Here is a 72,089-nt window from a genome sequence, read left to right as displayed (position 1 = left end):
ACAATGGATTGTTAGTTTGCAGGGATGGGCAATTAACATATGGCCTCATAGGTGCAAGACTGCCCCCAGCTGCACCCCCAGTTCCTATGCTTAGGTGTTGAATAGTAGTAGTTGGGGAGCGCCCTTAGGAGGACCAGATGAATTCCAGAAAAAAAAAATCTTAGTCTGGGTAGCTACAAATAAGGTTTCCAGAGATCCACTCAAATGTTAATAATACGAGATGGTGAAAATACTTCACAAATTTCACACCAATGCAGGTGTCATATTATGCAATGGATCGGCATCTTTTAATTGCTCATTCCATCAATTTAATCTTTAGTGGTGTTCTGTTATATAACTAGATTGAATAAAAGAGGAAGGTTCTTTTATGTTGGACACTGGATCTCATGTAGACCAGGCTGGCCTTGAACTTCTGTTTATTATTTTATTTTATTTGAGACTGGCCACATATTTGCTATGTGGATGAAGATGACCTTGAACTCCTGATGCCTGTTTCTACCCCCGAATGCTGAGATTATGTGAAGATGCCCCAACAACTGGTTTTCTGCACTGCTGGAGACTAGAGCCAGGATTTAGTGCATTCCAGCTAAGCACTCTCCAGTTGACCTCCAGTGCCAAATATCTGATTCCATTTCTCTGCACAGGAGATTAGGCTGCGACTGACACTAAGGACGCAGTGGGGTAGGACTCACCACTGAGGCCCTGCGTCTGGGGCTCAGGTCGGGGCTGCCCTGACTGCAGGTGCATCTGACTAAGGAAGCAGTACCCAGTGAAGCTCCAGAGTGGCCAATGCAGAAGCTGCACAGGAGGTCAGAGCCAACTGGGAAAGAATGCCTGTGCCCTGCTGAGCTGTTGGACAATGTCCTTGAACAGCAGGGAGCCTTCCAAGTAGAGAAGGGCCATGTGCATTGCCATGATAACTGGCAGGGCAGAAGGGTGGGTCAGTTTGTATAGAGTGTGAGCAGAGGCAGGGAGACCATGTAGTGGACAATCATAGTCACATGTATTGAGATGCTTTCAAATCTAACTGGGATTCATATCATCCGCCGTGCTGAAGCTACTCTACTATTGCTAGGAAGGACAATAGGACCAAAGCTACTGATAAAAGAAGGGAGTTAAGAGGGGGCTTGCTTACAGTTTCAGAGGGTGAGTCCATCTTGAGAGCTGGTGACAGGCAGGCATGGGGCTGGAGCAGCAGCTGAGAGGTTACACATATTGAGACAACAACCAAATGACAGACAGAGAGACAGAGAGTGTTCCAAAGGAAGAGCCTATGGGGACCATTGTCATTCAGACCCCCACAGGCCTATAGTTCAAGCTATCTAGAGGTTAAGAGCCTATAATTTAATAGCTTCCTGCCAGGAGTTTGAGACCATCCTGGGTACCATAGGAAGCAGCTTCCGGCTGAAAACCTTTTACATATCCTGGCTGCACAATATCATCATTATAATCTGTTCTAATTAGCTGGTGTGTTATTGTTCTTGTCTTTCAGAGGCTTCCTACATGACACAGCTGCCCTCAAACTCATGGAGATTCTCCTGCCCCCATCACCACACTTAGCTTTTCAACTTTAATAGAAAACATTTTAAAAAAATGAGACAATATCTTATCCATCTTTGATTTCACCATGGTATCTATATTACAGACTTATATTGTTGTTTGACAAGATATTTTGACAAATGCAAAAATAAGAGATAATTTATCTGACTTCCAGTGGAGGACGGTCCATCCTGAGGGAAGGCATGGCAGCAGGAGACTGAGATATTTTGTCCAGTGTAGAGAGGGAGAGAGATGAATGCTCATGTTAGCTTTGTTACCTTTTACTCTGTCATGGACCCTAGTCTATGAAACAGAGCCACACAGTGTTAATGTGGGCTTTCCCATTCCGATTAAACTAAACCCCATAACCCCTCACATGCATGCCCAGGGGCTAATACTCTGGATGCTTCTAGATTCTAGCTCATTGCACCATTAACTATCATGGTGTCCAGTCAACAGTCAATGTTATATGTTGCGTGTTCATGGCTTGCCATTACTATATTCGAGCATTCTTCTCCATGATGAGCATTTGCACACATTCTCACAAGATCCCTGCACGGTGGGTTCTACTGCCCTAATATTGAAAACCAGATTCTGGAGACAAAATGTTCAGTAACTTGTGGAGGTCCGCAGAAGTGCATCTGCTCCACCTTGACTAAAGGTCAGAGAGTTCAGACCTATTCCAGCTCCTTCAAGGTTATAGGACCGGATGCTTGATCTAAGAGGTGTGACCACAGAATGTCTTGTCCTGGACAAAAGGATGTTTTGTCCTAGGATGTGGTTACTTGATGTTTTGAGATGTGATGAGGAAATCACTGTTTTTTTTTTTTATGAGGGAGTCTTTTGTCTTCCCCCTTGTGACTGGGGTATATAAGAACCTTGAGTAATAAACTTGGGGTGGATCACTGTCTGCCCTCCAGATTCTATCTGTTGTCTCTTGTCTGTTTCTTTCTCAATCCACATTCCTCCCTCCGAGTATGGATGGACAATCTGCCGGACTGGACAGTAACTGAAGTGTCGCAGGGACATCATTCCAGAGCACATTCTCCATCACATGGATGAGTTTTCTTTCCGGCTGACTGTTTTGTGCCCTGTGGGCCTGGACTTCCTTGCCACTGGGAAACAGGTTCACTTACGGCAAGAAGAGATATTCTTATTATGCTTTTAAATCAATAGATCTTGCTTCTTACCTTGTCCTTCAGTGTAACCTTTTTTTTTTTCATTTTAACAACCAAATTAGTTTCCCACTTCGGTTATGGTGAACATTGTGACTTGATATACTATATTTCATTGATATTCGTGGGAGACTTTGGTTACCTGCTTGACCAGAAAGCGTCACTGCACTTGAACAAGGGAAAACTCATGGTGGACTCAGAGCTTGGCTGTGTCTCTTGAACAGTCTAGTGAATGGCCTCTTTGGAAGACTGAAGGGTCTCTTATTATTTGAGAGGGGAATGTTTAGAGAATTGTTCCAACTACTAGTCTCTTTGCTCATATTCTCATTCCTTCCACTCTTCAACTGGACCTTGGGAGTTCAGTCCAGTGCTCTGATGTGGGTCTCTGCCTGTTTCCCTCTGTTGTTGGATGAAGGTTCTATGGTGATATTTAAGATAATCATCAGTCTGACTACAGGGCAAGGGCAGTTCAGGTACCCTCTTATCTATTGCTTAGGGTCTTAGCTGGGGGTCATCCTTGTGGATTCCTGGGAATTTTTCTAGAGCCAGGTTTCTTGCTAACCCTATAATGGCTCCCTCAATCAAGATATCTCTTTTCTTGCTCTCATATCTGTCCTTCCTCCATTTCGACTGTTCCATTTCTCAAGTTCTCCTCAACCCTTCCCTATCCCCCTTCCTTCTACCCCTTGCCCCTATGCTCCCAATTTTGTCAGGTGATCTTGTCTGTTTCCAATTTTCAGGTGGGTCTAAATATGTTTTTCTTTGGGTTCACCTTATTACTTAGCTTCTCTGGGATCATGAACTATAGGCTCAATATCCTTTGTTTATAGCTAATATTCACTTATGAGTGAGTACATACCATATACAAAGAATCAATGAAACAAAGAGCTGGTTCTTTGAGAAAATCAACAAGATTGACAAACCCTTATCCAAACAAATCAAAAGGCAGAGAGAGAATATCCAAATTAACAAAATCAGAAATGTAAAGGGGGACATGACAACAGACACCAAGGAAATCCAGATAATCATTAGGTCATACTACAAAAACCTGTACTCCACAAAATTGGAAAATGTAAAAGGAATGGACAATTTTTTAGATAGATATCATATACCAAAATTCAATCTAGACCAGGTGAGCAATTTAAATAGACCTATAAGCTGTGAGGAAATAGAAGCTCTCATAAAAAAATCTCCCAACTAAAAAATGCCCAGGGCCAGATGGTTTTATTGCAGAATTCTACCAGAACTTCCAAGAAGAGCTAATACCTATACTCCTCAGAGTGTTCCACATAAAGAAACATAAGGGACATTGACAAACTCTTTTTTATGAGGCTACAGTTACCCTGATACCAAAACCACACAAAGACTCAACCAAGAAAGAGAATTACCGACCAATCTCACTCATGAATATGGATGCAAAAATTCTCAACAAAATACTGGCAAACCGAATCCAAGAACACATTAGAAAAATTATCAAGTGTGATCAAGTAGGCCTCATCCCAGAGATGCAGGGCTGGCTCAACATAAGAAAATCTATCAATGTAATCCACCATATAAATAAACTGAAAGAAAAAACCATATGATCATTTCATTAGATGCTGAAAAAGCATTTGACAAAATTCAACACGGCCTCATGATAAAGGTCTTGGAGCAATCAGGATACAGGGACATATCTAAATATAATAAAAGCAGTATACAACAAGCCGACAGCTAACATCAAATTAAATGAAGAGAAACTCAAAGTGATTCCACTAAAATCAGGAACAAGATAAAGCTGTCCACTCTATATCTCTTTAGCATAGTTCTTGAAGTTTCAGCAATAGCAATAAGATAACAAAAGGAGCTATCCCACCCAGCTTACATCCAGAACCCTCCCCGCTTCTGCCTCCCTTCCCTCTTTGGGCACATAATATCATACAGCTCAGCCTGTCTGGGCCCTGGGGCCGAATCCTGAGGGCAACCGGCCAGGCAGGTGCTCCTTTGTTTCAACAGCCTACCTGCAGCAAGCAGTGCAGGCGTTTTGTTTACAAGCTACCCAACCAGTATGGAGATCTGATCTCAGCACCAGGAGAGACATCACTAAAGCATCAGGAGAGCCATCACTGGGAAGTGCCATCACTAGGAAGGTACATCAGTAGACAAGGAGACCTGATACTCTAAAAGAAGATCCATAGGGAAGCATTCGGAGGAAGAGATGGACAGGCGCCAATGCAAGAATTCACCCAACAATCTGAAAAACAACATGAAACCACCAGAACCCAGCAACCTCACAACAGGAGGACATGAACACCTTAATCAAGAAGAAGTAGAAAAAATTGACTTTATGAAAGTGATTGACGCCCTTAAACAGCATGTAAAAAATGCCCTTATAGAAATGGATGAGAAGTATAACAGAAAGTTTGAAGAATTGAATAAATCAGTGAATGATACCCTAGGAAACCAAGGAAAAACAATCAAACAGATAATGGAAACAGTTTCAGACTTGAAAACTGAAATGGAGGCAAAGAAGAAAACACAAACAGAGGGCTGACTGGACATGGAAAATCTAGGTAAACGAATAGAGACTACAGAAACAAGCATAACCAGCAGAATACAAGAGATAGAAGAAAGAATCTCAGATTCTGAAGATACCATAGAGAAAATAAATGCACTGATCAAAGAAAACAGCAAGTCCAACAAACTTTCATCACAAAACATTCAGGAAATATGGGACACAATAAAAAGACCAAACCTAAGAATAATAGGAGTAGAAGAAGGAGAACTGTGGCTCAATGGTCCAGAAAATATATTTAATAAAATTATAAAAGAAAACTTTCCCAACCTAAAGAAAGATGTACCTATGAAGGTTCAAGAAGCATACAGAACACCGATAGGCTGGATCAAAAAAAAATCCCCCCGCCATATAATAATCAAAACACAAAGCATACAGAATAAAGAAAGAATATTAAGAGCCGCAAAGGAAAAAGGCCAAGTTACTTATAAAGGTAAACCTATCAGACTTACACCTGCCTTCTCTATGGAAACCATGAAAGCCAGAAGGTCCTGGATAGATGTACTGCAGAAACTAAGAGACCATGGATGCAAGCCCAGAGTACTATATCCAGCCAAGCTTTCATTCACTATAAATGGAGAAAATAAAATTTTCCAGGATAAAAATAAATTTAAACAATATGTAGCCACAAATCCAGCCTTACAGAAAGTAATAGAAGGAAAATCAGTAACCAAGGAGTCCAACAATGACCACAATAACTCAGACATCTAGAGATCCTTCACCAGCGCAAATCAAAGAAGGGAAACACACAAACTCTACTACTAAAAAAGTGACCGGAGTTAACAACCACTGGTCATTAATATCACTTAATGTCAATGGACTCAACTCACCTATAAAAAGGCACAGGCTAAGAGATTGGATACGAAAACAGGATCCAACATTCTGCTGTTTACAAGAAATACACCTCAACCACAAAGACAGGCACCTACTCAGAGTAAAGGGTTGGGAAAAGGCTTATCAAGCAAATGGACCTAAGAAACAAGCAGGTGTGGCCATACTAATTTCTAACAAAGTTGACTTCAAACTTAAATCAATCAGAAGAGATGGAGAGGGACATTGTATACTCACAACAGGAACAATTCATCAGGATGAAGTCTCAATCCTGAATATCTATGCAACTAATATAAAAGCACCCACGTACGTAAAAGAAACATTACTAAAACTCAAGATAGTCATCAAACCGCACACTCTAATAGTAGGAGACTTCAACACTCCTCTCTCACCAATGGACAGGTCAATCAGACAGAAACCTAACAGAGAAATTAGAGAATTAATGGAGGTAATGAATCAAATGGACTTAACAGACATCTATAGATCATTCCACCCAAATAGGAAAGAATATACCTTCTTCTCTGCAGCTCATGGAACCTTTTCGAAAATTGACCACATACTCGGTAACAAAGCAAACTTCCACAGTTACAAAAAATATTAGTAACCACCTGTGTCTTATCAGATCACCATGGATTAAAGTTAGAATTCAACAACAATGCTACCCCCAGAAAGCCTACAAACTCATGGAAACTGAACAGTCAACTATTGAACCATACCTGGATTAAGGAAGAAATAAAGAGAGAAATTAAAGTCTTCCTTGAATTCAATGATAATAAAGAAACAACATACTCATACTTTTGGGACACTATGAAAGCAGTCCTAAGAGGAAAGTTCATAGCACTAAGTGCCCACTTAAAGAAAACAGAGAAAGCACACATTGGAGACTTAACAGCCCACCTGAAAGCTCTAGAGAAAAAAAAAGCAGACTCACCTAAGAGGAGTAGAAGATTGGAAATAATCAAACTGAGGGCTGAAATCAACAAAATAGAAACATAGAAAACAATCCAAAGAATCAATGAAACAAAAAGCTGGTTCCTGGAGAAAATCAACAAGATTGATAAACCCCTATCCAAACTAATCAAACGGCAAAGAGAGAATTTGCAAATAAATAAGATCAGAAATGAAAAGGGGGACATAACCACAGACACAGAGGAAATTCAGAGAATCATTAGATCTTACTACAAAAGCCTGTATGCCACAAAACTGGAAAATGTAAAGGAAATGGACACTATTTTAGATAAATACCATATTCCAAAGTTAAACCACCACCAGGTGAACAATCTAAATAGACCTGTTAGTTGCGAAGAATTAGAAGCTGTTATCAAAAACCTCCCTACCAAAAAAAGCCCAGGACCAGATGGTTTCAATGCAGAATTCTACCAGAACTTCCAAGAAGACCTAATACCTATACTCCTTAATGTATTTCACAATATAGAAACAGAAGAGTCATTGCCAAATTCCTTTTATGAAGCTACAGTTACTCTGATACCAAAACCACACAAAGACTCAACCAAGAAAGAGAATTACAGGCCAATCTCACTCATAAACATCGATGCAAAAATCCTCAACAAAATACTGGCAAACCGAATCCAAGAACACATTAGAAAAATTATCCATTATGATCAAGTAGGCTTCATCCCAGAGATGCAGGGCTCGTTCAACATACGAAAATCTATCAATGTAATCCACCATATAAATAAACTGAAAGAAAAACACCATATGATCATTTCATTAGATGCTGAAAAAGCATTTGACAAAATTCAACACCCCTTTATGATAAAGGTCTTGGAGAGAATAGGGATACAAGGGTCCTACCTAAATATAATAAAAGCTATTTACAGCAAGCCAACAGCTAACATCAAATTAAACGGAGAGAAACTCAAAGCTATCTCACTAAAATCAGGAACACGACAAGGCTGTCCACTCTCTCCATACCTCTTCAATATAGTGCTTGAAGTTCTAGCAATAGCAATAAGACAACATAAGGAGATCAAGGGGATTCGTATTGGAAAGGAAGAAGTTAAGCTTTCGTTATTTGCAGATGATATGATAGTATACATAAGCGACGCTAAAAATTCTACCAAAGAACTCCTACAGCTGATAAACACCTTTAGTAATGTGGCAGGATACAAGATCAACTCCAAAAAATCAGTTGCCTTCCTATACACTAAGGATAAAGAAGCAGAGAGGGAAATCAGAGAAGCATCACCTTTCACGATAGCCACAAATAGCATAAAATATCTTGGGGTAACTCTGACCAAGGAAGTGAAAGATCTATTTGACAAGAACTACAAGTCTTTGAAGAAAGAAATTGAAGAAGACACCAGAAAATGGAAGGACCTCCCTTGCTCTTGCATTGGGAGGATCAACATAGTAAAAGTGGCAATTCTACCAAAAGCAATCTATAGATTCAATGCAATCCCCATCAAAATCCCATCAAAATTCTTCACAGATCTGGAGAAGACAATAATCAACATTATATGTAAAAACAAAAAACCCAGGATAGCCAAAACAATCTTATACAATAAAGGATTGTCTGGAGGCATTACCATCCCTGACTTCAAACTCTATTACAGAGCTACAGTATTGAAAACAGCTTGGTATTGGCATAAAAACAGAGAAGTCAACCAATGGAATCGAATAGAAGACCCTGACTTTAACCCACAAACCTATGAACACCTGATTTTCGATAAAGGAGCTAAAAGGATACAATGGAAAAAAAGAGAGCATCTTCAACAAATTGTGCTGGCAAAACTGGATGTCAATCTGTAGAAGAATGAAAATAGATCCATATCTATCACCATGCACAAAACTCAAGTCCAAATGGATTAAAGACCTCAATATCAGTCTGAACACACTGAACCTGATAGAAGAGAAAGTGGGAAGTACTCTACAGCACATGGGCACAGGAGACCACTTCCTACGTATAACCCCAGCAGCACAGACACTAAGGGCATCATTGAATAAATGGGACCTCCTGAGGCTGAGAAGCTTCTGTAAAGCAAAGGACACTGTCAATAAGACAAAAAGGCAACCCACTGACTGGGAGAAGATTTTCACCAACCCCGCAACTGACATAGGAGGTCTGATTTCCAAAATATATAAAGAAATCAAGAAACTAGACTGTAAAAGGCTAATCAACCCATTTATAAAATGGGGCATTGTGCTGAACAGAGAATTCTCAACAGAAGAACTTCAAATGGCCAAAAGACACTTAAGGTCATGCTCAACTTCCTTAGCGATCAGGGAAATGCAAATCAAGACAACTTTAAGATACCATCTTACACCTGTCAGAATGGCTAAAATGAAAAACACCAATGATAGCCTTTGCTGGAGAGGTTGTGGAGAAATGGGTACACTCACCCATTGCTGGTGGGAATGCAAACTTGTGCAACCACTCTGGAAAGCAGTGTTTCGGTTTCTCAGGAAATTTGGGATCAACCTACCCCTGGATCCAGCAATACCACTCTTGGGAATATACCCAAGAGAGGCCCTATCATACAACAAAAGTATGTGCTCAACTATGTTCATGGCAACATTGTTTGTAATAGCCAGAACCTGGAAACAACCTAGATGCCCTTCAACGGAAGAATGGATGAAGAAAGTATGGAATATATACATATTAGAGTATTACTCAGCAGTAAAAAACAAGGACTTCTTGAATTTTGCATACAAATGGATGGAAATAGAAAACACTATCCTGAGTGAGGTAAGCCAGACCCAAAAAGAGGAACATGGGATGTACTCACTCATATTTGGTTTCTAGCCATAAATAAAGGACATTGAGCTTATAATTCATGTTCCTAGAGAAGCTAAATAAGAAGGTGAATCCAAAAGCAAAACACATAGGCATCCTCCTGAATATTAACCTTCATCAGGCGATGAAAGGAGACAGAGACAGAGACCCACATGGGAGCACCGGACAGAAATCTCAAGGTCCAAATCAGGAGCAGAAGGAGACGGAGCACGAGCAAGGAACTCAGGACCACAAGGGGTGCACCCACACACTGAGACAATGGGGATGTTCTATCGGGAACTCACCCAGGCCAGCTGGCCTAGGTCTGAAAAAGCATGGGATAAATCCGGACTAGCTGAACATAGTGGACAATGAGGACTACTGAGAACTCAAGAACAATCGCAGTGGGTTTTTGATCCTACTGCACGTACTGGCTTTGGGGGAGCCTAGGCAGTTTGGATGCTCACCTTATGAGACCTGGATAGAGGTGGGCGGTCCTTGGGCTTTCCACAAGTCAGGGAACCCTGATTGCTCTTCGAGCAGATGAGGGAGGGGGACTTGATCGGGGGAGGGGGAGGGAAATGGGAAGCGGTTGCGGGGAGGAGGCAGAAATCCTTAATAAATAAATAAATTAAAAAAAAATAAAAAAAAACCAAAATCCCCTTCAAGCTTTTAAATTTCATGCCAATTCCTCCTTAAGGGGGTGAAGTTATTCATGCTTTAAAACCAAGAAGGTCAACACCCTTAAAGGTTTCATCAGAATTGGCTGTATTGATGGACAAGACCACAACGTGATGGGGTACCCAACTTTCCTGTTCAAAGGCTTGGACAAGGGAATGAATGTGTTGGGGGAAGAGGAGGTGCAGGCCCTGGATCCCTCCACACTACTAGCATCTTCCTCCTCATGAAGTGATCACAGTTAAATTAAAATCAAAGAAATCTCAAAAAAAAAAAAAAAGAAAGGCCTCATCCTGGGCACGTTGTTTCCTCCTGTCCCTCCACTGCAACTTCCCCTCCTAGAGATGCTCGCATCAGCAGCACATCTGTCTCCATCCTTAGATCTGGAGAGCTGTAGACAGAGTTGTACATCGGCAGATCTAGAGCTCCAAGTCTGTTAAGCAGCAGTGAAGATGGCTACGCTCGAACCAGAATCAGCTTGTGCACTAAGCCAGGCAGATGTGTGTGCAGCTGGAGCTCAGACACAGTGCAATTTTGTCTGGGGGGGGTCCTACATCCCCAGAGAATGGCCTGGACCCCTTGCTTCTCTCAGTGTCCCCTATATTTCCATTCTACAGACAGCACCAGTTCTGTTGTTCCCCACAGAATCACCCCTGAATTCAACCCAGCGGCATTCCCAGACCCACAGCCAGCTTCCCCTCCCCAGAGGAACAGCCTTTTTATTCTTCTGGATGTTTTGATGTTGTGTTAGTTTAAATATTTGTTTTAATAAACGGTTCTTCATTGTGTTAGTTGTGGTTATGGTGTTCAATCAGCATGCTTGTACAGGGCCTTGCAGCTTCCCCAAGAAGATCACACTGGTTCTGGGAGAGGCTATCTGGAGACAACCATCCTGGAGAAAGGGAGGCAAAGCCACTGCTTTGATAGAGACCAGGTGAATGCCTGAGAGTGGTGCTAGACATAGGATAGTCGTAGCTGGCTGCCATTTGCTGCGGAGCTAAAGGCCAGGGTCATGTGCTCAGAGGTCAGTCTGACCAGTTGTCCTTCCGAGGGGTTTCTGCTTTAGTTGCAGGCTCCTGTAGCTGGGTAGCAGTACTGTTTGTGCAGCGAATTTGGACAAATTGTAATCTCATGAGATCCCTACTTCCCATGAGCACACACTCACTGTCGCCCATAGTAAGTACACCATTTGAAGAAACGATTGGCCATAGTTTCCAGCCGTGATCGTTCATGCTGTTGATGTTTAAACCATGCTGATCTTCTTGAAGTAATACTTAGCTTTTCTTCAGTGTTGGGGACAGTCTATGTGTAACAGTGTCAAGTTTTTATTCATAATTCCTCCAGTGTCCATGGATATGGCTTGTAGCCACCCACCTGCCATTCACCATGATTTTGTGGCTCCCCTCATGACAATTCCATTGAAGACTATCACCAATTGTCTCGCATATGTGACCTTGGGCAGTAAGGCGCTCGTGTCCCCAGTGAGACCATCTGAGCATGTAGGACTTATAGGGGCCACAGATCTGCTCATTATAGCTTCCTAGGGATGAAGGAGCTCACACATCCACCACCATGATGTTTTTCAAGGGAAAAGATCACACAAGTCTCAGTTCACTAGCGGACAGTGTCCAGCCATCAGAGAGCCCACATCAAAGCATGGGGCTTGAGCTTCAGTAAGGTATCCGTAGGGTGAGGGGGACACTGGTTGTGCAGGAAGCCTTCTGGGCAGCCCCCATCTTGACTGGGCCAGAATCAGGCTTCCTGGTGAAAGATGGAGCTAGAGTGTGCCAATCCAACACAGTAGGGGTGGCGGAATGGCCGTGACAAGATAGTACAGGAAATTCAAGATGGTGAAAGTATTTGGTGAAATTTAGAGATTTACTTCCAACACCTTTGAAAGACTGAAGGTCATAGTGTCCCTGGGGAGAGCAGAGGTCCTGACCACACATGCTCACCTCTTTCAGTGCACAAATCATGTTATGAACTTGCAGGGCCCAGAGTCCCCTGCTTAAAGATCGCTCTTGCTGGTCTGGTCCTGGAGCAGGTAAGACCAGCAGTCCTCCCCTCCCCTCCCTTCCCCTCTTCTCCCCTCCCCTCCCGTCCTCTTTCCTCTCCTGATGGGTGGTCCAACTCACCATCACAGGTCTCCAGGCAGCAAGGCTTTACCTTTTCTCCCCCAGGGAAACTGAATCCAGTCCAGTTGCTCATTCATAAGGTCCTGTATGTTATAAGCATATGAGGGCAACTTGGCCATTCCTGCTCCCCTACCAGAAACCTTGAGTGTTTGCCTCTCTTGGTTGACTAGGGGGCAAAGATGATGCGTGGGAACTTCTGCTGTTAAGTGTTTCTGCTGAGACTCTGCAGTCTTCCCGCAGCTGCTTTTTAATATGGGAACACAAATATGCTCACCTTCCTCCCAGACCCGAAATAATCACACAGAAACTGTATTAAATACAACACTACTCAGCCTATTAGCTTAGGATTCTTATTATCTAACTCATACATCTTAAATTAATCCTTTTTATTATTTATTATTTTACCATGAGGCTCATGGTTTACTGGCAAAGTTCCAGTACATCTGTCTTCCTGACTCTACCTTCTTTCTCCCAGCATTCAGTTTAGTTTTCCTGCCTTGTTCTATTCTGCTCTGCCACAGGCCTAAAGCAGTTTTTTATTAACCAATGGTAATAAAACATATCCACAGCATACAGAGGGGAATCCCATATCACCCAGTTTTAATGACCTTTAACAGAAAACATTTTTAAAATCAGAGACAATATCTTACCCATCTTTGATTTCACCATGGTAGCCATATTATAAACTTCTCTTGATGTTGTGATAAGATATTTAGACAAAAGCAACAAGAGATATTCTGACTTTCAGTGGAGGGACAGCCAACCTGGGGGCAGACATGGTGGCAGGAGTCTGAGGTATTTTATCCACTGCAGAGAGGCAGGGAGACATAAATGCTCATGTTCAGCTTTGTTATTTTGCTCAGTCATGGACGCAAAACTATGGCATAGACCCACACATGGTTAAGGTGGGCTTTCCCATTCTGATTAACCTAATCTTAGTTGGCCTTCATAGACATGCTCAGAGCCTTATTCCTGCATATTTCTGGATTCTGGCAAGTACAACATTAACTATCACAGTATCCTATCAACAGTTAATATAGTATGTTGCGTGTTCATGGCTCAATCCTACTAGATTTGAGCATCACTCTCTAAGGTGAATATTTTGCTCAATTCTCACAAGAACCCCACAAGGTGGGTACCAATGCCTTGATACTACAAATGAGAATCTGGAGACACAATGTTCATTAACTAAAGTCTAACAAGGACATAATTCCAGAGCTCATCTTCCTGCACCCAGATTCAGTCCTCTTCCCCACTCTCTGCTTCCTATGTGCCTGTAATCTCTTAACTGGGACTCAGGCTAACATACAGTACAATTGCTGCTTCTCATTGTGGTTGGATATCAAAGGATCTTGTTTCTTATTTGTAGCTCCCTGTAATCATCTTTCTCATATTTAGCAACCAAATCGATTCCTCAATTCGATTATTCTGAATGGCTGTGATTTAAAGACTAGAAGTCAGGGTGACCCAGGTTCCACCTGAACTTTGTTCCTCATATCAATTCCCGTGACTTGCTCCACCTGGTGGCGGCTGTTTTCTTACCCTCTGCTGTTCTCCACTGCCTCCTGATTTACATATTTCCACTCTTCAGAGGGATGTTATAATACATCTCTATATCTCACCTGATGGTGAGATTCCTGCCCTTTTTGAATGGCCCAAGTTTCCATAAGTATAACTTCATGGACCATCTGACAATTTACCTGTGGAGCATACAGGAGTATTCACCAGGGGTCTGGCAGCCACAAGGCATCATTATTGAAATATTACTTTGACACTGTGGTAAATGTTTGGCCGTGTGTGTGTGTGTGTGTGTGTGTAGGAAATGGGTTGATGTGAGCTGTCCTTTTCAATTCCTTTCCACAGGTTTCTCTATCAACCTGGAGTTCACCCACTGGACTAGACTGCTTGTCCAGTAAGTCCCAGAAACTCCCCTGACTCTGCCTTCTGAGCAGTGAGACGACAGACGCAGGGCAGCACACTGAGAATTTTCCATGTTTGCTGGAGATCCGATCTCAGGTCCTCCTGGTTGCATAGTAGGCAGTTGACCAACTGACCCATCTTCTGTTCATATTTTCAGAAGCCGAGAACAGCCTTGCCTCTCTTTTGCCTTGTATTTTGCTAGAAGATTCTTAGAGGCTGCCTTCTTTTCTCACCTTTTCCAGGAGACACAGATATGTGCCCAATGAGTAAAGTGTGAGGTTGGTAAATAGAGCATGAACTCTTCCTCCTGCACCCCACAAAATGAAACTCAACAATAAGTGGGGTGCTTGAGTACCCTCACTCCTTGACAGCCTGTTTTCTTCTGATCAGAGCTATCACTTGGCTTTTAGTAAAGGATCTCCACTCTTTTGCAATCTCTGCGCGCCTTTATTTAATTTTTGAAGAACCTGAAAACAGCAGTCCAGATTCCTGAACCCTGGTAGCACTAATATTGTCTGAAGCTCATGGTTTACATTGGATTGCACTTGGGGTCATTTATTCCACAGCTTTGCACAAGTGTTTAGTGGCAGTCTAACACAGAATGCTTCCAATGGTCTAGTTCCTCCTTTTTATCATAGTCTGAGAAATCTCATAATATCTTGCTTACTGTGCTTTGATTGGATGTGCAGAGATCCTAAATGGAAAATTCAGTGTAAACTAATAAGAAGGTAGAGGTGCCCGTGATTCACACCTGTAATTTCCTTACCTGGGAGGCATGATGTAGGGGGATTGCCTGGGTTGGAGGCCACCCTAGGCTACTGTATTAGTTACTGTTCTCTAAAGAAACAGAGCTGATGTAACGAATAGATCCATATGAGTACACAAGGGATTGGTTAGAGCAGCTTATAGGATGTGGTCTGACTATCCCAACAATGGTGATCGCCCAATAAATCCAAGAATCTAATAGCTGTTTGGCTTACAAGGCTGACTAGCCTAGCTGCTCTTAAGTGTATTCTGGAATCCTGAAGAAGTAAGCTCTAATACCAGTGAAGGAATGAACTGGTCAGTGAGAGTGGGAGTAAGCAGGCAAAGAGCAAAGCCTCCTTCTTCCTGCCCTTTGCATAGGCTAAGGAAGGGAAGTCTTCACACCTCAAGTGACCCAATCAAGAGAAACCATATTTAGGAATACACATACCTTTGGTTTTCGACTTTTCAGATATAGTCAACTTGACAACCAAGAGTAGCCATGGGAGCTACTCAGTGAAACTGTCTCAAAAGGGAGGAACTGGAAGAAGCAGTCGTTTTATGCTGACTGTGGTTTTCAGACCTTTAGAGAAAGTCCTTACCAGCAGCACCGATGCTTGAACCTTGAGGTTTTGTGTTTTGTTCTTGTCTCTTTAACATCTTTAATGTTTTTTTAATATGTATGGGTGTTTTGCCTGTGTACCACATGCATGCCTGCTGTCCATGGAAGCCAGAAGAGGGCTCAGGTCCCCTGGGATTTGTGAACCATCAGGTGAGTTTGAAGAGTTAAACTTGGGACTTCCGAAAGAGCAGCAAGTACTCTTAACCACTGAACCATTTATTTGGCCCCCACCTGTACTTTTATAACGAACATATTTAGATATAAGAGAAGGGTCTGGGCCAGAAGATCTTTCACACTAATGGTATGTGACAGGGAACGTCAGGAAAACTGTAATTACAAGTCCGACCATGCTGATCTTGCAGGTGTGTCTTATCCCCGCCTTGTTTCTTCACAACTTTATGTTTTCTGGCTAATGTTCCGCACTCTGTTCAGGGATTACACCACTCTCTATTTTACTAGTGAAAAGGTGCGTGTGGAACAGGATTGATGGGTTGAAGTGCTAGCCAGATAAGCCAGCGAAGCTGAGTTCTACCCCGGTGCCCAGGGTGGATGGAGAGACTCAGCTCCTGAAAGCCATCCTCTTGATTCCACAAACACACGCTGTGACACGTGCATGCACACACACACTCTCACACACACCTACACATGATAATTTCACATATAAAAACTTGAATCAAATGTAGACTGTATTGTTATGATGTATCCTCCCGAGAAGACTACTTAGACACAGGCTCAAGTCTACAGGAAGTCTTTATTAGCTGGCTGCGACCACACTGGGTAGTCAGGATCACTCACAATCCCAGTGCAGCCCCCAGTCTTTCTCAGGATGAGTTTTTGAGCACAAAACACATATCAGGGGTTGACATACTTCCGGTACAAGAACAGTTAGCCAGATGTGGAACTCCAGAATCCAAATAGCAAGTTAGGACAGTTAGAGACTTCACCAGAACTATGGACTTTGATGGATTAGGTGGTGAGTACTGTGTGTGTACTGAGATTATGGCCCGAATTGTACTTCCATCATGGAGTCAGTTGTGCTAAGGTCTGGGCCCTGTTACAGTGTTGAATGATTTTACCCCACTCTACTCTAATGAAAGTGTCCTGCAGTGATTGAAGGCAGGACAGAGTTAGAGATAGTGCCCATGAGATTAGATGGATCCAATGCTATTTCGACTTACACTACTTCATGTTGTGATGGATTTGTCATGATGCACTTTTCTCCAAAGTCAAATAACAGTCTTACTCTCATATTTTGTCAAATCCGTGACGCTGCAGTGGGTACCTGCTCATATTGTGACCAAACAACCCTCAGGGTAATGGCTCCTAAGCATGAATTTTTATATCTAGTTATAGCATTGAAGGTGCAGGGCCAATGTAATCATAAGAAATGGAGGTCTAGAGGTCCTGCAACAGCTAACAGTACAGATTCCAGCTAAGAGAAACCTGATTATGAAAATGGAATCCCTGGACTGCCTCCATGCGGTCTTTCCTGCTTCTATGAGTTGTTCATGCAGTACCCTCCATGGTCTGTATGCAGTAGGTTAAGAGTTCTACCATGTTCCGAGATTACCTCAGCTGAAGAGCCCACCTGTTCCTCTGACTTTGGGGTAGACTTTTCCAATGCAAGTAAATCCTGGGTTTCCTGGCATCCTAAGGTCCTGGAGTTAGAGTCAGCCATGCTGTGCTGGTTGCACCAAGAGTGTCTACAGATGTTCCGAATCCTAAACTACTGTGAGGGCTATAGGCATCTGAGGGAGTACAAGGGTTTTCCATTTTGAATCCCAAAACATTAAAGGCAGCAACATAATCAGACATAATTACATATAGCATAATCAGACATAATTGCATATAGCATAATCAGACACAATTACATATAGCATAATCAGACACAATTACACATAGCATAATCAGACACAATTACATATAGAATAAGCATTATCACATAATAGAATGAAAACCGAGTCCGTCTTCTCTTTAGTCGGCCTTTCCATGTCTGCGGATGGTCCACCTCTCCGGAGCTGGATTGAAGGCTTCCCCTGCAACTGGGCCTTCTTGTCCCTCTGTGATGCCCTTGATTAAATCAGGGAGTGGTGTATCTAGGTGTGGATACCATCTACCTTGACAGCAGTTGAGGTAGTAGTAAGCATGACCAGGTAGGACCCTTCCTGCAATGTCCTAAATCCTCACTTCCATGTCTCTTGATCCACACCTCATCTCCCGTCTAGAAGGGGTGGAGATGAAGTATTGGACTCTGGAGGGTAGCATTAACTGAGGAGACCACAACCTGAGATTGCTGCAAAGCCTGCACACATTGAAGCAATTGATGATTAGTAATGCCAACAGCTAGTTCCAATTCTATCTGCGGGTGGATAGGAGGAAGCCTCCCAGAAAAGGAGTTCAAATAAAGTCAGTCCTTTTACATGAGGAGTACAGGGATGCCTAAGGAGGGCAATGGGAAGAAGCCCCACCCAACTTTCACCAGTCTCTAAGGTTAATTTAGTTAAGGTCTCCTTTAGGGTCCAATTTATCCTCTTTACTGTCCTGCACTTTGGGGATGAGATGCACAATGTAATTTCCAATTGATCCCCACAACATCAGAAATACTTTCACTGACCTTGTGTAGAAAGGCTAGCTTGTTATCTGACCCAATGGGCAAGGGTAGTCTCGACCTAGACATTAGCTCACTTAAACGTTTCCTAGCTGTATTCTAAGCAGTCTTGGTGGGAAATCTCTCTACCCATCAAAAAAGGTATCCACAAGAACAAGCAAATATGTGTATGCATATTATTCTGGCCTGACTTCTGTAAATCTACTACCTAGAATCTGCCTGCTCTTGAATGTTATCTAACCCCTGGAGGTGGCACCATTCCTGAGGAAGCATTTGTTTGTCGACAGGCTTGTCATCTGGAAACAACTTCTCCTATCATCTGGTCCATTCTTGTGAAAATGAATCCTACCCTCCTAAGTTCAATTAACCTTGCTTTTCCCAGGTGAGTCCCTGTAGTAATAAGGGCGGCGGGGCTGCATTCCCAGCACCCCAGCAGCCTGCTCGGCTAGCTTAACACTAGAAATAACAACACACAAACTGTATTCATTTAAACACTGCTTGGTCCTTTAGCTCTAGCCCTTACTGACTAATTCTGATATCCCGATCAACCCATCTCTAATAATCTGTGAGAACCGGTCTTACTGGGAAGATTCTAGCCTAGTCCATCCTGGGTCGGAGCTTCATGGCGTGTGTCTGCCCGGGAGCGGGGCATGGCGTCTCTCTCTGAGGCATCTGCTCCCGAGAGGAGAGATGTGGAGTCTGACCTCACTTCCTCTTCCTCCCAGCGTTTTGTTCTGTTTACTCCTCCCACCTATCTTCTAACCAATGAGGGCCAAGCAGTTTCTTTATATTTAACCAATGACCTTCCTCCATCAAGTCCCCTCATGGATTTGATCAGCCAAGTGTCTTCCGACGCAATGGAACAATTTTTGTTTCACCAGTGTGTTTAAGCCAACCTTGAGGGGCCGTGTTCTTCTGTATCCAGGTAGACTTCTTGACGTGGCGTCTCAGGCTGTCTGGGTTCTGGGATACAAGGAGGTATTCTACCACTTTTACCATAGTCTCTTCTGCTGCCTTGTCAACCATTCTATTTCTAGTTTCCTCTATGAATCTCCTTCATGTTGATTAGGATGGTGTATGTTAACAACCTGTCTTATGGTTGAAATTGTAGATCTCAGGTCCAGTATCACAGTCTTATTTTTGATACCATTTTCCTCTGTTCCTACGCGGTCCCTCTGCAGGTAGGCGGCCCATGCGCACCAAATGCACACCTACTGTCCACAACGTATTTATAGTCTTTCTTCTTCTCAACTGAGAGCCTCGGTGAGCACACCAAATTCTCTGTTCTGAGATGAAGTCCCTGGGGAAAGGATCTCTGTCCAAACAGTGTGATCTGTCATGTCACCTGCCCCAGGAGACCTTGTTCTTTCCTAGATGAAACTGTTACCACCTGAAAACATTACCTAGGGTGATTGATGAGAAGGGACATCTGTCAGGTCGTCCTCAGTTCCTGAATTGTGGTGATGACCTCTAAGCAGTCACATTGGATGGCAGCATCTTCAGTTCTGGAAGTAAAGTGCCTGGACCCAGGGCAGTTGACTGGTCAAGTTTGATTCTTGGCTGGGCTTGGATAAGAACTGATAAAGGGTTATAGGATAAGGACTGATAAAGGGTTAAGGAGAGCTGGTCCTACATTTGTGTGGCATCTTCCTCAAGCGACCTTCCCACTCATGTGGGGACATGATCAAGACAGCTTACCCCAGAGTCAGGTTGTTCACTTCCTGTGTTAGGAGAGCCTTGGTGGCTACAGCCCACAGACATCCTGGTCATCCTGCTGCTACTGGATCCAATTTCTTTTTTTTCCCTTTTTTTTATTGCGAAAAGAAGAAAAAAAAACATAAACAAAAAAAAAAACAAGTTTCCACCTCCTCCTAGCCTCCCATTTCCCTTCCCCTCCTCCCACCCTTCTCCCCCTCCTCCCTCCCTTCTCCCCCTCCCCCCACTCCTCTCCCCCCTCTCCCTCTCCAGTCCACAGAACAGTCCGGGTTCCCTGCCCTGTGGTAAGTCCTAGGTCCTCCCCCCTCCGTCCATATCTAGGAAGGTGAACATCCAAACTGGCTAGGCTCCCACAAAGCCAGCACATTAAGTAGGATCAAAACCCCCTGCCATTGTCCTTGGTGTCTCATCAGCCCTCATTGTTCGCCATGTTCAGAGAGTCCGGTTTTATCCCATGCTTTTTCGGTCACAGTCCAGCTGGCCTTGGTGAGCTCCCAGTAGATCAGCTCCACTGTCTCAGTGGGTGGATGCACGCCTCGTGGTCCCGAATTCTTTGCTCATGTTCTCCCTCCTTCTGCTCCTCCTTGGGACCTTGGGAGCTCAGTCCAGCGCTCCTGTGTGGGTCTCTGTCTCTATCTCTATCCATCACCAGATGAAGATTCTATGATGATATGCAAGATATTCGTCAGTATTGCTCTAGGATAGGGTCATTTCAGGTTCCCAATCCTCAGCTGCCCAAGGAACTAACTGGGAACCTCATCTTGGGCACTAGGGAGCCCCTCTAGGGTCAAGTCTCTTGCCCACCCAAACTGGCTCCCTTAACTAAGAATCGTGGTTCCGTGCTCCCCTATCCACCTTTCCTTTATCCCAATTCTCCTGTTTCCCAAGTCCCCCCTCCTTCCCTTCTACCTTTTCTCTCCCCATCTCCCTTTACCCCCCTCCCACCCCATCCCCAAGATCCCATTTTCTCCCCGGCAATTTGGTCTACTTCCCTTAGCCAAGAGGACAACTATATGTTTTTCCTTGGGTTCACCTTCTTACTTAGCTTCTTTAGGTTCACCTCTTGTAGACTCCGTGGTCCTTATTTATGGCTAGAAACCAATTATGAGTGAGTACATCCCATATTCATCTTTTTGGGTCTGGGACACCTCACTCAGGATAGTGTTTTCTATTTCCATCCATTTGCATGCAAAATTCGAGAAGTCATTGTTTTTTACTGCAGCGTAGTACTCTAGCGTGTATATATTCCATACTTTCTTCATCCATTCTTCCATTGAAGGGCATCTAGGTTGTTTCCAGGTTCTGGCTATTACAAATAGTACTGCTATGAACATAGTTGAACAAATGCTTTTGTCATTTGATAAAGCATCTCTTGGGTATATTCAAAAGAGTGGTATTGCTGGGTCCAGGGGTAAGTTGATCCCGAATTTCCTGAGAAACCGAAACACTGACTTCCACAGTGGTTGCACAAGATTGCATTCCCACCAGCAATGGATGAGGGTACCCGTTCCTCCACAGCCTCTCCAGCAAAGGTTATCCTTGGTGTTTTTGACTTTAGCCATTCTGACAGGTGTAAGATGATATCTCAAAGTTGTTTTGATTTGCATTTCCCTGATTACTAAGGAAGTTGAACATGACCTTAAGTGTCTTTTGGCCATTTGAACTTCTTCTGTTGAGAATTCTCTGTTCAATTCAGTGCCCCATTTTTTAATTGGGTTAATTAGCATTTTAAAGTCTAGTTTCTTGAGTTCTCTATATATTTTGGAGATCAGACCTTTGTCTGTTGTGGGGTTGGTGAAAATCTTCTCCCAGTCAGTAGGTTGCCTTTGTGTCTTAGTGACCATGTCCTTTGCTTTACAGAAGCTTCTCAGTTTAAGTAGGTCCCATTTATTCAATGTTGCCCTTAATGTCTGTGCTTCTGGGGTTATACATAGGAAGCGATCTCCTGTGCCCATCTGTTGTAGGGTATTTCCCACTTTCTCTTCTATCAGGTTCAGTGTGTTGGGGCTGATATTGAGGTCTTTAATCCATTTGGACTTGAGTTTTGTGCACGGTGAGAGACATGGGTCTATTTTCATTCTTCTACAGGTTGACATCCAGTTGTGCCAGCACCATTTGTTGAAGATGCTTTCTTTCTTCCATTGTATACTTTTAGCTCCTTTATTGAAAATGAGGTGTTCATAGGTTTGTGGGATAATTCCGGGTCTTCTATACGATTCCATTGGTCGACTTCTCTGTTTTAATGCCAGTACCACACTGTTTTCATTACTGTAGCTCTGTAATAGAGTTTGAAGTCAGGGATGGTAATGCCTCCAGAAGATCCTTTATTGTATAGGATTGTTTTGGCTATCCTGGGTTTTTTGTTTTTCCATATAAAGTTGATTATTGTCTTCTCCAGATCTGTGAAGAATTTTGATGGGATCTTGATGGGGATTGCATTGAATCTATAAATTGCCTTAGGTAGAATTGCCATTTTTACTGTGTTGATCCTCCCAATCCAAGAGCAAGGGAGGTCCATCCATTTTTTGGTATCCTCTTCAATTTCTTTCTTCAATGCCTTAAAGTTCTTGTCAAATAAATCTTTCACTTCCTTGGTTAGATTTACCCCAAGATATTTTATGCTGTTTGTGGCTATCGTGAATGGTGAAGCTTCTCTGATTTCCCTCTCTGCTTCCATATCCTTTGTGTATAAGAGGGCGACTGATTTTTTGGAGTTGATCTTGTATCCTGCCACATTACTAAAGCTGTTTATCAGCTGTATAAGTTCTTTGGTGGAGTTTTGGGGGTCGCTTATTTACATTATCATATCATCTGCAAATAACGAAAGTTTAACTTCTTCCTTTCCAATTCGAATCCCCTTGATCCCATTATGTTGTCTTATTGCTATTGCTAGAACTTCAAGCACTATATTGAAGAGGTATGGCAAGAGTGGACAGCCTTGCCGTGTTCCTGAGTTAAGTGGGATGGCTTTGAGTTTCTCTCCGTTTAATTTGATGTTAGCTGTCGGCTTGCTGTATATAGCTTTCATTATATTTAGGTATGACCCTTGTATCCCTAATCTCTCCAAGACTTTTAACATAAATGGATGTTGAATTTTGTCAAATGCTTTTTCAGCATCTAATGAAATGATCATATGGTTTTTTTCTTTCAGTTTATTTATATGCTGGATTACATTGATAGATTTTCGTATGTTGAACCAGCCCTGCATCTGAGGAATGAAGCCTACTTGATCATAATGGATAATTTTTCGGATGTGTTCTTGGAAATGATTTGCCAGTATTTTGTTGAGGATTTTTGCGTCGATATTCATGAGTGAGATTGGCCTGTAGTTCTCTTTCCTGGTTGAGTCTTTGAGTGGTTTTGGTATCAGAGTAATTGTGGCTTCATAAAAGGAATTTGGTAATGACCCTTCTGTTTCTATATTGTGGAATACATTAAGGAGTATAGGTATTAGGTCTTCTTGGAAGTTCTGGTAGAATTCTGCATTGAAACCAGCTGGTCCTGGGCTTTTTTTGGTAGGGAGGTTTTTGATAACAGCTTCTAATTCTTCGCGACTTACAGGTCTGTTTAGATTGTTCACCTGGTCCTGGTTTAGTTTTGGTAGATGGTATTTGTCTAAAAAAGCGTCCATTTCTTTTACATTTTACAGTTTTGTGGCATACAGGCTTTTGTAGTAAGATCTAATGACTCTCTGAATTTCCTCTGTGTCTGTGGTTATGTCCCCCTTTTCATTTCTGATCTTATTAATTTGCAAATTCTCTTTCTGTCGTTTGATTAGTTTGGATAGGGGTTTATCAATCTTGTTGATTTTCTCCAGGAACCAGCTTTTTGTTTCATTGATTCTTTGGATTGTTTTCTGTGTTTCTATTTTATTGATTTCAGCCCTCAATTTGATTATTTCCAGTCTTCTACTCCTCCTAGGTGAGTCTGCTTCTTTTTTTTCTAGAGCTTTCAAGTGGGCTGTTAAGTCTCCAGTATGTGCTTTCTCTGTTTTCTTTAGGTGGGCACTTAGTGCTATGAACTTTCCTCTTAGGACTGCTTTCATAGTGTCCCATAAGTTCGAGTATGTTGTTTCTTTATTTTCATTGAATTCAAGGAAGACTTTAATTTCTTTCTTAATTTCTTCCTTAATCCAGGTATGGTTCAGTAGTTGACTGTTCAGTTTCCATGAGTTTGTAGGCTTTCTGGGGGTAGCATTGTTGTTGAATTCTAACTTTAATCCATGGTGATCTGATAAGACACAGGTGGTTACTAATATTTTTTTGTAACTGTGTAAGTTAGCTTTGCTACCGAGTATGTGGTCAATTTTCGAGAAGGTTCCATGAGCTGCAGAGAAGAAGGTATATTCTTTCCTCTTTGGGTGGAATAATCTATAGATGTCTGTTAAGTCCATTTGCTTCATTACCTCCATTAATTCTCTAATTTCTCTGTTAGGTTTCTGTCTGATTGACCTGTCCATTGGTGAGAGAGGAGTGTTGAAGTCTCCTACTATTAGTGTGTGCGGTTTGATGTCTGCCTTGAGTTTTAGTAATGTTTCTTTTACGTACGTGGGTGCTTTTACATTAGGGGCATAGATATTCAGGATTGAGACTTCTTCCTGATGAATTGTTCCTGTTATGAGTATAAAATGTCCCTCTCCATCTCTTCTGATTGATTTAAGTTTGAAGTCAACTTTGTTAGAAATTAGTATGGCCACACCTGCTTGTTTCTTAGGTCCATTTGCTTGATAAGCCTTTTCCCAGCCCTTTACTCTGAGTAGGTGCCTGTCTTTGTGGTTGAGGTGTGTTTCTTGTAGACAGCAGAATGTTGGATCCTGTTTTCTTATCCAATCTCTTAGCCTGTGCCTTTTTATAGGTGAGTTGAGCCCATTGATATTAAGTGATATTAATGACCAGTGGTTGTTAACTCCGGTCACTTTTTTAGTAGTAGGGTTTGTGTGTTTTCCTTCTTTGATTTGCGCTGGTGAAGAGTCTCTAGATGTCTGAGTTATTGTGGTCATTGTTGGACTCCTTGGTTAGTGATTTTCCTTCTATTATTTTCTGTAAGGCTGGATTTGTGGCTACGTATTGTTTAAATTTGTTTTTATCCTGAAAAATTTTGTTTTCTCCATTTATAGTGAATGAAAGATTTGCTGGATATAGTAGTCTGGGCTTGCATCCGTGGTCTCTTAGTTTTTGGAGAACATCTATCCAGGACCTTCTGGCTTTCATGGTTTCCATAGAGAAGTCAGGTGTAAGTCTGATAGGTTTACCTTTATAAGTAACTTGGCCTTTTTCCTTTGCGGCTCTTAATATTCTTTCTTTATTCTGTATATTTTGTGTTTTGATTATTATATGGCGAGGGGATGTTTTCTTTTGATCCAGCCTATTTGGTGTTCTGTATGCTTCTTGAACCTTCATAGGTACATCTGTCTTCAGTTTGGGAAAGTTTTCTTCTATAATTTTATTAAGTATATTTTCTGTACCGTTGAGCTGCACTTCTTCTCCTTCTTCTACTCCAATTATTCTTAGGTTTGGTCTTTTTATTGTGTCCCATATTTCCTGAATGTTTTGTGATGAGAGTTTGTTGGACTTGCTGTTTTCTTTGATCAGAGTGTTTATTTTCTCTATGTTATCCTCAGAATCTGAGATTCTTTCTTCTATCTCTTGTATTCTGCTGGTTATACTTGATTCTGTAGTCTCTATTCGTTTACCTAGATTTTCCATGTCCAGCCGGCCCTCTGTTTGTGTTTTCTTCTTTGCCTCCATTTCAGTTTTCAAGTCATGAACTGTTTCCTTTATCTGCTTGATTGTTTTTCCTTGGTTTCCTAGGGTATCATTCACTGATTTACTCAATTCCTCGAACTTTCTATTATACTTCTCATCCATTTCCATAAGGGCGTTTTTTATATGCTGTTTAAGGGTGTCAATCACTTTCATGAAGTCAGTTTTTTCTACTTCTTCTTGATTAAGGCGTTCATGTCCTCCTGTTGTGGGGTCACTGGCTTCTGGTGGTTTCGTGTTGTTTTTCAGATTGTTGGGAGAATTCCTGCATTGGCGTCTGCCCATCTCTTCCTCCCAATACTCCCTTTTGGATCTTTTTTTACAGGATCAGGTCTTCTTGCCCACTGATGTACCTTCCCAGTGATGTCACTCCCCAGAGATGTTTCTCCACAATGATGTTTCACTCGGTGCCCAGATCGAAACTCCGCGCTGCCTGGTTAGCTCGCGAACAAAGGGCCCACCCCGCTCACTGCGGGCAGGCTATGGGAACAAAGGAGCTACCGGCCACCCCTTTGTCCTCCCGGTTCGGTCCCAGCGTCCTAGCAGGCTGGGCAGGGAGGCGCTATGCCCCAAAGGAGGGAGAGAGGGAGGGAGACAGGGGGTGTGGGGATCTGGATGTAAGCTGAATGGGATAGAAATAGAGAGGCGGTTTGGGCAGTATAGCCCCTGTAGGATGGCCTGGAAGTGTGGGCGGGCTGAGGTATGTTCCCAGCTGCCGCAGCAGTCACTCACCACAATGATGTTTCACTCGGTGCCCAGATCGAAACTCCGCGCTGCCTGGTTAGCTCGCGAACAAAGGGCCCACCCCGCTCGCTGCGGGCAGGCTATCTGGATCCAATTTCTTAGAGAACTCGCCAACAGGACATTGCCATGATCTTAGTTATTGTGTTAGGAGCCGCGACAATGCATTTCCTCTCATTCACAAGCAGCTGAAATTCCTTCCTTGGCAATGTCAGGCAGGGCTGATGTTGAAACCAAAGCCAGAGGCTGCTTTAACTCTCAAAGGCCTATCTCTCTGCTGGAGACCAGACTAAGCTTCTCCAGTGCCCCAAGTGGAATGTATAATGGCTTAGCCAACTCAGCAAACCTGAGTATCCAGAGCCAGCAAAATCCTCCAGCCCGAGGAACTCCCGGATTGTCTCTGTGTCTCAGGGGCTGCGATCTGAGTAATTGCCTGGATTCTGTGAGGGGGAAGCAATCTCTTCCCTTTCTGCTGTTCTTCCTCAGGTATGCTGCCTTAGGGATACGTGCAAATACCCGATACCCCTGGAGTTGCTGTGTTTCCGGTACTTGCTCTGCGTTGTGGAGATAGTCCTCCTCAGTCTTTGCTGACAGCAGGAGGTCCTCCATGGATTGCAGGAGTGTGACATTTTCAGTGTTGGACCGGAGTGTTTGCAAGTCTCTGTGGCGGGGTCATCAAACAAAGTTGAAGAAGTTTTTAAACCCGGAGGTAATCTAGTTCATTATCCATTCAGAGGCCAATATCAGTCAGCTCCATTTAGCCAGAGGAAAATGGAAGAAGTCATACTTCAGATCTAGCAGAGCTGACCTGCCTTTCAGGGTGGAGGAGGTGAGAAGGGAGCTAACAGAAGATTATATATGCATTAGGAATCGTTGGCTGAATGTCCTGTGCTCTCTTGTTCATCACCTGAAGATCTTGGAATAGCCTATAACTCCCTGTTCCTTGTTTTCTGACATGCGGGAAAGGAGTTTTCCAAGGGAAGTGGCAAGGGACCAATGTGCCTGTTTCACACCCCCTGTTATTGTGGACTTTGATTCCACGATTATTTTCCCAAGTCACTGGGTATTGCTTTACCCTGAGAGGACTGGCATTGCTTTCCAGTTCCACTTTTACAGGGGTTTGGTGGCATGCTAGTCCTGGTGGGTTTCTTTCTGTCCAGAAAGAAGGGATTTTTAAAAAAATTTTTTATTGTAAGACTTTTAATAGGTCTGACCCTTAATCCAGAGGGGTTGTTTAATAGGTTGTATTTGTCCCCCAGTGGCTTGATGAGCAGAACTCTGTTAATTTAGGATCCTTCCAGACGAGTAGAACCTCATTCTTTTCGCAATTTGTTTCTGCCCTTAGTTTATGATGCAGATGACTTCTCGGAGAGTGTATGGACATTTAGGCATTACCAGGAAAGAGTGGCTGTCTTCTTTTGCAAATCTGTAGATTTTGGTGATCCAGGGGGCAGATCTTTGAACTAGTAGCTGCTCATATTATTGTTTTTCTGTTATTATTGTCTTGCCTGTCCATTTTAGAACTGAGCAGGTGACTCCAATGTCTTCAAGAAATTTAACAGGAGCTCTCTCTCTCTCTCTCTCTCTCTCTCTCTCTCTCTCTCTCACACACACACACACACCATCAGACTAATACTGGGATCCAGGGGTGGCGGTGTCTGGATGCCATCAGTCTGTTTTGGCTGGAACCCAGATGCAGCCCTGTGTTCTCAGGTCAGACAACCATTTCTCCAATTGCCCACTTCTTGGCAGGATGCACACCAGCAGCATCATGGGTACTTGTCTTCCCAACGGTGTGTTTCCTAGTACTGTGCACATTGGTTTTCCCTAAAAATGTTTAATTCTTTCATGTCTGTTTCCTTCGGTCTTTGCCCTTCCCTTGCAGATTCTCAAAGTCAGGATACTTGTACTTGGTAGGTGGCCACCATAATCTTGATAGTTTCCTAGTCTGTCTGGCCTCTGCGCTATTTTTCTTATTGTATACTCTCAGCTAACTCTGGCAATACTTTTCCTTCAAACCCTTCTATTGTCTGAATCAACTCCCTAGTTTCTGTCTGGTGCTGACTGGGAAACAGAAGCCATATCACTAGCCCTCTGGTTTCCTGCGGCCTCCAGGTCAGCTGGATTGAAGTCTGAAAGCTCTCTAGGAGGCACTCCAGAAAAGCAAATGGGACTCATCTGAGCCCTGAGTTATCTAGCTTCCTTTAGTTAAATTTGTGGGCTTCTGCGTGTTGCCCAGAGACCCCCTTACAGAGTCTGGTGAAAGTGGTTGAGAGACTTCCTACCTTCACCAGAACTTAGGTCCCAATCCAGCTGTACGACAGGGAAAACGTCTTCAATAATCACAGGGTCATTCCCAAAGACATATTTCTCGGTTTCTAAATTATTTTCCTCTTCTTGGCTATGAAGAGGGCACGAAGCAGCTGCTAACACGATGCCCAAGTTGGCTTGTGTCTGAAAAACATCATCTCTTGTAGAGTATTCAAGCTTTGGGGATTTTACTGGGGAAGGGAATATTTTGAGATTTCCAATTATATAGATCTCTAGTAGAGAAAGGATCGTGTATAATAAAATGACTGGCGATTTTTCTCATCCGGTCCCCCTCCCTCTGGGTTCTGTCCATGATGGCGACTTTTCTCATCTGGTCCCCCTCCCTCTGGGTTCTGTCCATGATGGCGACTTTTCTCATCCGGTCCCCCTCCCTCTGGGTTCTGTCCATGATGGCGACTTTTCTCATCTGGTCCCCCTCCTTCTGGGTTCCACCCATGGTGAGACCTTTCTCATCCAGTCCCCCTCCTTCTGGGTTCCATCCATGAGAAGGCTTCTCTAAAGGAGACAATGCCTGGAGCAAGGAACCAAGGAGAAGTCTGCTGGGGAAAAGCTAGGGAAGCACATCCTGCTACAACCAACCTGGGGGCAGTGGATCATGTCTCTCAAGGGGGAACACTGGCGAAATCTATTATGACTATGAGTGTGGGTGGGGATGAGTTTCTGACAGAAAATTGGAGGGAAACTGGGAACCAGAGTCAGATAGAAGTGAATGATCAGGACACTGGGGCTCATAGTGGAATCTGCCCAGGTGTGCCCAGGACACGGTATTGCCTCTGATTGTAAATATCCCCACCTGTTCAGCCTTGGGGAGTAGGATAACTTAACACGTGACTGGGGAAGTGAGAAGGGCCTGGGAGTCTCTCCGTTGGTTGGCTTCACTTTATGACCTGTACTTAAGGTACACAGGGTGGTAGCACACTTCTTTCTCTTCTGCTGGACTGACATATTATGGTCAAGACTTTGTCCTACCCTCTGAGTTCATTTATTTTTTTCTGAAATTAAAGGTTGGCATTGGAAATACTTTGGCTTCTCCTTCTTTATCAAGGATAGGGAGTTCTCTTCGGGAATATCCAGGCCAGAATGTAGGGCAGTTTGACCACACGCCCTAGTTAACTAAACTCTACATGTTGTACCCTCTAAATAAGACAAGGCTAAAGGAGCCTTCAGCCGGAGAGCCCACGTAGAATGAAGGACTACCAGAGGAACAAAAGCCAACTGGTTTCTTACAAAAACGTGTTCTCCAGACGCCTGCGCTTTCCTCTGGAAGTCCTTCAGGTGAGATTTCATCAAGTTCAGAGGGATCTCCTGAGTGAGCTCTTTTGACCCATCACTTCAGATTTTTCTCGAAAATAAGTTAACACACAAAAAAGCAGAGTACCACACAAAACAAGACAAGGAACCAAAATGTGGATGCTGCCGCCTCTTCCAGATTTGGTCCTCTGGACTCCCACGAGTCCCCAGAGTCCCCTGAGTCCCTCTGGTTATGGAAATAACGCGGCTTTCAGCTTTTCCACGAGACTCAGGACTGTGTGCGACTACAGGCCGCTCACTACCCAGAACTCCAGAGACTTCCAGGTGCCTCCTTTTTCCTTTTCTGTTGTTGGAAACTTGCTGATGCCCCCTGCAAACACATGACCTCTCGTATTCTCTGTCCCCACGCCAGGAACTCATCAGTGACATCCACAACACTGGGCCTCTCTCATCTAGGTTTTGGCCTGAGACTGTCAGCCCTCAAGAACTGAAGGGCTTTGAATTTTAGGCATTGGGTACTTGCCTGAGTCCCCCAGTGACTAAGCCTTTCTGATTTGTCAGTCACCAGGCTGAGAGTACCCCGACAACAAGACCCGTCAGAAAAAGCTGGCGGCTACTATCTGAATGCACAGATCTTTCGGGGTCCTCTAAACGTTTTAGATCTTGGGTCATTCAGAGATTCACCAGTGTGGCCGAAGTTTTGATTTTTCTAAATTAGAGACTTTTAATAAAAATGAGACTGGGTAGGACAAAGCCAGAAAACATTTGCTAGATAAGGCCTTAGCTATTCTTAGTCCACAGACTATAAAGGTAAAACCTGGGCTGGAGAGCTGACTCAGCAGTTGACGGCACTGTCTGTTCTTCCAATGAACCCAGACTCAATTCCTTGCACCCATGTGGCTGCTCACATCTGTCTGCAACTCCAGTTTCAGGGTATCCTCTTACCCCACACAGATAAACACACAGAAAAAAAAAATCAATGCTTGTAAAGTAAAAATGAGATTATTTTAAAACGGAAAAACCCTCAAGACATAATTTTGTGGAGCCATATTAAATCGTATGCTTTCAGGGTATGGGCAAAGATTGACTTTGGGACAGATGTCCAGCAGAGGACTCAGCCATCCAAGCAAGCAAGCCAGCCAGCCAGCCAGCCAGCCAGCCAGCCAGCCAGCAAGCAAGCAAGCCCTTCACACAAAAGCAGTACTTGGCAGTTAGCCTCTTTAATCCTGTGACCCTGTAGGAGTGGCTGAGGCAATTAAATCATTTGTTAACAGTGAGCAATTTTGTTTGTTTTTGTTTTTCGAGACAGGGAAGTCAGCAATTTTTAAGACCACAAGAAAAGTATCTATTTTCTATAAAAGACAGCAACAAAAGGAAAAGAAAGAAAGAAAAATGTATCTCTGTGTATAATTCTCTGTTCAGCAGAGGGGAAGGGACATGTGTATAAATCCTTCCAAGGATATACACCTCTTTCCTAGATTACATGTCAGAAAAATCAAATGAAGAGTATCAGCTGCTCTTCCAACATTTTCTCCCTTTCTGGAGACGGAGCTCCACTTTTGCCCCCTTGAGTTCTGATTGAGCTTGGGTTTTCTCCAGTCTTGGGGACAGGTACAGACCAACAGAAACTCCAGGGGTGGAAAAAAGTTTTAAGACCCTTGACCTAGATGATGGTGACAGTGCCTCACCTACCATAAAATTTTATCATGAATTAGGAAACTACACCAAAACCAGCTATGAAACCTGCAAGCCTATAGCCAGAGCAAGAACTGGGGCACAGAGCAGCTGGTCCTTGGCGGGTACTGGCTCAATGTGATTTGACAATAATGGGGTCTCCAAAGGCTCACTGTGCCCTGGAGTTCCACTTCTCCAAAACAGAAAAGGCAGTGCCTGACCTCCATGGAGCATTCTACAATGGGCCTGCTCAGTTGCCACTTTACAGGCAAGGTCAAATCGATAGATACACCAACTGAGAAGTACTCATTCATGTTGTCAAGAAATGCAAACTCCACTGATAAAAAGGAAATCTGAGCTCTTCACCCAGTGGTTCCTGACACTGAGCTAAGATGTCCAGAAAGCATCAGACGTCTCCTATTGGATTAAGTGATGCTCCAGCCATCTAGAGGACAGCACAAGCACACCCATCGAAGAGTCCTGCTGGCTGGGACATTGATTGGAAATCAGAAAGCTGTGCCTCAGCCAGCACCCGAGGAGAGCAATCCAAGTACCACATGGCAACCTCACCAGCAGCAGGAATCACGAGCCCTGAAAAGCCAGGGAAAGTTCGAAAGAGGAAATGGCAGAAGAGAGAGTCATCTATGTGTACTCTGAGGAGCCAGCCAAGCTTTGGAAGAGGTTGAAACAGAGACACGATGAAAAAGAGATTGGGTATGAAGACCCTAGTAGTGGCCAGATATGGAATCCCCAGGAGAAGTGTTGATGACTGTTCAAGAGGCAAGAATGTGCCAAAGATTCTCAGGAAGAAGCTGTGATGAGGTGACATTTGAGCATGGTCTCAGTGGGCAGAAGCTCACCTACAGAAACACAGGGGAAGTTTGGCCTATATTTGTCTGGTCTGATATTTTATGGGGTCCCAAGTTTAATGATGATAAAGCATTTATTGGTCATGGAAATTCAAGGGTAGCATAGCATACAGGTAGTATAGAGGTTTTTTGTTTTGTTTTGTCTCATTTTAAATCATATTTACAATGAGATTCAGGAGCAAAAACTACAGCATGAGGATTAGAAAAACTCAATCTTGCCAAAAACTAAAATTAAAACCATGAAAAACAGCACACTCAGCACCACGACAAAGGATGTGAGTTAGGTTGAGTACAAGGAGGGTGTGAATGGTAGAGAGTACTTCATTAGGAGAAGCCATCGTTCACGCCCCAGATCAATACGAAAGCTGCCTAGAGGTTTACATCTCAGGAGTTCGTACGAGCATGAAGTTCAGAGACTTGAAATAACTGAAAAGCTTCTGGTTCCACCCTAGTCCTTACTCTTCAGCCATCTTTGCCTGTGTCTTTCTCTTTGTCATTCATACTTGAGCTCTTTCTTGGTTGCTAGAGCACAACCATCATAGGCAGAAGGCTGTAAAGGTATAAGCTTGTTCCAAGGATGTTGCTTTGAGAAAGTGTTGCTAGATGCCCCTGCCCACAGGGTGCCCTGAAGAATAAATTCTCTGGTATTTGTGTCCTTATCCAGACACTCAGAGGCTATAGCAGCTGATGGCTCATAGAGCCAGGTGACATCTGAAGCCAGAGGTAAATCTTGGTGCTGTCTGCGCGGGTGTGGTTTTGCAGGCATGAAGAATGCAAGGGCAATGGGGTCAATGCTTCTACAAAGATTGCAAAGGAAAGAGCTGGAGGTCAGTGTGTGTGTGTGTGTGTGTGTGTGTGTGTGTGTGTGTGTGTGTAAGGTTTGAACCCCTGCTGAAGACGATAAAAGCATGAGGCTTCGCGCAGTGAGAGTGATGCTGATGTTGCCATGGAGACTATTAGAAGTGCCAGAACCCGGACCTCTTCCCTAGGATCTGTTTAAGACGTGAGCACAACCCCCACGTGGGAGGCCCTTGGGGCTGAAGGAAGCGAGACTTTGGGGAAAGGACTTCCTAGGCTTTTCAGAACCCAAACCAACAAACAGATTTCTGGTTGCTTGACTTGGAGCCTTAGGGATTAAGCCTATTGTGCTTGATCAACAGGTGAAAGTGCCTCTTGGGCATGGTGGGAACTCAAGAAGGGAAAAGTAGTTGGAGGAAGTTGACCCTGAGGGACAGACCCCCCATGAGACTTACTTTTTTCCTCTCTTTCCTGCCTGACTGCCAGCGAGATGGAGAAAGGAAGGGATTTAGCTATCACCTTATCCCACCATGTTCCAGACTGACAACCAACCAGAACAAGTAGGTCAAATGACCAACAATTGAACCCTCTGAATCTGTGAGTCAACATGAATGCCACCCCCATTACGCTGAACCATCTCAGAAGTCCCCTCCCAGCTACAAACCTGATTACTCTGTCTTTGTTAAGAGAGTCACAGGGACTGGAGGTTGACCACACAAACACTAGAAAACACTCCTCCCAACCAATATAGCAACATCACACCCAGACCCGTCCCGTCTTTACCACCAGCCTCACCCATTGCGAGCAAAGTTGGCCCAGAATTTCATCACCGTCTTGCTGAGATTGATCTCCTCTTCTGAGGCGCCGTCTGTGGGGAAGAAAGAATAAGCTTCAGCTGCTCACGAGTGGCTTCTGAGTTTAGGAGCTCCACCACAGGAGTGACGGTGACCGTCATTAACTTGGGAAAGTATGAGAAATTCAAAGTCTTGACAATTACCAAGTTAAAAATCTATCCTTTAAGAATAAGATGGTTAATAATCTACACTTCAAGTTAGTAATCTCTTTCCATACGCTGGCTTCCTTTGTCACCCATGCTCATATGGCTAATCCAAACACAACTCTGCGCAAGGCTATTAAGCCAGGGCCCAAATCCGGACCTCTGATTGCCAAGGCCACAGGCAGCAAAGAGACATTACCTTTTAAAAACGGAGATCCAAATACTGAGAAGAGTTCATCACCGTGGTCTCCTATCACTGCCTTGGGTCTCATGTTTGATACAAAGCTTGGGCGATACTCAAACTCATACATGTAGGTGGGAGCCCCAGCATCTGCGGAGACATGGATTCAGATAGAGATCACTCTGCCCACTACACACTACTGTGTGGAGCTCAGGCTTCAAACTGCATGGAGGTCCCTGTAAGGGGAGAAACAGTTCAGGGAAGGGCTTGCTCAGGGCTGCACAAGTAGCCGACTTGGAATAAAGGCAGTAAAAACCACAGATACACATAGAAATGAACAAGGATCTCTTCTATTTCAAGTTTGTGTTTCACACCCGCTTCCTCCTTGCTCAGAGAGTAGTAAGTTCTTAAGACGGCGAGGTGGCACCAAAAAGAGATGAGTTAAGGGAGAAAGAACTTGCCTCCAATCCCACCCTCCTCTCCTCTGCTTCCTTTCTCACACCAGCATGTCCTGTCCATGTGTGAAGATGCCAGTTCTTTTGCTGACAGAGCCATGTGGCTGCCAACTATTGCTTCTTATGGTCCATCCCGTTCCATTCTCCCAACCTTGGAAATGCCGCCCTTTGCAGCATTCACAAGGAGGAGGGGAGACAGTCCTACAGCAGAGGCAAAAGTGCCAGGTCCCATAGCAGGAAAGTGGGGAGATTTTGGAGCCTTGACTCTATGTATATAGTGAGAAATTTGAAAAAAAATATGAAAAAAGGAAAAATGCTTAGCTGTAAGAAAGTGTCTTCTATATCACAGCATAATCCTTTGCATTTCCACACATTTGTGATCACTGTATGTACGTTTCACACACTGCTATCATTGTTCACAGATTAAGTTACAGATTCACAAGTTAAAACATTATTTATATTGTTGTGTGTATGTGTGTTGGTTGTATGTGGGTGTACATGTGCCACCTTGTATGTGAAGGACAGTGGATGATTCTGATTTGAATTAATGGGAGCCGTAGAATTCAAACTCATTTGTGCAACAAATGTTTTGCCCACTGAGTCCCTGCCAAGGCTTAAAGTGATTTACAGCATAGGGTGTACAATAACCTGTCTCATTTCCTCTCACAGAGTTCATCCCTGCAACCACAGAGGCAGTTCACCTGAGCAGTGGAAATCACAGAGGGAAAAGCACGTGACTTTGGTCTGTGCTCCAATCCTGTGAGCAACACAAGGAAACAAATGGGATGTCAGCAAACCTAAGGGTTTCTCATGCCAAAGAAAATCACGAGCAATGCATACAGACAATCCACGGGCTGGGAAAATGTTTGTAAGCTGTACCTGTGATAAGTGTCTATTTAAATGTATACGTAAGGGCTGGCAAGATGGTTCAGCAGTTCAAGCTAGTTGCTGTCAAGCCCCATGACCTGTATTCAACCCCTAGAGGCCATAGTGATAGGGGAACACCCACTCCCACAATTGTCCTCTGACCTCCACAGGCATGCTATGGCATGTGTGCACCTATACAATCACATGTAGAAAAAAAAGTGAAGAATGCGTATAAGGAGCTCAAACACTGTCTAGTGATAAACAGACAAACAGATAAATACAAAATAATCAATAAAACGAGAAAGGGGAAGAAGGCCCAGCAGACATTTCTTTTTTTTTTTTTGGAAATCAATAGCTTTATTCTTCCACAATACAAAGCACAGTTAGGGTAAACCCTTTACATTTCTTCAGGATAGAGTATACAAATATACACAGGATACCTTAAGAAAATCGATAGCTTTATTTTTCCTCAACACATAAAAAATGAGTCCAGCAGACATTTCTTAAAAGAAGACTTACAGGCTCAGATTGAAGAAGGCGCAGGGAACACGTGACACTGTCACCTAGACCAGCTCAGGGGTGAGTCAGTGGAACAGCCTAGGCCCTATGAGGTTGAGAGAGCCTGGACCAGTGTTGAGCTACATGGGAACCCAACGCTGCCAGACTCAAAGCTCTTGTCAGCACACAGAGGACACAGATTGGTTACACAGACCTATGAAGCCTACCAGGTTTCTGTCCTACCTGAGAAAGCTGGTATAAAAAAACATTCCTATTAGTGGGATGAATCACTCTCTTCCCCCAGTGAGGGAGAAATTGGACCAGTCTTCAGGTTATTTGTGCATGGTGTGTGTGCATGTATGTGTGTGTGTGCGCACACATGTGTGCACACAAGCCCAGGTGTGTGGTGTTTGCTTGTTTTCTACCTGACTTTTTTGAGTTGGGTTTGATTAGTTTTATTTCACTTTTTATACTTGCCATTTTTTACGTTCATTGTTAAGCACTATGTTAGGCCTTCTGTCTCACCAGAATAGATCTTCTTGCCTGTCCCTCCGTTTATAGCCACAAACCCTTCCATCCTTCACTTCTGTCTTCAGTGCAGTCTCCCCCCACCTCCCATATTTCTATCTCGTATACCCCCGCCTGACTCATGTTTCCCTCCCTTTCCCGTTCAGCATTCCTCCTTTTATTCAATAGTTAACAATGATATCCTTTACATAATTTGCAAGCCACACCTTTCCTCAACCAGTCCCCAGCCCATGGCCTCTGAATCTAAGTGGGAATAAAAGTGCTAGGTATTGGGGTCTCCAATAGCTCGGCTGATGTGTGATATTGGAGATGACAATTCAATGCCCCAAGTTAAAGCTCGTGGGAAGCTTCATGGATAATCCAGATCACAAGAAAGACAGATTATGAGGGATTGAAGACAAGCTAGAGGAACCGAAACACTCAGTTAAGATCAATAATAAATTTTCAAAAATTCCACGAACAGACCTGGGGCATGGATGGATGGAGATCCTGAGAGTTTGGGGGCTTCAAGAAAAGAGAAGATCTATGAATTATGAACACATAAGGAAAAGATTTCCATGCACAGAGTACAGAAAATATTTTCAATAAAAACATAGAAGGAAATATCCGAAATCTAGAGAAAGAGATGCCTTGTCCATGAACAGGAGTCCTAGAGGACACCAAATTGAGGGAATGCTAAAGGAGCCCTTCATGCCCTATTCTAGTTAAAACACTAAAAAACAAATAAAGGGGAGTGGAAGATGCCAGAGAGAAGCCAGGTAACACATAAAGGAAGGCCAGGGGCATCTTATAGCTGATTACTTAACAGAATCTCTTCAATTCAAAAGGGCTTGGAAAGGTGTTTGTCCATTTCTGAAAGACCAGAGTTGCAAATTCAACTATCATCTCTTAAAGGTGAACCAGATCCCTTCTACTACGAAAGCAGGCTAAAGGAGCAAACAAGCACTGAACTACTTCTGCAAAGGGCCCTTGAAGGAGTACTACAGACCGAAGAGAAAGATGAACACATAGGAGAGACCCCTGGGAAAAATGATAGCAGCACAGTCAGCAGATGCAGAACAAAGCAGGATCACAGATCCAGCGGTGAGCAGCGATGCGCACGGTGACGGTAGCACTCTTGCTCCTCGTTATCAAAGCCAAAAGGTGACAGTAGCAGGTGCTTTAAGAAAGCAAGATCCCCACGGTGGAGGGGAGAAGAGGAGGGGAGAGGAAGGGAGGGGAGCAGAGAAAAATGTATAGCTCAATAAAATCAATTTTAAAAAGGAAGATCCACCTTTTTGCTGCCTCCAGGGAAACCCACCTCCTGTCAAGACAGACAGCACTTCAGGGTAAAAGCGTGGGGAGAAAAACATTTTAAGCAACTGGAACCAGGAAAGCAAAAGGCGTAGCTATTCTGCTATCAGACAAAATAGACTTCAAACCGAAGTGAACCAAAGAGAGAAAAAACAACTCATACTGATGAGGGACAGTCTACCAGGAGGACATTTCTGTTCTAAGCATTTGTGTCCAAAACAAGTGTACCCAGCTCCTAAAACAAATTCTATTAGATCTAAGCTAATAGGCAACTTTAATACCCCACTCCCACTGATGGACAGGTCATCTGGAAAAAGGAATATAAGACAGAGGCACAGTAGAGTCAAATAAAATCAGAAATAGATCAACAAGACACCCAGAGGCATTCTACCCAAACACTTCAGAAAAAACATTCTTGGCAGTTTGTGGAATTTTTACTAAATAGCATATAGATATGGATGCAAATCAAGTACCCATAAATGTAAGAAAGTTGAAGTAACTTACTGTATATCTCCTAACAGTGGACTAAATCTAGGAATCACAAGCAAGAAAATCTACAGAGAATGCACAAACCTGCAGAAGTTAAACCACGCACTAATTAATGGTGTTGAAGAACTCCAGGAAAAATTAAAAAATTCCGAGAACTGAATAGATGAGGCCACAATATACCAGTGCCTGCTGGATAAAATGGAGACAGTCCTAAGAGAAAAGGCCTTTAGCTCTCAGTGCCTACATTAGACAATCAGAGCGGGACTGTGTGATAGCTCAGCAGGTAGAAGCGCTTGCTGCACACACCTGATGACCTGCGTTCAGTCTCTAGACCCCATGTAAGGTGGAAGGAAAGAACTCTTTGTCCTGTGGCCTGCATAAGCACATCATGGCACCTGTGTACCTACACACATGCTACTAAGTCCTGCCTCTTTCCATTTTGTTCCTTAGCATGTTCTGCTATTGTCAACCTCCCAAGATATCCCAATGACCCCTCTTCCCATAGTGGCGTTCTAGTTCCACTTGCCACCATACCTTCAGCAAGAGAGCATCTGCAACAGAAACTGCTGGTGCTTTTAAATGGTTATTCTCAACTGTCACCTCGGTTAAACTGAGATATACCTTGATTTGTCAGGGACATCTTTAGGTTTATTTGTGAAGTCATTTATAGAAACAGTTATATCATGAGGGCTCTGATCTACTAAATGATTTAATCAATTGTCCAATTCAAAATTCTAACACAGCCCTGGGAGGTGGCAGAATTATGGAAGGTGGAGCCTGTTTTTGAAAGGCGTTTCCAGGTGACAAGGACCTGGTGGCTATTATATACCTTAGACAATTTCTGTTGCTACTCTACATGGTTTTATTGCTTCCTTGTCCCTATGATGTCACAAGCTCCTTTATACTCTCCTGATATCACAGACTGAAACCTCAGAGACTCTAAGCCAAAGCAGACCTTTGTTTCTTAGGTGGTGTGTGTCAGGCTCTCGGTTACAGCACTGAGCAAAGTTACTCTGAAAGATACTTAACTGTAGCCCTTGTTCTAGGGCAGGCTAACCTGGCAGCCACATGCAGCACCATTAACTCTTGCTCCCCTTTCCCATCCTGGTTGTTAGACACAGCTCTGTTCATGCTCGCAGTAGATAAAGGTGCCACAAGGCTAACAATATCTTAGAGAAGTGTTCAGTTGATGTGATGTGGCTCCTGGTGGGTTAATGCACAGCTCCCTTGACTCTCGGAAAAGAAAGCCCTAAGACGTTCCTTGTTCCCTAAAGTTTTGCAGTTGTAGCTAAGACAGACACATGCTAGGCAGCTCTCCAGATTAGCGTCCATCTTTTCTCTGCGTCACTTTCTTACATCCCAGCGGTGTTTTCTGGGATTCTTTTCTAAATTAAACTGCATGTGCACCCTTTTCTCATAGATCTTTACTAGTAGAAAAAGTAAAACAACCTTGCAGGTCATATGGTATCAACTTTGAGTCTTGGTCTTGATGGAGGAAAGTCATTGGTTAAATAAAAAGAAACCGCTTGGCCTTCATTGGTTAGAAGATAGGTGGGAAGAGTAAACAGAACAGAATGCTGGGAGAAAGAGGAAGTGAGCTCAGACTCCACAGCTCTCCTCTCGGGAGCAGACACCTCAGAGAGACGCCATGCTCCCAGCTCCCAGGCAGACACACGTGATGAAGCTTCGACCCAGGATGGACATAGGCTAAAATCTTCCCGGTAAGCGCACCTAGGGGCGCTACACAGATCATTAGAAATGGGCTAAATTAATATGTGAGAATTAGCCTAGAAGAGGCTAGATAGAAATGGGCCAAGCAGTGATTAAATGAATACAGTTTGTGTGTTGTTATTTCGAGTATAAGCTAGCCAGGCAGCCGGGATGCTGGGGACGCAGCCCCGCTCCCTTATTTCAACAAATGGCGCTCAATGTGGGGCTAAACCCACTTAAAAAACCTGAGAAGGCTTAAAAATAAGGGAGAGAGAGTTTAACACAGATTTTTGCTGTTTGTTGGTGGCGTGCTGTAGAGAGATTTCCTGATTCGGCAACAGCAGCAGAAAAAACGCTGTGTCATTTTAAAGTGCAGCTTCTTGTGGCTGTGCTGCCAGTGTGAACTCTGGCTTTAAAGCATTTGTGGCACTCTGCTTGCTAGAGGCAAGCAAGCACTCTCATCTAAGAGAAGCTTCCTGACTCAGCTTTAGCAGCAAAACCCTGTAGCTCATTAAGAGGTCCTGCCATGAAACATTTAGTCAGTGTTGATGAAAAGCTGAACGCATGCTTTTCGGTTTTCAGCAGTAACAGAAAAAAAGCTGCCCCGTTTAAAAATGCCGGCTTTCTGGGCTGTCCTGCCAGGGTAAACTCTGACTCTTTTTGAAAGACCCCAGCTTAGCTACTGTAATGCCATTTTGCAAAGCCTTCACACAAACAAATGTAAGTTCAAGGTAAAGTCAGTACTCCTAGGCGGTCAAACAGGATATCTATGGTCAGACACCAGGCCTAGGAGGGGAACGAACAGCTCTGGGGAAAACTACATGTACCCTAGATAGGGCCAAGTCTGTTATTATTATCAGACCTTCATGTCTCCGGGGAACTTGTCCCCTAAATGAACCCATTGCCTCATTCGAACTGACCAATGAGATCCCTGTAACCATACATTGCTTCTGTATGCCTGCTTTTGCTACCCTTTTCCTATAAAAAGACCTTCTCCAGGCAAGTCCTCCAAAAGGACTTTGCCGCCCACAGGTACCTGTGCCCACCCAACAAACCTCTTGCTAATTGCAGCCAGTGGTGTCAACTGTTCCTTGGGTTAGGGGTCTCCTCCTGAGGGAAGGACCACTCTGAGGGTCTTTCATTTTACGCAGGCAGTTTGTGCGGTTTGCGCGGTTTACAAGCACAGGCTGCTAAAGCTCGCTTGCTGGCAGGGACATTGAAACACTGTAGACTTGTGGCACTAAACGCGGCTCTGGCTGGAACCTCAGCCACAAGGTTGAAATGGCAGAAAGCTAAGGAATGGGCTACATCCAGCCGTCAAAGCCACGGCTTTAGTCCTACTGATATTGCTTGGTAAATTAAAGACTCTCTCAAAAAAAGAGAGATATACAGTAAAGAGAGATTCAAAGACAAAATTTCTAAATGCTTTACAGTGTGTTAAAAATATATGCAAACTAAAAGTTAAAGTTCTTAAAAGTAAAAAATGAAAGAGAGTAATTGGGTGTGGTAGTACACACCTTTAATCCCAACACTTGGGAGGCAGAGGGAGATTGACCTCTGTGACTTCAAGGTGTGGTAGCACATGCCTTTAATCCCAGTGCCTAGAAGGCAGGGACAAACAGATCTCTGTGAGTTCAAGGTGTAGTAATGTACACCTTTAATCCCAATGCCTGGGAGGCAGAGACAGGCGGATCTCTGAGAGTTCAAGGACAGCCTGGTCTACAGAGTTATTCCAGGTCAAAGATACAGAGAACCTGTCTCAAAAAGCAAAAAATAAAAGTAAAAATAAACAAAATAGAAGTTAAAATAAAGCGCACAAAGATGAAAAATACACAGAGAATTTTGATACTGTATGCTATTATGCTCTCTTTGAATTGTTTGAATGCTGAGGAAGGAGCAACAGCTGCTAAAAGATATTTGTTTATAAATGCTGCTGAACTAATCCAACATAGATATTTTGATGCCTTGACTTTGAAATTTGGATCTAAGGACATGATGCTTTGGAAAGGAGTTTCTTATTTTGTTTTCACAGAGGATGAGACCATGTTCATTTCTTCTATTCCGATTTGGTATGATGGACCACGCCCTCCTGAAGTGTTGGTGTGAACACCTTCAGAAAATTGCTTCGCTCAACTGCCAACTGAGATGAAACTAGCACACAGGTTATACCATAAAAGACCTAATTAAAGACGCCCCCATTCAGCAGGAAGCAGTTTGGAGAGAAATAACTGCGCCCATATTCCCAAAAAATGTTTATAAATGTTCTTTTACATTTAAAGGGGGATATGATATAGGTATGAATAATTTACATTAGTATAGATTTTGCTTTATTGATAGAGATTTAAGGTCAATTTTGTTATATGTATAAGTGTTTCTGATTTTGATTAAGGTATTGTGATTGTGTAGTTCATTTAAATATGTACTGTATAATTAAGAAATATAGGTTGTTAATGGATAATCATCGATAATAGTAAAGTTTGCAGTCATGTTAGTTAGATTTTCTAGATATATAGAGATATATTTTAGATAGACATTCTTCATGTCTTTCAAAGATTACAGAATAGGACATTTAATGTTTTAATAACTGAGGACTTTTCATGACAATGAGACACTCTGCTCCTGGCAGCACCAATCTACTTCAAGAAGAAGATGGGCATCGAAGAGGCATCATATGGAGTTTGATAGCCATTTGGGCAAGAAACTGCTCTTGCCTGGACTATTGCATAAACTGGACACAGAGAACCCACAGAGAGAGGACTACTGAACTTGCCTAAGGTGAGATGATCTTTCGGGGTTCCTGATTCATGAAAGAGTCTGCGAGATATTCTGCAGGACACAACAGATAGTGACTGAACTGACTTTGAATTTTCCTGCTTTATGGAAATGTCTGCTAGATACCATGGGCCTGAAGGCTGAAGATGGATGCCCCAACGGTACAGAGGAACTTTGGGTGACTGTCCAGGCAGCGAGATGTCTCTGTCATTTCTAGAGTTTTAAAAGTTGTTTTTTTCTTGTTTGCTTAGGTAGTATTGTATCTTTCTGGAGTCTTTGATGGAGTTAAGAATAGTTAGTTATAGTTATAGTTTTCCTTAGTTATGATAAAGATTATTGTAACTTTTACTTGATAACTGTTTCGTTATATGTAATTTTGCTATGTTAAAGTTAAAGCCTTTTTTTTTTTTTTGTTTAAACCGAAAAAGGGGAAATGATGGAGGAAGGTCATTGGTTAAATAAAAAGAAACTGCTTGGCCCTCATTGGTTAGAAGATAGGTGGGAGGAGTAAACAGAACAGAATGCTGGGAGGAAGAGGAAGTGAGCTCAGACTCCACAGCTCTCCTCTCGGGAGCAGACACCTCAGAGAGACGCCATGCTCCCAGCTCCCAGGCAGACGCACGCGATGAAGCTCGGACCCAGGATGGACATAGGCTAAAATCTTCCCGGTAAGCGCACCAAGGGGCGCTACACAGATGGTTAGAAATGGGCTAAATTAATATGTGAGAATTAGCTTAGAAGAGGCTAGATAGAAATGGGCCAAGCAGTGATTAAATGAATACAGTTTGTGTGTTGTTATTTCGAGTATAAGCTAGCCAGGCAGCCGGGGTGCTGGGGACGCAGCCCGGCTGCCCTTATTTCAACATGGTCTCAACAGATTTCATTGCTATCTATATCAAGAGGTGGGCAGGCCAGAGACCTAGCAGGTGAACTTATATCCACCCTCCATCCAACACCTAGAACTCACCTCTGTGGCCACGAGACACCATCACTGATGGGATGTTGAATATCACATCTGCAAATATGTCTAGGAACATGTTTTTCTTTTTGGCAGGGTCGTCTGTCCATTTTAAATACTTATCAGCAGCCACTTGAATCAGATTCTCAGGAATTTTCTGAAATGAATCAGAAAGTGACCATCCAACCAGGTGAGAATTAGGACTTCTGCAGTCAGTTAAGAAGGCTTCTCTGATTCTAAACTATTTTAATGCTCACCGAACCCTCCTCCTGTTGCTCACAGGAGACTGGAATAAACAAACTATCTAGATTCGCTTTCTCTTTAAAAATGCTGTTGATTAACTTTTTAAAATTATTTTAATTAATTATTCTGTGGGTTCAGGTATCCAAGTCATATATTATTACTGTCCCACTGGCTTTGGTGGAAGAGAGCCGTATGCATTAACAGGATTCATAGATTAAAAACTGTTCTCCAGTGAACGTTATCTTCAGCTGTCCCTATAGAAAAAAGTGACTTCTTTTTCTTACTCCTGATCCTCCAGAGAAAAGTGTTTTCCCCTGGTCTCTGTGTAAAAGATATTTATATCCTCACAATGAAGTTCAGAATTAACATGTCTTAAAAAATGAAATGAAAAACAATATGGGTCATATGATTTGATAGTTAGTAATTTTTCTTTAAATTTACAGAGTCTACACTATCTATTAACCTATAAACAACAGCATCCCATGAATCATAACAAACAAAGAACAAAAATTCTCTTTTTTGGTGTTTTAAAACACAGGTTTTCTCTAAATAACAGTTCTGGCTGTCCTAGAAGTTGCTTTGAGACAAGGCTTGAATCGAACTCACAGAGATCTACCTGCCTCTGCCTCCTGAGTGCTGGAATTAAGGGTGCCACATCCAGTCCTAAACCCCTCCAAATTTTTTAACTGAATTGGTGTCCACCTATCTTATTTGTATCCTAAGAACTCCATGAGGAAGTCTTGTGCCTCCAGGCCCGAGCTGCACTGGTCTTTGTTTCTGATGATCTCCATGGTCTTGGTGTTGCTGGCTTTAAATAAACCATTTCCTCTAAAACTTATTCTGAACTCGATGGGATTTTGATGGGAGAGTCACAAGTATGGGTTCAGCATACTGGGATGGTAAAGTGGAAAAATCAAAACCATAGGAGCTTAAACTTGGGTTTTCCACCATCAACTTAGTCTGCTATTAGAGAAGGTCACCAACCTTCTTTCTTTCTTTCTTTCTCAACTATTTCCCATGATCCCCTACAGCCTTACAAGTATTGGGTAGAACTGCCACAAGAGGGATTTGGCCGTCTTCTGGTCCAGTTTGTTTTCAGAGATTTGATGCCCCATACGCTGTTAAACAGATGATTAAGCATTAATAATCATGGAGAAGTAACAAAAGCAAAAAAAAAAAAAAGCCAACGAAGCAAACCTAAATGGAATAAGGTAGAATATGGGGGGACTTGGCAGACATGGGAGTTTAAGGGTTTGAGGAATAAATTTAACAAAACCCACGGCATATGTGAATGAATACAAGCAACACAGAGAGGATCCTTGAAGGTGTTGATCACATCAAGATCACATGTTCCTTTAGGCAGTGAGGGAACATCCAGACTGTGGTCATATAGAAATCAAGGGCTCAGGGATGCTGGGCATAGGCATCACTCTCCCAGAGTCGGGTGGCAGGGGAAAGAACACTTAGCATTATGTCTGTGTGTCTGCATTCCTGTGATGCTCTGTGAAGTCTGCATGAAAGCTGAAGAACTCTGTGATGTGCTTACCACATCCAAGTTTGTACTCAGAGCATTGGTCTGGCTTTAGTGTGTCTTCAAGTACTGAAAGCCACATCTCAGGCTGATACCAGGGCCCTAAAATGTCTGCTTGAGAGAGCTCCACTCTGCCAATAGAAAGTTTGGTGGTGGGCATACAAGAGCCTGAGCCCCTCTTGAGTAGTTTCTTTAGAAACCCTGCAATCACTGATGGCTCCTGTGCCCCACGTGATGTAAACTGGCACTCTAAAGGGCCTCACCAGGGACTCTCAGTGCAAATTTTCTTGGAAAATTTTAGGTTTCTTTGAAATATAGTTAATCTGGGCGCATAATCCTTGATCAGAGCAGGGAGGAAGATGCTCGATCCCCTATGGAGTGCATGTAAGCGGTCTATACATTCTCACCATTGGAAGGATTCAGCCAAACTCTTGCTTGTTGATGCCCACCATGTAGGGGACAGTGTTGAAGCTCTTCTCAGCCAGGACCTCTTCTGGAGTCTTTGGCAGGAACACCCCATCGACCACAGTAGGGAGGAAGGGATAGGTCTAGAGAAGACAGAAAGGTAGCCTCTGTTGTCTTCCTGCCCTGTTACATCCAATGCCCTCTCTGACTGTCTAACAGCTTGGCCAGCACAAAGACTCCTGTGTCTATGGCCACAGAAACCCAGTGCCTTAACAGGACTAAGTCTAGGACTCTCTAAGGGGCTGGCACTGGCCAGATGATGGTGGTAGGGAGATAAGGAGGCCAATTTTCATCCCAAGCAGAATACATACTGCACAAAAATGTGTGTCAAAGGTCAGGCTAGATATTGAATCTAAAATACCCATTTATATGCTAGCTTGGGTTAAGTATTATAGATAAGTTTATAAAGTTGCTGAAAGCATTGAACTAACAAATGTTGAGCCATTTCTCCAAGGGGAGTTTGAGAGTTAGTTCTTGGGAGCCTCTGGTCACATTTTTTTTTATAATTCATCTTTTATGAGTCAGTTTCTATTTAGTGATACCTTATGTAATCTCCTGTATTATAATTATTAGGTAAAAATTGAATTCAATTATGAAAAAGCACTGTTTGGGGGAAAGGTTTAAAGTGTGTCTGATCCTAGTTCAGGTGAGTATGCATTTGCTTTCTGTCTCACAGTCCTGCTTTCTACTATGCCCTTCTTTTCCTTTCCCATCCTCCCCAATCTGAACCACACCCAAGACTGCTCTCCAGAAGGACGCCCCTTCTCCCCCATCTCCTGAAAGGGATGCAAGCCTCTGTTTACTCTTTTGGATGCACAGTGATGTTGCCTCATTGATACTGAATTCAAGACCAAAAACCTCACAAACTAAAGCTGAAGGGAGCTCATCTACCACATGTGTTTTCTCTGGAATGTGTCTCATGTCCACACGTGCTTGGGGACATGGGACAGCTCTTCATCAGTATGCTGGAAGAGCAGCTTAATCAGAGAAATTAATATAAACAGTAAATAACCATCAAGATGTCACATTGCAAACGTCATGAAGAGGTCACTTCTGAATATGGGAGAGGAGTCTAGAAGATCAAGTATTGCCTCGATTTGACTTAGATGGGGACCTGGGCATGATGTGACTTGAGTTTCTTGCTGCCCAGAACATGTGGTAAAAAAGACCCAGCTGTGTCAAAAGGGTTGAATTGGGATTGCAAGTACATTTTAGTAAGTGACTTCACAAGCAGATAATCTATGACTAATGAAGGTAGACTGCATGTATAAAACCTAAACCAATCCAAACCTTAGTGCTATGGGATACAAAGTCAGTGTTTAGAAGTCATTAGCTCTTTTCTCAGGATGTCTAAACTGAGACCTCATTCACTATTCAAAGAAAATAATCACAAGTATGGAGCCATAATCAAATAGGCTGACAAAATAGAATCTGTCCTGGGCTTAATTGCTGCTGCCTTAGAAAAGCCGGGCGGTGCAGAAGGCTCCGTGGAGAACTGCTCCTCTGAAGGAAGATACACTGGGACACACGGAGCTTGTCATTTTCCATCTGAAGCAGGATTGGAACAAGAACACTCTATATATAAGTAAAGAAAAGGCAGCATTTCCACAGGGGGAAGGGTTCTGAGCTAAGTCATGATGGTCACAGAGGCCTGGGCTTGGAGCCTGCTCTGGGGCAGGGTTAGAGGTCAGAGGGCAGAGAACTTTTTCTCTCTAATATATGGCCAATCTCTGATATTCAAAAATGTCTTTGTTGTGGGTGCTGTGGGGCTGCTTTTTGTCCCGCACGGCTAGCTTTACACCAGAAATAACAACATCCAAACTGTATTCATTTAAACACTGCTTGGCCCACTAGCTCTAGCCCTTACTGGCTAATTCTGATATCCTGATCAACCCATCTCTAATAAACTGGGTAGCACCGGTCTTACCAGAAAAGATTCAGCATGTCTGACCTGACGGCTTGGTTTATCGTGTCTGGTCGGGAGAGGGGAGCATGGCCTCTGAGCTCACTTCCTCTTCCTCCCAGCATTCTGTTCTGTTTACTCCTCCCACCTATGTTTTAACCTATGAGGCCAAGCAGTTTCTTTATTACTTAACCAATGACCTTCCTCCATCATGTCTTCAAGTACTAGTTCCATGAAGGAAAGGTGTTTGCCTTTACTCAGCATCTGTAATTCAAAATACCAAGATCCTTATCTCTTTTGGGTCTCTAAGCAAAGTCAAGTTTTTATCAGAAGGAAGAGGATATATTCTAATATGTGTTCACAGGAATAGATCTGGTAACCTCATGAGGAATCAGAGTGAATAGAGGCCCTCAACATCCTCCCCTCCAAGCATTCTGGCTTCGTGCAACAGGTTTTGCAGCAGCTCTTCCCCTGTCTGCAACACTGTCTCCAATTTCCTACCATCTGGCTTTCTTCCTAATCAAGACATTTTGTGTTGTCTGGATGTATCAAACTAATAGCTAACTCTGTCCCCATCTCCAAAGTTATCCTCTAATTCTTTGTCTGACTACAATCTGACACACCCCATATTTTATTTGACCTTCCGTTGTTCTCTCCCAGATCCTGGAATGGAAGAATCAAAAAAAAAAAAAAAAAAAAAAAAAAAAGGCACAGCGCAGCATCTCTGCCACTGCTATGCCCCAGCTGTTAAATCATCTCTTTCCAAAATGGTAAAATTTGGAAGGGTGGCTAAGTCTCATTTGATGCTTACAGGGTTTTCAGGAAATCCAGAAGAAAGCCCAGAACAAGACTGTAGAGATCACACAGCTAATGTCACTAAATTCCAACTCCTGCTGAGAGGTAGGAAAGAGGGAGGAGAGGGAACACACTGCTGTAATTTCCTTGATACTAGAAGGAGACTGCACTGGAAGTCAGACCTCTGGTCTTCCTCCCTCCCCTCTCAGGGTACACAAGGAATGACTATAATATCACAACGGAGATTTTGCATTCACAGTTAATTGGAGCCAAACACTGTTAAGACTCAACATTTGATATTGTAGGGAAGAAAAGTTCCTTACCTCTTTTGGGTTTCCAAGTAAGTCCAGTTTTAAAAGTTTCTATAAAGATAAAGGCAGAAGATGTGTTAAAAGTCTTCCTTGTACAAAAGTTGGTCATTTGGACTGTGCCTCCAAGGTACCAGGATTCTCTCACCCGCAGATCTTCCCTGCCTGTGCTATCTGGGAATGAGCATAGTGTGGAACATGGTGAGGGACATCAGAAGCGAGTGGGAAAAAGCCATTGGACCCCAAATCAGGACTGGTGGAGCCCTGGAGAGGATGTCTTCTGCCAGTGCCTATGTTACTCTTCTCCCTCTTCCCCTACTTGTTCCTTCTGGTAACATTGCCTCAAGTTTCCTCAAGAAAACAGTGGAATGATGGGAAAGTCACGGTAGGGAGTGGGTGATCTCAAGAGAGCTGGGGTTAGATGTGAGATGGATGAGAAAAACTGGTTGTTTCTCTCTCCCTCATTTCCCAATTCCAGATTTCAGATATTTGTGTGTAAGACCATGTGCCTGAATGTAGAGAGCCATTCAAGAATGGCTATAGGGTGGTGTCCATCCAAGAGAGTCCTACACATCCATTGCGACATTTGGGAAAGAGATGGTTTCTAAGTAAATAAAATATAAGGTTAGAGTTTTATTATCTTTCCCTTCACTAAGAGACATAATTATCTGGATAGAAGATAATAAAGAACGGAGAGCTGAGACATAGAGACAGGCAGATTCTCAATGATGTCTTTGTAAACTCTGGAACCAGCCATATCTTGAATTCTCTATTCAGAACAGCTCAGTTACCTGAAGATACCGTTACAACCGTTCTTCTTTTCTAATCTAGAATCCTTGCACCAGAAAATCCTGATGCCCACAAGCTCGATGGCGTTCCTCCAGCCCACTCTTTTCTCTGCCGTGGTCACCAAGATTGTTGTGGTCATAATGCCGAGGCAGAGAAGCATAGGAAATAGTTTAACAACCTGTGACTTTGCTTGGTTTGGGCTATGGATGCATGCCTCTTCTAACTACATGCCCATGGCAACCTAGGGCTCTCACTTCCAGGTACTTTGTGCATACACTCCTCATCTAACAAAATAACTGCCATTGATTGGCAGCCTAGGACCCCCACCTTCATTAAACTGGCTGCAGACATATACCACTCAAAACAATAGAATGCATCTTTTCTATCCCTAACCACTATAAAATCTGCCCTCTTGAGGACAACTTCTATTCAAGCATATATCTCGGTATAGAAAGTAGAGGTTGATTGGGCCTGAACTAGTTTTTGGTGCATATGCAATAAGATGAACTGTGCCCTTTGAGTTAACTTTTAGTAGAAACTTTCTGTGTGTCATCTTATGCTCAAACATTCTGGGCATGAATATAATAAAAATCACATGCTTCGTGGGATGGGACATGCACTGTAACAAATGGCGTGCATAGTCTAAGCCTACCAATAAAACAGGGAAGCACCCACACTATGTCTCTTAGCAACTGACCTCTTTCTTTTGGTTCTCATGAAAGGAAGTCCCAAACATCCTGTGGAACCCTTAAGTACACTCACTGATGGGGTTCATTGTCACTCTTGACAATGTATTTCTTTCTAATCTACATTACTATTTCACCTTTGAAAAATTCCCTTTCTTGCTACTATGAAATCTGTGAGGGGCCGCATTTCAATTCTTTGAATAAGAGTCTAATAACTTGGACATACAGATCTCAACAACTGGTAAGACTACTACACTGTGGTATCCCCTCCATAGAGAAGTATCTGGGAAGACTGCTACACTGTATGACATGCCTCTATCAGTGAAGGGAACGCTGTGTATGTGTTTGAGCATGTGTGCATATATGATGGAGCAATGGATAATCACAGGAGCCCTTCCTTAAGATCTCAGATCATCTTGAGGTATCCTTGAATTTTAGGCCCCCTGGGTTTTCCTAAGTCAACATCTATTTCTGAATAGTTTGGTTCTCTTGTATCACACAGATAATGTTTGAAATATTTTCTTTCTTCTAGTATTAGAATATAGCTATCTAAATTTTTTGAACATCTTTTCCTCTTTTTATGAACTTCATGACCAAAGTAACCAAGGCCATATTTATTCAAATCATGCAGAAACAGGGAAAGACCTGCCAGGGTTTGCCCAGGAGTACCTGGAAGGTCCATTGTCCAGACAGAGAGGCCAAGAGCTCAGGTGATTCAGGTGCTTATTTATATTAGTATTCCCCAACCGGGGTTGTAGTTCTTATGACCTTGCATGCTCTTTTTCTCTAGATGTTTGTTCTGCTGTTTCATTATGATGGTATATTCCCATGACTGCTCATAAGTCCTTAAATGTCACTTCTCCAAGAACTATTCCATATAATTATATTCAATTATTATCTCTCTTTACTGTCACTTTTATCTCACTTAGTACATATCTTTGAATTTCTATGAATAGTTCTGTGTAAGATGGAACAATGTCCCATTTTTGTCTGCATTATTTCCACATACATTGGATGAATGGATGGATGATGGCTTGGCAGGTGATAGGTAGTTTAATTGGTGGATGTGTAGGCTAGTTGATACAAGTAGAACTGGAAAATATTGGGAAAAAATATAGATATAAGTTGGCTGAATGGTTCATAGAATATAAAACACTGAAATGTCAATAAATGAAAAATTAGAAATATATTACTAACTTTTGATTAAAGAATACTAACATATAGGTTGAGCTAAAGGATGAATTGATTGAAAATCGATGAATAAATGGGGAGATAGATGACTATCTTAATATCCTATTGAGGCAGAATAAGAAATTCTAGAAATTTGGGCTAGAAAATTATAAATTAGTTTCTGTATCAAATAATATTGTGATATGACATACTTCCAAAAAACATGCTTAATACTCTAAGCCCCATGAATTCAGGAGGGTGTTTACTTGCAGATCCTAAGATACACCCAAAAGCAAAAATGTTCAAAGAGTGAGCTTCCCTATGCTCGGAGGGCTGTCATACAAATTTTTTATCATGCTATCATTGGAATACCTTTAGCATATGAGTTATTTAATAATAAGAAAGGGAAACTGAAACTCACAACTAGGATCTGAGAACAACAGATTTGAAAGGCAAGGAACTGTTCCATGCAGTTTGTCTATGACAGGGGACAGCTGAGCAGATGAAGATTGGAGTCAAGCATATAGAGTGATGGCCACTGGACTGTAGAATGGATATACTTACCATTCTTTGTGAGGTCTCCATGAGTTCTTCCTCTGTCTTCTGGCGCAAACAATGGACCATAACAGCTGATGTGGTCGTTTTACATCCAGAAAGATTAGCAACCAGCTGCCAAAGATCACAGCCAACAGTAGAGGTCAAAGGCAATGACTATACCCTCCACTAATGCATATAATGGATTCTGTCTCATATTCATTCTATCTATGTATCCGTCTTTGTATCTATCTATCTATCTATCTATCTATCTATCTATCTCTCTAGAACATCATGCAGTTCTGGTTGGTCTTGAGTTTGCTAAATAGATTAGGTTTGTCTAAAAGTGACAGTAATTCTCCTGCCTCTGCTCCTCAAAGTAATGGTATTATATGCATGAGTCACCATGCTCATGTTCCACAAAGAAATTCTAAAGACAAGTTTTAAAAATGTACTTGTGGTCATTTGAATAAAAATGTGCCTTACAGGACCATAGAGAGTGGCACTATTAGGAGGCATGGCCTTGTTGGAGTTATGTGTGGCCGTTTTTGTAGAAATGTGGTTTTTGAGGTCTCAGATGTTCAAGCTATGCCCACTGTGGGACACACATTCTCCTTTTGTTGCCTGTGGTCAAGATATAGAACTCCCAGTTACCTTTCCAACACCATGTCTGCCTGAATGCCATCATGCTTCTGGCCATGATGATAATGGACTAAACCTCTGAACTCTAAGCCATCCCCAATGAAATATTTCCTTTATAAGAGTTGTCACGAGCATGGTGTCTTTTCACAACAATAGAAACTTTACCAAGGTAGTACTCCAGTAAGTCTGGTTGGTGATCCTACAGAGGGTTGCCTCTGATACTAGCTCAAATAGTGAAATTTGGATACAGAAGCACTATCTTCATTACTGCCAATTATCCCTATTAATATATTTATCTCTAACACCACAAAATATACACAATCCTCCAGGATTTCAGGAGATCATTTGTTATGGAGGTTTCAAATATTGCTTCCTTCTCTTCTCAAATAGTTGACTGTAGGTATGTCATAGAATCTCTTTTTGCCTCAGTTTCTCCACACAGGTGAGGATGATGACTGTGCCTATTTTTAAGGAGATCGGACGTATATGATATGACTAAGACATGTGCAGGATCTCAGGGCATCTACACAATATTATTCACACAAAGGGGCCTTGGAGCCTGCATAGTGTGGTGCAGATGGGGTCATAGCTGTCCTCCCATCCTCACTTCAGGCATCCATTGAGCATTTAAGATGAACCCCATGGAAAGCAAAATCCCCGAGGACCCTAGAAAAGCAAAGGGCACAGATGCTGTTCAGCAACAGGCTTGACATTTTCTGTAAACAGAGCAGCAGTGAGGGCCACACCACTCTGGGAAATGGCCCTGTGGAAGAGGTTCTTGGCCAGAGGAGAAAGCACCTGGAAGGGGAGAGAAGAAGAGGAGGACATATGCTTACAAAGGTGGTCAGTTACTCTTTAGGGTTTCCTCCAGCTGCTCCTCTGCCCTGGCCATTCCTCTGTGGACATGGCAGATGACATATCTCCTTGTCTGCTTCCCTGACATCTCTTTGGTTTGACATCCCCAAGAGAATATCAGTGGGATGGAAAAGAGACCAGGGTAAGAGACGGAGCAAGAATCATGTGGCAGGTGCTCAAAAGAACAACTGGAAAGACGGCTTGTTAACTCTGCCACAGAGCCTGTCCTGTCCTTCCTATTTGTCAGAATATATCTTGAGAATAAGACCGTGGAGGCCTGCAAAAAATTTTTAAAGTGCTTATCCTTTGTCATAGTAAAACTTGGAAACAACTCAAGATCCTAATATTACAATATTTGGCAGTAAGGATTTATTTTTACCATGAAATACTATGCAATTATAAAAGATATTACTGAAGAAACATTTTACAGGTAGGAAAATGTTTATGTTGCATTACATATTAAAATTTATTTAGGGTAAAATAATGAAAGACCAAGTGTAGATATATATTTCAAAGGAAAAGAAAAAGGGAGAGTGATTATACATGAAATAGAAAAAAGAGAGATTATGCATATATGGAAGAAGTCAGATAGATAATATAGACAGCTAAATAAAATTGTGGGTTAAGATTAGAGAAATAAAAATAAAAATAGTACAGTAATAATCCCTAGGTAGCAGGGAGATCAACAACATTCTTCTTTGCGTTAATCTGTATTCTCTCTTTTCTTTGCTTATGCATTTCCCCTTCTGAGTATGAAAACAATATATGTTTGAAAAATAAAAAAAATACATTAATATTAACTTTCTACTCAGCTCCAAGGCAGTTTCTTACAGCTCACAGAACATTCTGTATATTCTCTAGATATCACTCTGGCTCAGTCTCACACACCAAGGCACTTCACATCCCCTGTCTGTACCTGTGACCCATGTCTCTGCTCCATCCTTCCCCATTCTACCTATCCCTCCACTCTCACGCCTACTTCCCCAGGACATCCAGGTTCTTCACAGTTGGCTGCCTCCCTCTTGGACACGCAAAGATGTCAGAAGACCTCAAGGGAAGCTCCACTCTATCTTTGGACCTTAAGTTTTCTTTGTGAGTAGATCTGGCTGGAAGCCAAATAAGGACACCTGATCTAGCTCATGCGGAACTCACACTCCTATTTGTACTTTTAACCATCATTACATTCCAGAAAAAGTTATATGTGTGAGTATGTAGAAACTGAAAGTTCTCGAGTCCCTGTATATGAAACTAAGCAAGTGCACGCGCGCGCGCGCGCGCGAGAGAGAGAGAGAGATATGGGATTCCCCTGTGTATGCTGTGTATACCATTGGTTAATAAATAAACTTTCTTGAGCTTATAGCAGAGAAGGCAGAGCTAGGTAGGGAAAACTAAACTGAGTGCTGGGAGAAAGAAGGTGGAGTCAGAGAGAAGCCATGTAGCCCCACTGGAAACAGACCCCAGAACTTTACCCAGTAAGCCACAGCCTCGTGGTGATACACAGATTAATAGAAATGGGTTAAATTAAGATGTAAGACTTCACTAATAAGAAGCTAGAGCTAATGGGCCAAGCAGTGATTTAATTAATACAGTTTCTATGTGGTTATTTTGGGAGTCTGGGTGGCCAGGAAACAAACAAGTGGTCTCCAACAATGTGTGTGTGTGCATGCGTGTGTGTGTGCGTGCGTGCGTGCGTGTGTGTGTGTGTGTGTGTGTGTGTGTAGAAACCGAAAGTTCTTGAGTCTATGCTTGAGCTTCCCCAGGTAAAGGGCCATTGGACCTTAGGTCTCTGCCATCTGATGATGTGCTCTGAGTACAGTTTTGTAAGCCAAGATGCTCATGCCTGGATTGGACAGTGAATGGTTTTCAGGAGGTGCAGACACATAAACCCAGGGACACTTACAAGAGCAGAGACACTGAAAGCTCCTGCTGACCCTCCAAAGATGGTTACAGAGCCTGGGTTGCCCCCAAACTTGGCAATGTTGTCTTGGACCCAGCGCAGTGCAGCCACCTGGTCCAAGTGACCCCAGTTACCCCGGCTGTGTTCATCCCCTGTGCTGCAAGAGAACAGATTAGTGTTTAAGCAGAGATGTCATGGCAAAGCTCGCAAGGATCTCAATACCTCAAATGGGCTGGGGACTGCACACTTCAGTCCTGACACAGAAGTCTAACTGGATCTCACTTTACAACACTGCTCTATGTGGGGCTTTGTGCTTATCTTCCAGCAGCTCTGTACCAAGGGACCAGCATGCATCCAGCACTGCTCTGAGCTAGAGCACAGCTGGAAAGAAACCTCAAATCTCTGAGTACTTTCATCTAACACTGCTGACCATGAACCGGTAGCTGAAGAGAGAATGATTCCAGACAGAAAAAGAAAATCAGGCAAACACCATGGCAGATGTGGGCCTGAGAAGTTCATGTTTTATTTCTTTTCACTGGGAAAGGCCTCTTTGAGACACTGGGTTGGGTGGAGACCTGAATAAAATGAGGACAGAAGCCTTGGGACTGTCCAAGGAGTGGAGTTAGACTTAGAAGAAGCAGCAGGAGCAAAGATTCCAGGCTGGGGGACAATAGTGAAGACACGGCTGCTGTGAGCCTTGGAAAGTGCCTTTGTGTCATTGTAAGGGACATGGACACACTGCTAAGAGACAGCACAGGCCTTCCTGTCTCAGAGAACACTCCAAGCAAAACGACTGTCATATTAAAATGTCAGGTATATAATAATAAATTATTCTAATAATTATCCCTGCCACAGAAGCAGAGCTTTGATTAGATTGCAACAGAGGGTTGCAATGGCTGCAGAGACCCAGAACTTTGGTTAAAGTTGTGGCAGAGGGTCACAGTCACTGTACAGACTCAGAACTTTGATTAGAGTTGCAGGAGAGGGTCATGGTGGCTGCACAGACCCAGAGTTTTATTAGAGTTGCAGCAGAGGTTGCAGGGGCTGCACAGATTCAGAGCATTGATTAGAGAAGCAACAGAGGGTTGTAGTCACTGCACAGACTCAGAGATTTGATTAGAGTTGCAGTAGAGGGTCACAGTGGCTGCACAGACCTAGAGTTTGATTAGAGTTGCAGTAGAGGTTTGTAGTCACTGCACAGACCCAGAGCTCTGATTAGAGTTGCAGGAGAGGGTCACAGTGGCTGCACAGACCTAGAGTTTGATTAGAGTAGCAGCAGAGGTTGCAGTCACTGCACAGATCCAGAGCTTTGATTAGAGTTGCAGCAGAGGGTCGCGATGGCTGCAGAGACCCAGAGCTCTGATTAGAGTTGCAGTAGAGGGTCACAGTGGCTGCACAGACCTAGAGTTTGATTAGAGTTGCAGTAGAGGTTTGTAGTCACTGCACAGATCCAGAGCTCTGATTAGAGTTGCAGTAGAGGGTTGTAGTCACTGCACAGACCCAGAGCTCTGATTAGAGTTGCAGGAGAGGGTCACAGTGGCTGCACAGACCTAGAGTTTGATTAGAGTAGCAGCAGAGGTTGCAGTCACTGCACAGATCCAGAGCTCTGATTAGAGTGGCAGCAGAGGTCACAGTGGTTGCTGTGGCATGGAGAAGAGCTGTTCGCCAGTAGGTTCACTGCTAGGATTCTGGTCTCTACTGTAATATGGAATTATTTATCTGTGAAAGAACACGTGATTGATAAGATCAAAGACAAGGTGATTATGTCACATAGGGCACAACTTTAAAAGGGATCTGTAGAGAACTCATGGGACCTAGTTCATCAAAGGAACTTTGTGATAAAAATAGCAAGATCTGGACTGGAGCAAAGGCTCAGTGCATAACAGCAATTGCTACTTCTGTCAAGTATCCAGTGTCAATTCCCAGCACACAGTGGCATCTCATAATCAACCATAACTCCAGTTCCAGGGATCTGAAGCCCTCTTCTGGCCTCTGTAGGCATAGCTTACTTGGTTTACAAACATACATGTAGGCAAAACACGCATAAGCGTGAAATAAAAATGAACACATCTTTAAATTTTTTTTGAAATAACCAGATCTCCCCTACCCCTGGCTTTCCACCTCGCCATGTGGTCTTTTCATGAACATTCTGTTCTTCTACAATGTTTTATTTTTCATCTAAGGGCCATCAACAGTAGGTTGGTTGATGAAGCTAGCCAATCTTCCACTTTCAGCCCCTCAAAGCTTGTGTTAAATAAAACTTCTGTGTAATTAACTCGCTTCGAGTATTTTGTGTTATTAACAGGAAATAGTCAATGTAATGGCTAATGTGTAGACTAGAAAGTACAGTATCTTACCTGAAGAATCCCCAAATGCCAAGGCAGTACTGAAAGGAAACCACCACCACATTTTCGTGGGCAGAGAGGGCCAGTCCATCATAGGTGGATGCTCCACCCACTACCAGTGCGCCTCCGTGGATCCACACCATCACCTGGACAAGAGCATAACCAAGTTTGCAATCCATAGCTTCAGTGCAGAGAGCCCGCTTTCAGTGCTGCTGGGGAGTCGGGTCATAGGTAGCAGACTTGGGAACACAGTGAATGTTGTTTGGTTTGGTCATCAACCTCTGTTTTGCTCACTATGGCTGTCATGCGCACGACAGCAATGCCCCAGCAAGGCTATAACATGTATCTCTCTATTTCAAACTCTCTCAGTTCCTGCCCAGAATGTAATGTAACTCAGTACTCCCTGTATTTCTCATTTCTCAAATGCTCACAAGATTCTCCAACTGAGAGCATCATTATGGGAACAGCTCAAAGGTAAATATGATTCCCTCACCCCCAGTGAGGTCTTATCGCTCTATGCCTCAGTGAAGATGAAAGTGTCAGCTTTTGTATTTCTGCTTCATCTCATCCCAGGTAACTCCTCGGTGCTGTACTAGACTTTCCCACAGGTAAGTGATTTTTCTGGTGAGACACATATATCCTGATGGCGCTCCTTCCTAATGTGCCTCTTTATGCACACCCAAGTCCCCCTACCCTGCCAATCCCATTTCATACTTGCTTTCTTCAGAAAGACTCCTGTAGCATTATCTCTGTGCCGACTATATACCAGCCTCTCTAATAGACTTGAGGTTAAGAGGAGGTATAATTCATATTTTTTATTTAAAAAATTCATCAGTAAGGGAAGAAATGAGAGCATGAAAATAATATCCAGATAGTAGTAATGAAAACCAAAATTAGCACACAGATCCAGAATTGTTCTATGCACTAGAAATAACCTAGTCACATGGCAGGGAAAGGATTTTCCTATGTGACAGCTAAGAAGTGTGCCTCTTTGCCGAGAGATCACAGAAAACAGAGGTAGAGGCAAAGCTTCCACCTGGCCCCAACCCCTGGATTCCGAGTTGCCCAGCCCCTGCTCATGGCTGCAGTGCAGTGAGCTCACGGTGAGCCAGGACCCAGACTGTCCAGCAGGGCTGCCTAGTGTGTCAGCACGGCTGTGAGCACTTAGGAGATGCAGCTTTCGAGTCTTTGAGCTCTCAGAGGACAGTTCCCACACAAGGAAACAGGCTGAGGTTAGAAACAGCTCTGCTCTCTCATCCTCTGAGAAGCACAGATCCTGTGGCTCTAAAACCCATGTCCATAGCTGGAGGATCTCCCAGGTTATCTTCTGTCATGGTGCCCTCAAGCCTGTCTCCTCCCCTGGGCATCCCTGCCACCTCAGGAGAGGCTGAGTCAGTGCCATCTAGGAGTGAAGGCTGAGCCAAAGGACAGTGGACAATGATGTGCTGAAGAGGGTATGATGTCACTGCAGACCCGAGGGCAAGGTCCTGAAACACAGGGCTTGAGTTTCTCCTTTCTCTAACCCCATGTCTGACCATCATGTTTGGGGCTACTCAGTGCACTGTAGAAGATGGGGATGTGTGAGAGTAAGGTTTATCCTCGTCTCCCCATGACTGCTGAGCACATGTAGTACTTAATTTTAACACATAAATCTACAAATTATCCCCCATGCCAGGGCTCCACACCAAAGGGCTTCTGGGAAATTTGTTGGTTGTTGCCCTTTTACAACCAAAGGGCCACCTTCCTTTCCATCTCCAGACATCAGACACCCACCCACCCCCAACCCTGTGATCAGCGCCTGGCAGCCTATCCCATCTCTGGCACTGTGTTTCCATGTGAAATGTCCCACTTGGTCATCAGACCATGCCAAAGACGGCTAGACAAGGAAATGAGCTACACAGGTGCTGCCTATGCGAGAGAAAGGGCTGATGGGATTGGCTCAGTGGTCTCATTTCTCATTCCCTCGTGGGACAGTGAAAGCCATTACCTGGCAACGGAAGTTTTTACATTTGTCACACATGGCTTGAAAATAAATGTGTCATATGCCCTCCCTCCCAGGCTCTGTCTAGAAGCACAGGTATGATGGGCAGATCACACATGGCCTGAGAATAAAGGTGACACACTCCCTTCTTTCCCACAGCCTCAGTTTCTCTAACCACAGAGAGATTTAGGTTGCTGAATTTCCCCTGAGAGTCCTTTTCAATTTCCCCTTTTAAAGAACGATCTCTTAGTCTTTCTGGGCATCAGAGTCTAACCTAATAATGAAAACAAACATTCTTTTCCTTCTATTTGTGTGAGAAAACTTGGAAATTGAAGATGTACATTCCAAATGTACCGTGATCTCCACTGAAATCTAATGTCACTGGCAAAATCCAAGGTCACATTGTGAAAAAGAAAACTTTGGTTCTGGAATCAGCCCTGGCCTGTGAACCACTGCTATCAGCTGCCGTCATCCCTTTCTGGTTGCCTAGAAGAGCTGGAAGCTGGAACTCAGCTCTCTGGTCCAGTGGTCCCCACACTTACTGGCAGCTGGCTGTCCTTTGTCAAGTCAGCAGGCGTGTATATATTCAGATAGAGACAGTCTTCAGAAAACTGTAGAGGGATGTTCTCCTTTCTGTTGGTGAAAAGTTCTGAGAGTACCTGTCCTCCAACTGCATCTTGGGAGCACCTGGGAGGAGAGAGAGAATATCTAAGGTTCCACTAGATTGAAGTTTGGACATATTACCCCAGAGTTGACCTTGTACTTGGAGTTTTGAGCATATAACTGAAGTTATTCACATGGGACTGGAGTCATTGTCAGGGATAAGAGAGTCTTTAATAGGTTCCTGATGGGTCTTCTGAGATGCTAGATTCTCCCAAGACTGCAGAAGCAGCACTTTGTATCTCTCCCTTCCTGGAGCCTTTGAGGTGGACCATGAAGAGAGACACTCAAATGCTGACCGCCTTAGACAGTGACGCTCCCTGCACTGTCTGGACAAGGTTTGCTCACTGGGTGGTGAGTTGACAATGGAGGTAAACATACTCTCTCTTGGATATCTTTCATAAAACAGGATAATGACCTGCAGTGACAGCCTGTTACAAGTCAGGGAAGCTATCTTTGGGGGACACCACAGGAAGACATCCTTCTGGTTCTGTCTCTACCGCTGATATACTGGGCAAACTTGGCTAAATTGCTTCCTCTGGCTTTAGCCTGCATGGCCAGGTGAAGTGAGTGCTGTCTCTAAGCACTTCACCATCTGGCCTGCTAAAGGTTCTTTCATCTTCCTTTCCCGGCAATAACCATCGTGGGCTGCCCTGATCAAGGGTCCCACAGTCCAGTGTAGAGTGGAGTTGGTAGCAATAATTGAGTTCTGTGGAGTTCCAGGCCCTGAAAAACATCGCCTTGAGCAGGAAGTCATTCAAGATGCTCATCAGCCCCAAGTGTCCACTATCCTGTTTCCCAGATGGTGTCTGGCTTCCAGTTTGTCAAATAGAAACTGGAGGTGCTCAGATCACATGCCTCCATAGCTGTGCCGTGATAGACATGGAAAAGGAAAGGTGGCTTACAAAACATCTCCAGCCTAAATAATTTCCCCACCCAGCGGGAGAAAGAAGCACAATTCACAGAAACAGAAAATGAACATCCTATAGGGGATGACAGGTTCAACTTCATTAGTGTTTAGAACCCACAAATGAAGACCAACATTGCATTATTTTATTTTTACAATGTTTTGCTGCTTATCCAATATATACATTTATTGAGCAAGGCAATACCTGGAGAAAGTTCCACTGAATGGAAGTTTTCCTATTTCCACGGGAAAAGTGTGTGCAGCTTAGATATTTCTGGATACAAACTGATCAAATTCCTACGTTTTGGTTTGAACTTATTCCCAATTCCCATGATTGTGTGCAATGATTTGGTCACAGCAAACATATCACAGTGTTGTTAACTGTCAAGGACATTAAAAGAACTTAACCCAAACAAAATATTAGGGGTTTAAAGTCTAGTTTAATATCTAGTTAATATAACCACTAAACATTGATTGCTACATTTATAGTGCAGAATAATGTCGATGTTATAAATGTTATCCAAATTTTCTGTCTTTTTAATCCCTGCATAAAGAAGGACAAACACAAACAAAAGACTGGAAATACAACCTCAAATGCTAACAGTAATTCTGTGTAGCTGACTTGTACATGATATTTAACTTTCTTTACATTTATTTCTTTGTTCGTCCCTGATTTCAGTTTTCAGTATTTATGTCTTATATTTGCAATCAGAATGGAAAAAAATAGCAAATAATATTTTTAGAAGAAATGAATACAATGATAAGGAGGCAGCCAGGAGTGGAATCTTGGAAAACCTCAGAACTAACTCGCTGAGGGCACAAATACTGTCTACACTGACATATTTAGGAAGCTGTCTGGACTCGGTGGGCTTCTCCACTTGGGTCCTACGTTGACTGAGGAACACTAACTACTGCACAGCTCTGACTAGGTGGCTGTGCAGACTTGGGTGTGAGAACTCGCCGTCACCCTCACTCTTCACCCATACAGCCCTGCCCACCCACTCTCAAGCAACACCAAGGGTCTAGACAGGAGAATAAGGTACCTTACTTCATCCCCTCTACTTTGAAAGAAGCCTATCCCAGCGGCTTACATAGGAGGGTAGGAGGTGGTGTTCTTCACAAAGCTCCAGGGCTCTGCAGGCTGTGGTGGAGCAAACCTCAGGGAGCCAAGAGGAGGCTTGGCAAAGGGGACTCCCAGGAAGACGGCCACAGGCTGTGCAAATCCTTTTAAACTGAAGTACCTCCCCAGGACTTTGCCATGAACAGTGTTCACCACAGGTGGTGAGGACAGGTGCCCTGTTGGACAAGAGAAAATGGGAACACACCAGTAAGGAAAAGGCAGACCTGCATTCCTGGTGTGTTTGTCACTTTAGGACTGATGGCATTGATAAAATCAACTGAATCCTTCTGGAACACGCCTTTAATCCTAGCACTTGAGAGGCAGGACAGGTAGATCTCTGTGAATTCAAGGCCGGCATGATCTACAGAGAGAGGGAGTTTCAGGACAGCCAGAGCTACACTAAGAAACCAAGTCTTAAAAAAAAAAAAATCATCCAGCCGAAGTCACTGCAGAAGGAGAGACAGAGAGGGCATGAATATGAGCTTTGGCTTCCACTAGAAACGTCCACCTACTGGGATCCTGGTGCAGAGCTGCAGACTGGGTGCGATGATGGACTATGGTGGTCCCTGCCCGCAGGAGGGTTCACCTTGTAGGAGGGCAGCAGACACACCATACTTACTGCTGAGATGATGGGCTAGCGGTGGTCCCTGCCCGCAGGAGGGCTCACCTGGTAGGAGGGCAGCAGACACACCATACTTACTGCTGAGTGCATGAGGTTGTGTCCTGAGATGGCAGAGGGAGTGAGGCCTCCTGATTGGTCACAGGAGAGCTGTGACTTAGAGCATGGGAATGAGTGAAAAGGGGAAGGTGGCGGGGGTGGGGCTCATAGAACAGGAAGGAGAAAGGGGTGAGGCTGATGGAACAGGAAGGAGAAAGTTCTATGGCTCACAAAAAGCATGGCACCTGCCTGAGACGGGTGGGTTTTCTATTCCTGCCCTCAGGAGGGGCCCATGGGAGGGAAAGATAATCCTGGATGAGAAAGTGCCTGCCGGGGAAGGCCCTGAATGACCGGAAAAGGGGTTTTAATTAGAGGACAAATAAATAGCAGAAATAGTTCTGTGGTAAAGCAGACAATAAGCTTCTAGAATATTCTTTTTATAGTTCTGAGCACACTCTTCCCGAGGGGAGGGACTGGACATCAAACCATCTCTCCCACTGTCTCCTTTCTTGTAGAAGAGACAGTTTCGGCAGCTTCCTCACCTCTCCTATTTCTACCCATTGTGGGACCTGAACAAGCCAGGCTAGTCTTTTCTTATACATCTGGTGAACTTACACACACTTGATCATGGCCACTCTGATTCTTCTCTCATCTAACCTCAAGGTTTTCAGTTTGTCAGAACAACCTTTATTGGACAGGCCCTCTTCTTTCATTCTTAATCTGTTTTCCTTTGAATAGATACTTACAAACAGCCTCTACCTTAGGATATTCTAGAAGACCATGGAGAATGGGTGGGAGGCTGACAAGCATCTCCCACAGTTCAAAGAGGTGAAGGAGGGTAGAGTCTGAACAGAAGGAGCCTGGGGCCCGAGTTAGCTTGGCAATGACTTCTACCCTGGAGTGGATAGAAACAGATCAGCCAGGGTCGAATGCCTCGTGTCTAGTGGAAACACAACAATGACACCAACATCATGTAGTTTTGTATTTAAAAATTATGTGATACACAACATGCATTACTGAACACTTGCTGTGTGCTCCAGCACCATCTGTCTCCTTACACAGTTCCTCAAAGAAGCCTTGCCAGCTGCCTACTCAACAGGTGAGCAGGGAAGATTTCAACATGTTCCCATCACCTAAAGATGACAATGGGATTGTTTTGCAGGGTAGCCAGCAGCGAGGGAAATTTCCACTCGGAATTTCTGTCTGTTCTTACTCTGCCCTGCCTTTTGGTTCAAGCCTTGCACTGTTACACAGACAGAAAGAAGATATGAATCTAGACAGAGCTTTCAGGGTTCTGACGGCCGAGCACTGGGCTAGACTCCAGAGTCAAAAATAGACTTGGGCATTTGCAACATTAGGGAGTTGCATTCCCAGGTTGCCTCGGTCTTTCCTCCATGTAGGGACACAGGCATATGCCAAGGCCCCTCATTCACCTCAGTACTGACGGTGGATTTTACTCTCTATATCTGTTGCTTTGATGCATGAGGCTCTGCATATCCTGAGGGACCTGTGACTCCCAGGGTCTAACTAATACAGTTATAATAATAATAATCCAGTTTCCTCTTTTATCTAAGTGTCTTGCCTCGGTCACCACACCCGTCCTGGTCTCCAAGATCTAAACACCAAAAATCTGAGGACAGTCATATAATTCCCAGACCCCTGAAGAGTTTCAGGTCGCCATCTCTAGGCCAGCTAACTCCTCCTCTCTTCTTTCCAACTGAAACTATAATGATTGTCGTTGCCCTTGTCCCTCCACTGCCCTGGTCTGACTGACCCACTGTTTCCTCTTCTACACCATCCCTGTGATCTGTCCCTGTCTCTTGAGAGCTTGAAGACAAAAATCTTCATTTTAATAGTTTGATGTAACCAAGGCAAAATTTCTGCTAATGCATTAAGTTTTTACTCAATCTTTTTGCATATCTCTTGACCTAACCTCTTGCCTATCTCTAGAACTAGGGCATCCTAAATGATGTAGAAACAACCTCAAACAACCTCCTATTTTGTCCTCAGTGAAGAGGAGGCCCTGGCATCTCTACTGTAGAGGGGGGTCATCTGGACACTGCACCATCTAGGCACCCACAAGTTAAGGACATAGACTTGGAGTTGGGTATAGACTTGGAGTTGGATATGGACATGGAGTTGTTGACTGGGAGTCAGTCTTGTGTCTGGCTCCTGAATTTATATTTCCAACATTTTGCTCAGTCTCTCTATGACCTGCGTGCAGACTGACTAAGAACCCCGGGGAAACAGACTAACCTTTCTCCAGCTTTCCTGTGCCAGCTGCCTTTAACTGGATATTCAGTAGCTGTCCTCGCCTAGGTCTCTGAAAGACTAAGGTTCTTTGGACTTCACAGCACCACTTCAGGAAAGCAAAAAAATCACCAAGCAACCAGGTCTATTTTGTCTTTGCCCTGCAAATGTCATCATCCACTTGTGCCCAGAACAATGACTGAGAATGTACACCCAGGCATTTGTAATCTGAAAGAACTTACCCCAAGCTGTGCAAGCAGCAAGAGAAAGCCAGGCCAGAGGGTAGAGCCGCATTGTGGACGGACAGGACTCCGCGGGTCTGTGAGGTATCTGATGCTCTAGCAATGCTTCTCCTGTGGACCCTGGGTCCCACCTCCTTAAGTTTTCATCAACCAGGCCAGTTATGTAACCTAAGATGACACAAAAGCTCTCCTCTTCCAAAGAGCTCCCTGGGTGTCAGTTGGGACCTCCAAGCCACACCCACTAGGAGTTTAACCTCTTTTATCTGGTCCGTATCCAATACTCAGATTACAAACAACCGGACTCCTACCCAACAGCTTCTTATGCATGTGGTTCTCCCTCAATGCTCTTGCTCTCACCTCAGTGAACCTTGGACTCCTAGGAGGCAGCAGCAGGGAGGTGCCTGCAGGTAGGGGGAGGTTTTGGTCTGGGCTCCTTATACAATGCAGGAAATTGTTAGAACATCCTCACACTGCTTAACTGGGAAGTGAGGACACATTGCTCAGTCTCCCTGGACTGGCATTTCCTAGAATCCATGCTCTCAAGTTTGGAAGGCATCTCACCCTCCAACAACCTTCAGAATCTTTGCAGGATTCGCGCCAAGTGACCTGGCCCACCACATGGCACCTTCAGGGTCAAGGAAATCTGTCGTTCAGAGCAAGGCCTTTGAACACAATGTTCTTACAGTAAAGCCCCACTGATAGCAATCCTTGCCTCTAAGAGTCGGTGTATATATGGTTTCTTCAAACATTTGCCAAGTTGCTTGGCCTCTCCTTTCATAGGAACACACAGCAGCAGGTGGCGGTAGGTGGTGCATCTCTAGCTTTGCTGGCTCTAGCCTGTTTCAAGAATGTCCATCGCTTCTTCATGCTTTCATGTCTGGGTACGTCTTTTCATCTTATCATTGTGTATTTGGTGTTATTTACTTAGCCATATATTTTTAAGTCTTTGAGATACATCACTAGGTTGTTTGTGTTTCCATTTTCATTTGATTTTAAGAATCTTTTTTTCTTTTTTTTATTCTTCTTTTTATTTATTAAAGATTTCTGCCTCTACCCACCACCGCCTCCCATTTCCCTCCCCCAATCAAGTCCCCCTCCCTCATCAGCCCAAAGAGCAATCAGGGTTCCCTGACCTGTGGGAAGTCCAAGGACCACCCACCTCCATCCAGGTCTAGTAAGGTGAGCATCCAAACTTTAATTCCTTAAAAATAAGAAAATTTCAACTGATTCATTTTGGAAAAAGTTTATGAATTGATAAAATAATAGATACTGTATAGATCCGTGGGGATTATTCTGTAAATTGAAATCCATTGATGCATATCCATATCCTTCTAAAATGCAGGCGGTCATGACAGAATTCCTTTGTCCTGAGTCCCATAAGTCGTGTTTCCATTTTCATTTCACTTAAGGAATTTTGTAATCTGCTCCCTCTTCCCTCTGTTTCTTTAATGAATCATTGTCCATTGCAAATTATATTGTGCCATTTCCATGATTCATACTTGTCTGATTTCTTTACAGTTTCATTCTCTATGCTCTGACACAGTGAAAGGAGTTATTGCAACTTCCATATTCATATTTGTACATGTTTTATGGTTTGCTAAGACTTTATTGTCTAAAATGGGACCTGTTTGGAAATCATTCCATAAGATGATGAAATGATTATAGATTTTGCATCTGTTATGAAATATTCTGTAAATTTCTGTGGGGTTTGTATGATGTGCTGGGTAATTTAATTCTAATATTTATTGCCTTTTTTATTTTGATGATCTCCCTATTGGTAGGAGGAGGGTATTGAAATCACCTATTGTGTTTGTGCTAGAGTCCTGATATTACTGCTATTGTGTTGGCACTCTAACATTTTATGAATTTGCAATCATTGTATTTTGGAATGGGTTTGTGTATTTACCAATATGTCTTTTCTGACTCGTTTTGTTATAAAGTCTGTTGAATCAGGTATGATTATAGCTTCTCTTGCTTTCTTTCAGATTCTGTTTGGATGTCCTTTCCCCTCTGTTTGTGGAAGTTTTTCATGGTGAGGTGAGTTTCTTGCAAGTAACAAATGGTGAGTGCACCTTTAGCAATCTAATCAGCTAATCTGTGTCTTTTATTTGGAGAAATTAGACTGTTTACATTCTTTGGTTTTTAGCAGTCTGCACTAGTTCTGCTGTTTATTGTTTTCTTCTGGTTGTTTTGAGTGGGGTATGCCTGCTTCTTTCTCTTCTGTTTTCCAGAGCGTTGGCTTCTCACTGATTTAACAATGCTCGATTTTTCATGATCCTTATTTTGAATGGGGTATGCCTGCCTCTTTCTCTTCTGTTTTCCAGAGCGTTGGCTTCTCACTGATTTAACAATGCTCGATTTTTCATGATCCTTATTTTGAGTGGGGTATGCCTGCCTCTTTCTCTTCTGTTTTCCAGAGCGTTGGCTTCTCACTGATTTAACAATGCTCGATTTTTCATGATCCTTACTTTGAGTGGGGTATGCCTGCCTCTTTCTCTTCTGTTTTCCAGAGCTTTGGCTACTCACTGATTTAACAATGCTTGATTTTTCATGATCTTTATTTGCTTATTTTCTCTGTCCTTGTGACTTAATCTTTCTTCTCTTGCCATGGCTGGTTTTTATCTTACTTCTCTAATGCTAGCTCTTTTCTTAGAGGCAAAACATTTCAGTTAATGAACAAAATAGCCCTACCTGCAGAAGAATCCAAAACTATCCTATGTGAAGAAGTCTCCAAATGAGCCTAATTACAGAAGTATTCAAAATAACCCTATGTACTAACATATCCAAAATGACCTATGTGCAGAAGTATCCAACTAGAGAATGTATAAGCTCAAAGCAATATTAGGCTTGCTGTAGAGTTACAATAGAAGAAAGAAGTTATAAATCTATAATTGTTACATATGAAAAATCATAGTAGAATTAAACTAAATTAGAAAGATGAAAAGTGTTATATGACACAAATTAGCAAAAGAGAAACAAGAACACACAGCGGGTGGAAGGAGAGATGTTGGATAGCAGGTAGACAGAAGCCAGTTGGTAGATGCATGCAGAGATTAATAAAAGAAATTGTGGGGGTACTACAGAAATACATGTCACAATGTCCTCCTTGGATTTATCTGCACTTTTCCTTATCTCTAAGGAAGAAAAATCCCACTAAACATTCAGCTGCTGAACCAACACATTTGAAAATATGGTGATGAGGTGAGGCTCTGACCAACTTCGGGGAGCTTGAAGACCACTCGTAACGCTTAGAAGTTTCCATAGATTCCCTCGGTGCCTTCTGCTCCTCATCTCCACACCAAGAAGACTCCCCAGGCTGTCAGAACATATCTGTGACCTACATTCTCTGTCCTGACTCTCCCTGTGGCAATGTCTGTCCATCCTTCCTCCCGGACACCTCTCCTTTTCCAGCTGGACCCTCAGTCCCAGATACTACTGACCTTCTTATTGGGTTTTCAGAGCCATGAGACCATCTCAGAAGACCCCCTGACAGATCCCAGTGCTCCAGTTCCCTCTGTGAAGGTCTAGCCTGGAGCCAAACAGTGAACCTGCTCAGCTGCATGCACACCCTTCCCCTTACAGCCTTCGGTTTATTCCCAACACTCCTTGCCAACACTGGATTCTACCCTAGTGTGAAAGAGAAAGAGAATCCAATTAAGTGAGAAGAGAAATAATACACAACAGGGACTTTTTATGGTGGGGCATAAAGTTCCTCCCAGGAGCCAAGGAGGGTTTGGCTTTAGTGTTCCACTGTCTAATGCTGAGAAATAAAAGAATCAACCTGAATCCAGATACTGAAAGCTAAGTTCCCACGGCTATATTGACTGATCTCCAAGGGACCTTAGCAGCTGCTATCATGCCTGGATAAGGCCTGGTGTCGGGATACTTAGAAGAACAGAGACACTTTCACCTCCTGCTGACTCTCGAAGATTGTCACAGAGCCTGGGTCTCCTCCAAAGTTGGCAATGTTGTCCTGGACCCAGTGTGGTGCAGCCACCTGGTCCAAATGACCCCAGTTCCCCAGGCTGTGTTCATCTCCTGTGCTGCAAGGAAACAGGGTGAAGGTAGATGCATCCTGGTTGAACTCTCAGCGCGAGGGAGAGGCGGGGGCTCTTAGTGAAACAAGCTGAGCCCTGAATTCCTGACACATGTCTTCACTATCTTATGTCTCTCTAGAAACGCTCTATCTGGGACTCTCCGCTCATCTTCCAGAAACTGCGTAGCCTAAGAGTTAGTGAGGAAACATGACAGACAAACCCTTCAACTTCTGAGTGTATTCAGTTCACACAGCAGAGCACAGGAAACAGGAGCGAAGAAATTTTAGTATCAAGGGATGAAAGTGATTTGAAGACTAAACCAGCTTACAAAAGATGCAGGGATAGGGACTACAGGTGATATTTTCCTATTGCAGGACCAAGAGAGGCCTCTTGGAAAAAAGGGGGCATGAGTAAGTACCTAAACAAAATGAGCATGGAAGTTTATGAATATCATAAAATATTACTCCTGTTAAAAGAAGCAGCAGGTGTAAAGACCTCTGGGAACAGAAGTGTGCGGGTAGCTAGTAGCAGACGCAGGCAGAGCAGGTGCTGCGAGCCTTGGTAAGTTCTTTATCGTTAAAAGTGAGTGGGAGCTGTCTGCAGAAACAAGATATGATTCAGCCTGTGTCTCTCACAGAGCTCTGGACACTCTGCAGAAAATACATGTCTTAAAAGTAATAGGTTCATTAAAAACAAAGCAGAACAGTGTTTATAACAATAATCCAGTCCAAACTGTAAGACTCTCGTTAGAGTGGAGCAGGGAGTAGATGAAGAGAGGACAGAGTTTGTTTGGAAGGTGGAGTCAAAAGGACTGGCAGGTTGATTAGATGTTGAGTGTAACATAAATAAATAAATAAATAAATAAATAAATAAATAAAATAAAAAAAGAGGAGTCCCAAATGTTCCCACGGCTTTCACGTTGAGCAAACAGGAAGTGGAATGGCCAGCACCTGTTCAACAGTTGCAGGAAAAGGAGGGAGGTTTTGTTCTGTTCTCTGCCTGGAATAGCAGAAGCTTGGCATGACTCAATCTACCTCTGAGAGCACGGTCACCACTCACCTAAACAGGCTTTGAAACTGTTACATAAGTTTGGGACAGCAGAGAGAACAACGCACAAATCTGCCCAGAAGCAAGTGTAGCAAGTGGAGAATTCATTGACAGGTGAGGTCCATTACTGAAGGACCAGGATGCACGGAGAAGGAGCCCAGCAGAGGCCTCTAAGATGCAAGCCATTACTGGAGCGGGGTCCTGGCATCTTTGACCTGGAAGATGTTACAGTTTGGATGTGCACATGTGAAAGGATTATGGAGCAACATATCTTGTAAAATGTGAGGTCCTATGAAATGGCATTAAGACACTGGGTCCACTGCCCTTGGGGGTGTTGAGCTCACTGGGCTAAGGTTAGTTCCCTAGTGAGCCAATTATGAAAACAGCAAGACTTCCCAACTCCCCCCTCCAGCTTGGTGTCTCATCATGCAATCTCTTCTGCTTGTTGCAGATTCCATTTCTGTCCCTCTGCCATGCTGATCTCAATAAGGGCCCTCACCAGACCACAAACAGAAGAAAGAAATGTATCCTGCTTGCTAGCCTCTTAAATCCTAAACTGAATAAATATTTTTCTTATAAATATCACAAAATCTGG

The 72,089-nt window shown here is 43.3% G+C and overlaps 1 protein-coding gene across 1 annotated transcript; it reads right to left on the bottom strand.

The window, feature by feature from the left end:
- Positions 1–29,005: 29,005 nt before the first annotated feature.
- Positions 29,006–66,462, bottom strand: LOC121447365 (carboxylesterase 1D-like). The gene is given in 16 exon segments (XM_041650548.1): positions 29,006–29,259; positions 29,336–29,600; positions 30,317–30,419; positions 34,477–34,549; positions 34,878–35,009; positions 44,439–44,586; positions 45,710–45,790; positions 46,611–46,751; positions 49,690–49,728; positions 52,884–52,988; positions 54,198–54,293; positions 56,251–56,404; positions 58,605–58,738; positions 61,116–61,260; positions 63,232–63,436; positions 66,411–66,462. Coding segments are annotated over 16 exon segments (2,127 nt in total).
- Positions 66,463–72,089: the final 5,627 nt, after the last annotated feature.

Source organism: Microtus oregoni, unplaced genomic scaffold (genome assembly GCF_018167655.1).
Source record: "Microtus oregoni isolate MIOR12 unplaced genomic scaffold, Mior012 000004F_ref0000308, whole genome shotgun sequence".
NCBI classification, from domain to species: domain Eukaryota; kingdom Metazoa; phylum Chordata; class Mammalia; order Rodentia; family Cricetidae; genus Microtus; species Microtus oregoni.
The sequence above is the reverse complement of the archived record's forward strand: the minus strand, read 5'-3'. Positions and strand labels throughout refer to the sequence as shown.